Source organism: Chelonoidis abingdonii, chromosome 4 (genome assembly GCF_003597395.2).
Source record: "Chelonoidis abingdonii isolate Lonesome George chromosome 4, CheloAbing_2.0, whole genome shotgun sequence".
Classification (NCBI taxonomy): Eukaryota; Metazoa; Chordata; order Testudines; family Testudinidae; genus Chelonoidis; species Chelonoidis abingdonii.
This window is the reverse complement of record NC_133772.1, coordinates 34,624,660-34,695,027: the sequence shown is the minus strand read 5'-3', so window position 1 is coordinate 34,695,027 and position 70,368 is coordinate 34,624,660. Positions and strand designations below refer to the sequence as shown.

Below are 70,368 nucleotides of genomic sequence, written 5' to 3'. Positions count from 1 at the left end.
TGCTAGGCACTTCCTGAACCCTGTGAACTGCTACCCTCTGAACTGCAGTGGTTACTGTTACAGATCTTGAGGGGCACCATAGCCAAGAACCTGGCAGAAAGCTATGGTGGTAGAAAGGGAAGTACAGTATCCTGCAATATTACCAGTACGGCTGGATTTAACCTGAGCAGCTCTTTCCTTTTCCAGGTGTGTGACTGTAGGAGCCTTGGTCATATGGATGGTGCCCTCTAACTCTACAGCTCTCCCTATTGTGCTGCATCAGGGCCGGTACTAGAATCACTGCCATCCATCTAATCTGTAGAATTGCTAAGGTGCTTGTCTCTGGTATCTAAGCTCTGACCTCCTGTCTCTCACCTGCATTCACTCTTCCATTGATATGTGGAGGGTACCTGTGTCCTAAGCAACCAGTCCACTGAACTGCAATATCCAGTTAGTCTTTATTCTGGGCAAGCGACTTTGAAAGGCAGCAATCTCTTGGTTGTGAGTTGTATGTACCTGTAGCCAACCTGGTTTGGTAAAGACTAGAATCCCTTAGTATGACAGCTGTCTGATGGTCCATGTCAAACCTGAAAAGACAACACCAACATATTCCTGTGAATTACTGGGTGTTGCACTGAAATAGCCAGAACTTCTGAGCACAGAGATGTTAGAAATATTACACATGCAGCTGGTTTGTCTTTACTCTTACTGAAGTCTCATTGATCTTATGATCAGAACTGCTCCAGCCACTGCTAGGGATGAGCCCTGGGGTTTCAGAAGAGGGAAAAAAAAACCCTGCTCTGGACTCTGGAAGAAGAAAACTTGACCTGGATATCTGCCAGCCTGGAATGGACCCTATGGGGCAGATGTTACTCTTTTACATCAATGTAACTGAGGGCAGCTGCTGGCTTCACATCTCCTCCTTGAATATAAGTACTTCAGGCCTGGTCTACACTACGCGTTTAAATCGATTTAAAGAGAGTTAAATCAATTTAATGCTGTACCCATCCACACTACAACGCCCTTTATATCGATATAAAGGGCTCTTTAAATCGATTTCTGTACTCCTCCCCGACGAGAGGAGTAGCGCTAAAATCGATATTGCTACTGTTCGAAAATATGTAGGTGGATGGAAATTGGTGATAGTTTTGGGCTCCCTGCGGGAGGTATCCCCACAGGTGCAAGCCACTGACCGGGCGATCGTTGGGACTAGCAATCAGAACTCGGAGGACTGGCCAGGAAACAGGAAAGCGCCCCTCACTTTTTGAATTCAATTTCTGTTTGGCCAGCGTGGAGCATGCTGATCAGCACAGGTACCACGCAGGAGCTGTCAGCAGGGTAACAATAGCAGGTCCTCCTGAGATTTGAAAAAGAGCACCAGCATGGGCCCGCTACAGTGCGTACCTTGGATCTGATCTCTATATGGGGAGAGGATTCGGCTAACAGGATACTCTGTTCGAAAAGAAGAATGCAAAATTGAAACGAATTTCAAGGTCCTATGACGGAAAGGCCAGCAGCAGAGGACTCAGCGTAGCATTCGCAGAGTAAAAGTAAGGAGCTCAGGAGCAGGCACCAGAAAACACAGAGAGCCAAAAGCGGACAGTCTGGGTCAGGGGACCGAAAAACCATGCCCGCTTCTATGCTGAGCTCATGGCAATTGTATAGCGCGGGCTGGCCGCGAACTACCAGTACCCCCCCCGCTTGCGTGGATGTTCAGACGGTCTGGGGGGTGTAATAAAATGTCAACCGTTGCTGAGGATTCTGGGAAGGGGAAGATGCAGAGAGAAGTAGGTGCAAGAGGGAAGAGCTTGTGAGAGCACACAGCCACTTCCGTTAGCTCCACAACTCCAGAGAGCTTTTCGTGCCGAGCCAACATGAATACACAGATATTCCCGTGACAGCCTCCAAGCCACAAGCCCAGGCAGTGTAAGCCCATGGAAGGACCGACTCGTGCCCTGAGTGTACGTGTACGCTTTGTGAATATCAGTATGAACACTGCTGGTAGGTACCCAAAAACTGTTGCAGAACATTTTGGGCAAGGTCAGCCCGTATTTTGGTCCCCTCCTATTGTATGTACACTTTTCTGCACGCCCATGTCATGTTAGCAAGTAATTGGATCGATACGCTTCACAAAGCACGGAGTCGCGTATTGGCCCAGGTGACCGCTGGCATTTCCAGAAATTTTCTATCATTTCTGCCATCCCTCCAGCGGTGGTATTCTCAGAGAGTTATATCATTCAGTTGTAACTCTGGTTGAAATTCAGGGACTTTAAATAGGGGGCAGACATGGCGATTTTCCTAATCTGGGGCAGTGCCGCTTAATCCTTCCTTGCTCGGTAGCAAAGGGGGGAGAGGGGAGGATGTTAGTGTGGTTTTCTCAGCTTTGGCAGCAGGAATCTTCCCAAGGTACCATGCCACAATCAATACCAGTGATCTTACATGAAGCAGACCATGCGGGGGGAGAGGGGAAAGAGGGGGTTGGGTTTGCTGGTTCCTCTTAACAGGAACAAGGCATCATAGATCACTATGTGTAGTATGAAGCGCTGGAGAAGTCAAACAGAAAAGCCTTACCATGGCCGCATGGAAGCTAATTTGGATGCCTGTGACCTGCGTCTGTGAAAATCTGCAACACCAGAGCCCACAGGCACTCAATATTAAACGATGCAAAATGCGACCTTGTAGGTGAAATCACATGTGCTATGTAAGGGTGATAGTGTTATTCACTGTGAAAAGAGTACAAGCATTGTTCTGTAAAATGTATCTTTTTACATACTTCTCTCCCTGTTTTCCCTCCCCATCAGCTGCACAGTTGTCGGCCTCTCTACGCCATCCCAAGGCTAGCTCAAGATAAGGGCGGAAGAGGAAGAGAACACAGAGATGAAATGTTCTCAGAATCATGGAAGTAACACGCAATTGACCAGAAGCTTCATCAGAATGAGTGAAGGATGTGCTAGCAAAGTACATGAAAGAGGCCAGTGAATGGGAGATAAGGAAGACCCTCGAGATGAGAGGTGTAGGCAGGTAAGATCAGTGGCGCGGGATCTACGCTGCAGCTGCTGTCGTGCTCAAACTGATATTCCTCCAACGAGGTGGATCTCAGGAAGAGCAGGGGCTTACAGAGTGCCGTGCACGCCCATGTTTAACCATCCTCTAAAGCTCCCCATGTTCCATCATCTCCCTCACCCTAGACGTGTAAGAACGCGTGGGGGAGCTTTCTGCGACGCGCCCACCTCCACACCGCACACGGACAGATAACTGAGCGGCTTGTCATTACGTTGAAAGTGAGCTTATGGCCTTCCTTCCCTCACATCCCTCTCCTGCAAAGCCAGCAGGCAGGGATAACTTGATAATGCTCTGCCTCTTTGTAAATTACTTTATTAAAATACATCCAAAGGGGGATGGGTTGCTTACCAGGAATCGACTTTTAAAGCAAGAAACATGATTTTTAAACAATTACTTGAATGACTTTAATAAAGAAATCAATGATTTTTAACAACGATATGACTTTTTTCCTTCAGCAAGCTGTAAGTAAAGGGGAAGGGGGTTTGCTTACAGGAATGAGTCATCGAAGGGGAAGGGTTCATCAGGGGAAACAAACCCACAGCAAGTCACACTACCGGCCTGGCCTGTGCTGAAACTCTTTTCAGCTTCCTGATGTGCACTGCCTCCTGTGTGCCCTTCTAATCGCCTGGTGTTTCTGCTGCGTACTCAGCGGCCAGGTGAGTTGCCTTCAGCCTCCCGACCCGCCGCCATAAAATGTTCCCCCTTCTCTCACAGAGATTGTGAGCACACAGCAACAGTCAATAACAAACAGGACATGGTTTTGGTGTCTGACGGTTAACGAGTAAGTAATATTCGCCGCGCCATTTAAACGGCCAAATGCACATTCTACCACCATGCCTCACTGTGTCAGCCTGTAGTTGAACAGCTTCCTGACCACTGTCGAGACTGCCTGGTATGGCCTTCTGAGCCATGGCATCAAAAAAGGGATTAGGCTGGGTCACCCAGCATACGACAGGCTCATTCACATCCCAGAGGTTTTTTCTGGTTCTGGGAAGTAATGCCCTTGCTGCAGCGTTAAACAGAGTAGTGCTCTGAAGACGAGCGTCGATGAACCTTCCTGCCAATCCCCGTGGATGTTGGTAAACGTCCTTGTGATCCCACCCAGTGCTTTGCCAGACGTTGAAAAGTAACCCTGGGTTGACGTACTGGGTGTCCTGGCGCTCTGGGCCAAGATAGGGTATGGTCAGTCTAGGCCCCTCCACAGTTAGGACCCATTGCATCAAAGCCATCCACTAATCATCGTGCAACGTTTCCAAGAGTCACAACCTCGTAAAGCAGGGCTTAACGATTGCTTTGGCTACTTGCATCACAGCAGCCCCACAGTAGATTTGGCCCACGCCAAAGTTGATTCCCGAGACCGGATAGAGGTACTTGCTGCAAGTTTTCCAGAGGGGCTATGCCACTCGCTTCCCACTGTGAAGGCTCTCTCATCTTAGTATTATGGCGTTTCAGGCATGCGAAAGCATTGTCAGCAAATTCAAAGAAAGTGCTCTTACGCTATGCGAAAGTTTTGCAGCCACTGCGGAATCGTCCCACAGCGCAAAACTATGCGGTCCCACCAGCCTGTGCTTGTTTCCGCTGCCCCAAAATCGGCATTCAATGGTAGAACCTGCCCATTACCCAGCAGTTAGGCTCCACCAACGCGGGGCCCGTGGTTAGGAGAAATTCAGTGCCATGTCCTCATCGCTCTCGTCACCGCGCTGCCGAGCTGCCCTCCCCTCCTCCTGCCTTTGCAGTTCATGGTCAGCATAGGACGCATGAGAAGTGGCGCAAGGTGTGACAGCGTCACGATAGCGTTACTGATCTCAGCAGGGTCCAAGCTTGTCTGTGCGATGGCGTTTTTGCTCAGCTTCCCAGGGAAAAGGCGCGAACGGGTCTGCTGCATTTCACAAAGTGGAGGTTGAGGCTGTACCCAGAACCACCACGACAATGATTTCTGCCACATCAGGCACTGTGGCTCCAAGCCAGAAGTCAAGAGGCGGGGGGACTGGGGAACTATGGGATAGCTACGGAACGGCTACCCACAGTGCACCGCTCCAGAAATCGACGCTAGCCTTGGACCATGGACGCACACCATCGAATTAACGTGCCTAGTGTGGACGCGCACACTCGACTTTATAATATCAGTTTTAAGAAACCGATTTTAGCTAAATCGATATTATCCCGTAGTGTAGACGTGGCCTCATTCCCATATCATGAACAATAGCCCCTTGTTCAAACAGTCCTTGGCACTGTCTTGGAGAACACTTCTACAGGGCATTTATTCTAGGGTAGACACAGGGCCCAAATTCTCAAAGGTATTTAGGCACTTGACTCCCATTGACTTTGGTGCCTAAATACTTTTGAGGATCTAGCCCGGGGTTTGCAAAGCTAGCTCTGTTAGGGCCCTGTTTCAGCCCCTCCCTAGCCTTGGCAGCAGCTCTCAATTTCAAAGTGCTTTACCTTTTGTGGATGATACATTTGTGAAGTTCCTGATGTGGGAGCATCACCTTGGGCTATAGATGGGTGGGAATCGTACATTTTAGAATATTTAGCAAAGGGTAATGCAAAATCCAGAAAAACATATAGAGGCAGCAGGGGAAATGCAATCCCCCTTGGGAAGTTATTGATCTTTTAGCGCTTGAGAAGAAAGAGCTCTTTCAATGCACTTATATTGCCCTGTACATGTACCTCGCTGTGCCAACAGCTTCCCTCTCTGTCCCCGATGGGTTGTAACACAGAACTGCCATGCACAGTCCTGTATGGTCCATGGCACTTTGCATTGCTCAGGATCTGCAGCATGTCCTTTTGAAGCTGGGTTTCTGAATCAGTGCCTCAAGCTGCCTAGCTCTCTGGAAAAGGCTGACAGGGAGCCCTCAGCCCATGAGGCTATAAAAAGCGCTCCATACACAATCAGGGGAGGACAGGCTTACAAACCCAAGTATGTTGCTCTCAGCTTTGGCCAAAAATTTCTGATAACCACAGCCAGGCAAGGGCTGTAATTTCCCAGTTTTATATATAGAGGGAGATGGAGCTGTGCCTCAGGCAGAGACTATAAAAAGGACCTGCCCTGTACTGGGTCCCCTTACAGGCTGCTACCACAGGAGAGCTGAGGATTTCTCCTTCCAGGACCATGGACACGTCTTACCCTCGCGAGGACTACCTGCCCATGACATCCCGCAAGCAGGACACTTGTCCCACCGTCATCACCATTGGACCCTCCGTAGTGCCCCGGGACCACCTGATCTGGTCCATCTTCAACACCATCTACATGAACCTCTGTTGTTTTGGCTTAGTGGCTCTTGCCTACTCCGTCAAGGTAAGACAGCCCAGCTCTCCTCTGCCTCTTCTACACAAGCCCATAGAGGCTGACTCTAGTGCAGAAACGGACCCTTTTGTGTCCATGTCTCCCAGTCACTTGGAGATTCCAGGATTAGGAGGTGTACTGGAAGTGTACATCTCAGTGCATCTAGTTTTACGTGGAGATTCCTTCCTGGGGGTCTCTAGTAAGAATGATATGCTCCAGTTCTATTGAGTTGACCTAGAGATGCTAGGATTTCCCAGGGATTCTGGTAGGAATTATAAACTTCACCCAGGTTACCTAACTATTCTGGGATCTCTTTCTGTTCTCTGAGTTGTAATATACCCTAAAATCGGGAAGTGATGTGAAAAATCTAGGAGATTCTGGAAGAATGTCATGACCCTTCCCTCTCTGGAGGCAGAGAGGACTAGCCCCAATTCTTTTCGGTATCCTCTACCTGCTAAAAAATCTCCTGCCGTTACTGCGTACCGGAGGGTACCGCCCTACTCATACTACTGTGACCCGGTAGAAAGTTGTGAACGACAGTTGGCTTCAGTTTGCCTCAGCCCTAAAACTCAACTTGTTAGCACTGTCCTAGCGGAGGAAATTAGCCCAGTGCTGCCCACTAGCTGGAATTCTACCTTTCAAAAGGAAAAATACTTTGAAAAATACAACTATCTGTGACAGCTGGTCTGTTCTGATTCAGTGGCTGGGTCTGAAAAGGCAGTGATGGGGCAGGATAGCTGACTGCAGTGTTTGTGTAAAGAGCATCAGGAATTATGTGAGCACCCTGTGCTGGTGCAGCATCCTTAAGCACCATGTCCTCATGCTGGCTGAGGCTGATGTGTATCATCTAAATAATATTCCTGGCTAGACTGCCACACATCAATAAGGCTGCGAGCTGCCCTGGCAATCACACTTTCCTGTTATCCCACAATTAGTGCCATCCGTATATGGATGAGGTTCTGGGGACTGACTTCTCTACTCCAGAGGATGCCCGGGGACCATGATCTATGTGGAGGGACTCATCCATATCCCACATCTTGCAGCTGGGAATCTGCTCTGCTCAGGAATGGGGGATGGGTATATCCTGAACTGCTGGGAATGGATTTAATGAAGCCAGCAAGAGGCACTTCCTAGAGAACTGGGGGAAGGAGAGGTTTAGAGTAACGGTTCTGTTCCCAGATCTCTCTGCTGAGGATCATTCATGTAGGGTCAGAGCCACTGCTCCTCTTTGCATTTTATTTGCTAAAAGATGCTAATAGCAAAGGAGCGCTCCCGCTGCAGCTCTTTGAAGTGTGAGTGTGGTCGCAGCGCCAGCGCTGGGAGAGCTCTCTCCCAGCACTGCAGGTACTCCACCTCCCCGTGGGGATTAGCTTACAGTGCTGGGAGCCGTGCTTCCAGCGCTGGGGCACTGTTTACATTGGCGCTTTACAGCGCTGTAACTTGCTGCGCTCAGGGGTGTGTTTTTTCACACCCCTGAGCGAGAAAGGTGCAGCGCTGTAAAGCTTCAGTGTAGCCAAGGCAGAGAGTGGGCTAAGGTCAGAGGTGCTGTAAATCGCTTACTGATGCGTAAGGGAGCTAAAAGCGGTTTAATTAACACATCAAGGAGCTGGAGGAAGATGTAAATTAAAGCGGGATGGGAACTACTTTAATTCACACATTCTTGCAGTGCCCTGTGGGTTTTCTAGCTACAGACCTCTCTCCTGGCCCCTCGCCATGTTGAGTTACACCAGCTGAGACTTAGTGGGCCAAATTCAGAGATGACGTGTATGGTAATGGAGGGGTAAGTTACCAGTTGATAAGGGGGTGAGTCTGCTTTGCTGTGACATGCCTGGTGAGGGAGCCAGCAGAAGGTGCCAGTTATTTGCTTAAACTCACTGGATTAGGCTGACAGAGAAGTTCAGAGAGAATGGAGCAGGGAGAGAACAGTCAGTTCCAGAGCAAGGGGCAGATGGAAGTGAGGTGAGTGACAGACAGTCACTGAGAGCTGCAGTGGGTCGTTGCAGCCTGTTCTGATGCTTGTAGTTCGATTGTATTGCTCTCAGGGCATTGCCTTGTCCTTTGCCTCCTCTGCCATGTCACTAACTCGCTGCACCCTTCCTGGGGCTGTTGCAGGCGCGTGATCAGAAGGTGGCTGGTGACATCGAGGCCGCTCGCCGCTTCAGCTCCAAAGCCAAATGCTACAACATCCTGGCGATGGTGTGGAGTCTGCTGCTGCCACTGCTGCTCATCGCCCTGGTGATCACAGGCGTGATTCACCTCTCCAAGCTCGCTCAGGAATCGATGGACTTCTTCAACTACAAGTTGTTCACTAACGACGATGACGGAAAGTGATCCAGGGGCCTCGTGGGCTCCTGGAAACACATGTGGGCCACTCTGGTAGCCTCCTAAAGACACTGCTAATCCAGTATAACCCAGCAAACCAAACCACTACACATTGCAACCTCCGTTGTTGTAACCCAGAGCAACCAATGCCTCACACCAATCAGAGCATCACTGAGGTATTCATGTGCCCTGGAACTCATTTCACAGCTTGCCCTTTGGTGTGGCCTGAGGTGTGAAAATAGTTCCTTTTGCATCCTGGTAGTTTGCATGGATTCATGCTCAAGCTAGCTGAGTCTGTGCACTGTGGTTCCTCTCCTCCTTTCCTCCTCCATTGGTCTTTGCTTGTCCTGGGATCTTGGCCATGGGGTGTTAGAGACATGAGCTATTGACTTCCCTTGGAACCCTATTCTTTTGTTACTGTGTCTAACGCTGGCTGCGCCACCAGTCTAACCTTTGTTGTTACTATTTAAGTGATTAAATAACTTCACAAATCACATGTCTCTCTATGTGTGACAGTTTCTAATGGCTAATGTAAATGTGGCATAGTTACTCGGTTACCCTCAGGTCCTGGTTTCAAATTTCCCAATCAGAAGGGCTAGAACCTGACTGGTCTTCTTAATAAAATCTCAGATTCTGTTGTGATCATGTGATTCCAAGAGCGCGAGGGTCTAAACATGGGCCTGTAGAACCTAGGCCTTAATCCAGGCCTGCCCCCTCCTTTGCACCATGGGAGGCCCAAGCTGCAATGTACATGTCAGGACTAGATCCGGGAGGCTAGTGAATACAGGGGCATGTCCAAGGGGGGAAAGGGAAAAGAAATGAGCCTGGATGTTTTAATCTGAATCCCTAGCTCCTGTGAAGGGACCAAGGCCACTAGATAGTAGTTTGCATTTTTGAGATATTACCTAATATGAATTGAGTTATGACTGGGGCTACGATTTTGTCATGGAAGTCACAGAACCCATGATTTCCAGAGGCCTCTGTGACTTGAGCCCCTGGTGCCTGGGAGCTGTAAGGTTCCCCCCCACCCCCAGTGGCTGGGAACTGTGGGGCCCGAGCTCCCAGCCATAAAGGGCAGCAGGAGTGGCCCGCAGCTCCCAGCCGTCACAGGCAGCGAGACCCATCTGCAGCTCCCAGCCACTGCTGGCAGTACAGCGCTGGGAGCTCCCCACCGCTGCAGGCAGCGGGGCTGGTCCATAGCTCCCGATTGCTGCAGGCAGCAAGGCCTTGGGAGCTCCCTGCCACTGCAGGCAGCGGGACCCATCTGCAGCTCCCAGCCACTGCTGGCAGTAGGGCCCCGGAGCTCCCCACCGCCACAGGCAGTGGGGCTGGTCCATAACTCCCTATTGCTGCAGGCAGCAGGGCCTTGGGACCTCTCTGCCTCTGCAGGCAGTGGGGCCACTCTGCAGTAGCCAGCCGCTACGGGCAGCGGGGCCCTGGGAGCTACCAGCCACCGTGGGCAGCACAGGTGCTCCGCAGCTCCCAGCCCCATGACCAGCAGGGGTGCCCCAGACCATGGAGCCCCTGCGGTCAGCGGGGGTGTCCGGGAGCTCCAAGCCAGAGGCACCGCAGATGGCGGGAGTGCCCCAAGCTTGGAGCCACCAGTGATGTGGGGACCCTGCAGTTCCAAGCCAAGCACCCCTGGGCGGCCCATTTTGTCATGCATATTTTTAGTAAACATCGCAGACAGGTCATGGCTTCCATATATTTTTCTTTATTGCCCATGACCTGTCTGTAACGTTTACTAAAAATATGTGTGACAAAATCTTAGCCTTAGTTATGCCTTATAAATTCATTATATTGAAGATTCCCATATAGGGGTGGGTGCTCTGGTTTTGATCAATGAAGAACCAACCTGAACCTTCACCCAAAACATTTTTCAGGTTTGAAAATCTCTCAGCCCCTTCCTTCATGATTTTTTTTTTTTTCATTTTTGCTATGCCTTGATTCCATTTAGGAGCAAGGATGGGAAATCCAAATGATCAGAAGGAAGGCTGTTTGGCTGGATTTCTGGCATGAATGGAAGCATAAAGCAATGGAAATCTGCCCATCTTTGTAAAATGTCCTGCCTGACAGTGCACTTTTGGAGAATTGGGGTGAGGTTCAGAGAATCATAGAAATGGAAGGCTGAAGAGGGAATCTAGTCCCTCTTCCATGCTGAGGCAAGATTAAGTGTCCAGAGGGTATGATGCTCATCTGAACAGCACCTCTGCCCCTTTTGAACTTTGCCCATCCCTTGAGAGAACCAGGTTGGGGATCTCAAGTAGCAATTTACTATTTCGCCATCTCCTGACCTGTCAAATATCATTAAATATCCCCCTGGGGTCCTGAAGGAACTCTGATCTTTAGTTACACTCACTCAGCTCCACCCATCTGCCTTGCACATGGGGTACGCCAGACTTCCCACAGAAGACGCCTATTTTAGCTGAAAAGAACAACAGTGGGTTTTCCCCACAGATGTGAGTAACTAGTTTATTGGCTGCTTTTAATGCTCCTCTTGGTGTATTTGGCTTTTCAGCCCAGGGCAGCTTAACACTGTGAAAGCTGCCGAGACTCAGGAGAATTGTAGCATATCATTATCAGCCAAATAGTGTGGCTTATGACTTTGGAAGCCAATGGGCGCGCCTCTTCTGCCAATCAAGCAATCTCATTGGCTGCCAGACTCAGAGAAGCAGAGTTCTGATTAGTTAGTACACAGACCCAACACCCAAAACATGCAAGGAACTCAGGATATGGCCAATGCTGAGAATGTCCAGTCATCCACTCCCTTGCCTTTCACTGCAGCCTTGACTGGCTCGTTAACTGGCTTCTCATTGGTTTGTTCACCATTGATCTTTGTCCAGAGTTTAGTTGTTCTGGTCAGGCAGCCAGTTAATCTGGCTCTAGCCTAGCTGGGCTCTGGTCCCCCTGCCTCCTGTGGTCTCCTAGGGTGGAGACGCTGTGATATTTCTGTAGATAACTTGGGCCGTTCTGTTTTACTCCTTGGGCGGTCCCTGCAGCATTCCAAGTCTGGCAGGGATATCACTGAAAGGACATAGAATCATAGAATATCAGGGTTGGAGGAGACCTCAGGAGGTCATCTAGTCGAACCCCCTGCTCAAACAGGACCAACCCCAACTAAATCATCCCAACCAGGGCTTGCACTGTGTGTGTTCAGATGCCCCAGTGAACTCAGGCCGTCCTGGGGATTGGCAGAGAACTCTGATGTTCATGGTCAGCTCAAGCCATGCTGGGAGCTTTGATGGCCACTGTTGCTGAAGGGACATCTTAATAGTGACTCCCCCAAATCCACCTCTCTTCTCTGTGACCTGGCACTAGTCTGGTATTTTGCATTCTTGGGAATTACCAGATTCTGGGTGGTGGGGTACAGCTTGGAGGTGTTGAAGGTACAAACAAGGCAACGTAAGAATAAGCCCCAAGTGTCACACACTCCTGAGCAGAAAGGCAAATTCCCTTGAATTACTGATTGTAGTGTGAGTTGCCTCTCCACTGGATCTCTCTTCTACACTTACTAGTCTCACCCATTAGCTACACCTCAGAGCCATACCAGGTGACTCTGTGGGGCACCACATATGCTGGTGTAGCCCTAGTCTGTTGTGTGATTCATTCAGCGGATGAGTGGAGCCCAGCCAAGAGGGGTTTAGGCTTTGGGACCCAAGGCCAATACCACTCCTGCTGCTGGAAAGGGGTGGAGCTGCATGATCTCCCCAGGAGATCAGGACAAGCTGGCCCAGTCCTATTTATATTCCAGCTTCCATTGCTGCTGCCACCAGTGGAGCTGGTGAATCCTGGTCTGATTTGGGGTAAGGACGGGGCTCATTTGGGGAGTACTATTCTTTATTATTTATAATATCGGAGTGTCCCAGTCATGGCCCAGACCCGCTCTGTGCTGGGCGCTGTACAGCCCCAAACCAAAAAATGGTCCCGGCCGCAAGGAGTTTACAATCTAACTACACGACAAGAGCCCACAGATGGATACAGACAGATGGGGGAGTCCAAGGAACCAATGAGACACTACTAGTCAGTATGAGAGGCCGTGGTCTCTGCACAGCTGCAGCCACTATGCAGCTGTGATGCACACCGAGCACTGCCTTACTCTGCGAGGGGCCCTGTTGATTCCTGCTCAGTGCGACGAAGGGCGGCAGGAGCTGGCCTGAAAGCTGCTGAGATTCCAAAGGGACCCTTGCCAGCAGCACTCTCCCAGGGGAGTCTGCCACTGGCCATCCCGGCAGGAGCCGGGCTGAGGCTGTCCTGATGGGAAGTGGCCCTGAGCTTTGGCAGGGGAGTGTTCCCAGGGCCCCAGTGGGGTCAGCTGGCAGAGGGGATCTACAGCTCAGGCTCTCTGAGAAGAGGGAGCTCCATCCTGTCTCTGCTGCTCTCCCCCAACGGGGCAGGGAGCTGGGAATCTAGAGCAGGTTATTTTAATTCCTTCTAAATACTTCCCTCCAGGATCTAAGCATGGACTGAAACCTCGAGGCCCTCAGGGCTGTTATCAGGGGGGCTGCCTCCTCCCACCCCGCCCTGGCTTAGTGGCCCAGTGCTGATTAGTGGCTGTGCTGCACTGACAGGGCCTAATTTACAGCCAGCCTAATTACAAGACAGAAACTCTTATTTTCTCCCTCCTTAAGCATTGCCACATGCTGCTGGTGGCACAAAGAGGCTCTGGGACTTTTTATAAACTCCATTAAGGTTAGTTTGAGGTTTCTGGGTTTTGTTTACACAGGACGGCGTCTTGCCAAACTAGGGCGTGGCTTTAAAATGCTCTGGTTTGAAACATTAAGAGTGGGAGATGAGGAGGAAAGGGAGAGAGAGAGAGACAGAAAGGGCCCTTCAGCCTGTACTCAAAAGAGGAAGAAGTAACAATAAATGCTGATAGCAATTGCATACAGTGACATACAGGGCAGCCCAGAGGCGGGGGTCAAGTGGAGCAATTTGCCCCAAGCCCCACAGGGGCCTCCACGAGAGTTTTTCGGGGCCCCTGGAGCAGGATCCTTCACTCGTTCCGGGGGCCCCGGAAATCTCTCGTGGGGCCCGGGCCCCCGGAGCTTCTTCTGCTCCAGGTCTTCGATGGTAATTCTGCTACGGGGGGGTCCTTCTGCTCCAGGACCCACCACCGAAGTGCCCCGAAGACCCGCGGCGAGGGGGTCCTTCTGCCCTGGGACCCGCTGCCAAAGTGCTGGCTCAGCTGATCAGGTGCATTTAATCAGGCATAGTCAGTGCCGACCAGGATAGAAGGAAGCAGGAGGGTCAGTACTAGGGTGACCAGATGTCCTGATTTTATAGAGACAGTCCTGATTTTTGGGTCTTTTTCTTATATAGGCTCCTATTACCCCCCCATCCCGATTTTTCATACTTGCTGTCTGGTCACCCTAGTCAGTACAGACCAAAAACTTGTTGGCATTGTACCTAGATACAACAGGATAGCAGCAAGGGTCAGAGTGTTGTTGAGTTTCCAGCTGTGACAATGTGCCCAGGGCATAGTTAACCCTTTCTTTTCAGGGGGATGTAACTCAACAAGATTTTAGGGGCAGAATGGTTCTGTGTGCTCTCTGGGGGCCCGTCAGTTCCTCCTTTTTGCTCTGCCTGTTCTCAAGCCACTCCCCGGAGTCTCTAACACTGTGTGCATCACCCAGCGTGACATGCAGTCCTCTCCTCCTGGTGGGCGTGAGCTGTTGCCTCTGCAGCACTCTGTCTGCCTGGGGCCAAGAAATTCCCTGGGTGTTACTACCTCCAACCACAGGGACAGACGGGAATTGCTTTTTGATTTCATAGGAGCTCACATGGCTGTGTCCCCCTGTCTCACACTCACCCACCCACATGTGCTGTAATTTCAGTTCCTTTCTCAGATGCTTTTTTTGGCCCTTGATAGCTCTCAAGTGGATTCTGTTCCACATCTGTGGTTCTGGTGGCCATTTTGTTAGCTTTCTAAAGCTAAGAGGGGAAGACACAAGGCCTCTCTGGGGCCCTTCAAAACACTTGCTGTCATGGAGAAGAGCCTGCCATGTCTGAGGGAGCAAGACCCCCTCACTCCTCTAGGGGGCCATCCTGGGCCTTGCTCAGTGAACCTCAGGTCCAGGTTCAGGAAGGCCCCAGGCTCAGATCCTTAAGGGAAAATTTTGAGCCTAAATATCTTTGGGGATCTGAGCCTAGTGTCTAAGGGAGGACTCACTGCTGGTCAGAAGACAAGCTGAAGAAATTGCTGGAGAAAAGCATTTGGCACCTTTCTCCTTAGCTAGGGTTCAATTCTGCACAGCTCTGAGCACCCTCATCCAGCAAAGCAGGAGTAGGCCCTTCGGACTAGGATGGCTCACAGGCTTCACGTTAATCAGGTGCTTAAGTGTTTTGCTGAAGCAGAGCTACCGTGCTTAGCAACTTGCAGGATTTAGTCTCTGAGAGGGACCCAGATACCGCCACAGCCTGTAACTCTGTGCACAAAGTATTGTTTCAGGGAGGGAAAAGCCCAGTGTTATTGCTACAGGCTGAGCACAGGAAAGTGAAACTAACCTTTGGGCACTAGAAAAGGGCCATGTCTGCTGTGAGCACTGCTGAGAGTCTGCGCGAGGAAGCTGCCTGTCCCATCTGCCTGGTGTATTTTACAGGCCCATAGACAGTGGGCACAATTTCTGCCAAGCCTGCATCACCCAGTTCTGGGGGGAGGGGAATCAGGGCCAAGCTTCTCGTGCCTCAGGGCAGAGATGTTTTATCCCCAGAGGAACTTCAGGCCATCACAGAATTTATTAAGTGTTTCAGGTTAGGAACACAGAAAGAGCCAGGATGGGGAGAAAACTGTGAGAAACACAAGGAGGCTTTGAGATCGTTCTGTATAGAGGATCAAATCCTGATCTGTGTGGTTTGTGATAGATCCCAGGATCATAGGTTTCACACTGTGATTCCAGTACAGGAGGCTGCCCAGGAATACAAGGCAGGAAACTGCTCTGTATTGTCCTGATCCAGCTATGTTATCTTTACATACTGACTTTTTAATGTTAATTTTATATTGTTTCTAGTTGCATTTATAATACGTTGCCTAATGCACCTTGGCATTTGGATGGCTTATTTGACTGGTATAAGAAGCCGCTAGTATTACCAATCCTAAGCATTCAAAACTCATGAGTCAGGCCTCCCAAAATCATAAGACTGGGTCGGAAATCATGACATTTAAAAGCAATAAATATTGGGTCTCTTTATTTGCCTTCTGGCTTTTGAGCTTTAGGGTTCATGTTTCCAAGCTTTGGTCCGTGGACATGTGGGCGAGGAACATATATTTTTGTTTTTAATAAAAGCTGTAAGTCTTACATAGTCACCTGACTCCAGGAGCTGGGGCTTTAAGAAAACCATCAGCTACTGCGAGACTCAGAATACAACTATGAGTTGGCAACACTCATTGAACCTGATCTCTTCCAGCAGCTGGAAGTTTCCTGGCACCAGTGTTAGTTTTCTTGTTGGTTTAATAAATGAGATAGAGCTAAAGCACAATTTAAATGGAATCCAGGCAACAGTGTAATGTTTTGTTTTGATGTGAGGGGGCGGAAGAGACCAACCCAGAAAAGAAAAACCAGATTGAACCATTTTCCTTCCTTTCCCTTAGGAACATATCTGGGGTTGTCTGCAGATTCTGAAGAAATAGAGAGAAGCTCTCCTTGCATTTATATATATATATATATGGAGAAAAGGAAAGCCTAGAACTGCTGGTAGTTGCTATTGCCACTCAGGGCAAATTCAAATAGGGCCAGTTTTGTTATTACCCTCTAGGCCAGATTGTACCCCCTTGTTCCATGAATGGAGGGGAACATCGACATATGGATCACCCCACCTGTGCAGAAAAGGGAAGGTATCTGCAGTCCAGGAAAGAGTGGTTGGATCAGGGCTGGGTGAGTCACACAGCAGCCTTCACACTAGCCCTCTAGAGAGTAGATAGGAAAGAGCCCCTGCGGTCCTGTACGATTACTCTCAGGGCTGGCCTATACTGAAAACTTATCTCGGCATAGCCACTTCTCTCAGGGGGTGTGTGAAAAATCCACCCCCCCGAGGGACATAGCTATGTGGACCTAACCTCTGGCGTAGACAGCACTAGGTTGATGAAAGAATTCTTCCATTGACTTAGATATAGGATTACCAGATATCCTGATTTTGTAGGGACAGTGACGATTTTTGGGTCTTTTTCTTATATAGGTTCCCGTTACCTCCGACTCCCTGTCCTGATTTTTCACATTTGCTGTCTGGTCACCCTACCTAGCTACTGCCTCTCGGGGAGGTGGATTAACTACAGCAATGGGAGACCGTCCCATCACTATAGTGAGTGTTTTCACTGCAACATTTTCCGTGTACACCTAAGCAGAGTTGAATGAGCTCTCCCCTGACATCTAGTGGTGAACTGTGGAAAAAGACTCCAGGAGTTAATCTCATCCGCAGAGTTCACCTCCCACCCTGTGTGGAAGGGGGTGGATGGTAAGGAGGCATCTTACATGTGCCACTGCTCGGGCACTCGCTTGTTACCCCAATGGCTGATTGCCATGTTTCTCTGCGGGGCTCTACTCTGTCCGTGCCTCTCCACCAGCTGCCCTGCGGGCCACTTGCCGCACCTCTCCAAAAGACCCACTCTCCTACACACACAGTCTTCCGCAGTGCCCTCAGGCAAGCAACAACAACATTAGCCAATAAAATACCTCCTCTGGGTTCCCCAGTGTGTATCTTCTCTAAAGTGTAACCACCCTGGGGCAGGGACTGTCTCCATTTTGTGCATTGTACCTTCCAAGCACCTGGTTGGTGATTACCAAGTAATGGGTTTGATTCCCCAGTCCATTGCGCCCATGCGGCCCGCTGGCTTTCAGTGGAGATAATCCCACTTTATGCTGGTGGAATGGAGAATAGAGTCAGGCCCAGTGGGTCTGGAACCCCTGTTGAGCCCAAATAAGGTTGCCAGAGCCAATGTGCCATTCTTGGGAGCCTACTCAGAATGACAGTAATTTTTAGAGTTGGACACTAAGCAGTGAAAGAGTGGGGCTGGGCATGAGATTTCAGCCAGGAGAAGCCAGCAGACTATGCGTTCTCTCTCTCTCTCTCTCTTTCTGTTTGGTTTTGTGCTACAAAGCAGTAAATAAAGCCAGACAAATTCCAGCAGACACCTATTTTTAGGAGGTTGCAATGCAGGACTCACTTGTGCAATTCTGTTCAGATTGGGTAAACATTCCTCCTCAGCTCCAGAGCTAACCTACCCATCTGAGTCAATATTCCCTCTTCTGGTGGGTTTTAGGTGGATGGCCAAAATCAGACTTCAGGGAGAGATTTTGAAAGGCACAACTGGGAGTTGGAGGTGGCCTAGCTGCTCCTTGTGCCTTTGAAACTCTCACCATATGAGGGAAAATGACATGCCATGTTAACTATGGAGCAGCTGCTGTCACTCCATCATGTGTGTGCAACACATTGTACCAGGCACGGAGGGCAAAACCCAGCTCCCATGCTGCCAAACGTACTAGGCACAAGCTTAAAGAAGTGCCCTAAATAGGTGCTCAAAGGGATGTGGCAGAAGCTGAGCCCAGCAGAGAAGAGGTAAATATTGGCCAGCAAATCTGCAGGGAGGTAATAAGGGCAGGTAATTGGGAGGTGAACCAAATTCAGCTGTCAATAAAACCATTTCCCAAAGGCAATAAGCGCAGGGGGACGGTGCATCCCCCTCCTCCCCACTCCATCTAGAATTTCCAAGCATCCGCTCACTGGCCACAAAGGAAGCAGGGAAGTCAAACAGCTTCCCCTCGGAGCACGTTAGTTACGCGCAGGGCCTGTGCATCCAAACCTCAGTCTGCGCCACAACACAGCAGGGGCTCCCAGGCCACGCTGCTCTAAGACGCTTGCTCCCTGCCATGTTTGCGTAGCTTTGGTAGTTTTAATACCTGCCTTGACAAATAAACTTAAAATGGTTCCTCGGATGCTCTCTGGATCCGGCCAGCAGCTGTGGCAAAGGAAACGCTCTGCCCTGCAATGGAAACAAACACACGAGCTTTGAGAAGGACTCTGGCTCTAAGCACCCTCTCTCTGGTTATTCCCTTTAGTCTCCTATGTTAAGGTATCATCTAGGGGAGGGGTAGGCAACCTATGGCACACGTGCCAAAGGTGGCACGCAAGCTGATTTTCAGTGGCACTCACACTGCCCGGGTCCTGGCCACTGGTCCGGGGGACTCTGCATTTTAATTTAATTTTAAATGAAGCTTCTTAAACATTTAAAAAACCTTATTTACTTTACATACAACAACAGTTTAGTTATATATGATAGACTAATAGAAAGAGACCTTCTAAAAACAGTAAAATGTATTACTGGCATGCGAAACCTTAATTTAGAGTGAATAAATGAAGACTCGGCACAGCACTTCTGAAAAGTTGCCGACCCCTGCTCTAGGGCCAGGGCGTTTTTCTAAGTCAGCTTCAAAGCAGGAAATGCAGTCAGGTAGTTCTGCCCCTGGTCTACTCCAGTGGGACAGGGTGCGGAGGGCAGAAGATTACAGCCTTGGCTGTGGGGAGCTGACAGCTAGTCCAGTTCCTGCCTCTGCCAGCAGGTAGTGCTGTAAGCAATGGTCTAGGAGTGCGGGTCATGGGCCAGCTTGCACTATAGCAGCCACAGCTTTTCCCAGGAGGCAGGGCCGGTCTTAGGGAAAACAGCACCTTGGGCAAACTTGTATTTTGGCATCCCTGGCCCCTGTTGTCTCCCCATCCATGCCTCCATCACATCTAGTCCCAGCTACCTCCCCAGATTCCACACTCATCCCCACAGGTCCCTACTGCCTCCCCAGGATTGCCAGCCCTGCATCGCCCAGAGCTCTCTTCTGTGCTCTCACACCCTAGGCCCACCCAACTTCTTGCCTCTGGACCACAGCACCCCCTTGACCACGGCACCCTGGGGGGTTGTCCACCTTGCCCTCCTGTGAGGCCGGCCCTACCAGCAGAAGTGACTCCAGGAAAGGGTGTAGGACTGGGAGACCCAGATTCCTTGCTGCACCCTAACTTTTCCCAGCAGAACACGCTCTGCAGCAAAGATCAGAGATGCACAGCGCAGTGATGTAATGGGGAGACACTGTACCTTCGGGCAAGGGAATGCGCTGCCCTGATGCTACCAGCACAGCTTCCAGGGGGAACAGCTGTGGGTCACGCGAGGACTTTGTCACTTTTATCCTAACATTCTCTTTGGTGAGCGTGAAGTTCAGCTTGCTTCCAAGGTAGGAGACTCCAGTGACCTTGAGTTTGCTGATGTTGTCTGGGCAGATAGGGTCGAAGTTCAGGCTGCTCTTGGTGATCCTAGGAAAGGCAGAGGGGAGTCAGGGGCCATGTTAGTGAATTCTGTCCATGGGGGAAGAGACACTGGCTATTCTTCTTAGAATATCAGTGAGTCTTCCAGCACCCCCTCTTGAGCTGGGAGCAACAACAGGACTAAAGCAAATACCAAGCGTGAGAACCTGAGCATCTCCCAAAACAGCCTTGCTAGAATACAGTACAGCTGCTGACTTGAGCATGCAAAGTGTCTCCTATGACCTCCACCTGGAGCAAACCAGCTCATCAAATAGGGAAGAGGACCTCTGTGTAAATCCAAAAACCACAGCAGACTGCAGAAGAGGGCGAATCTGTTCCCTTTCTGTGAATAACTCCCTCCAGGCAGAGTTTGGTGGTGACAGTGTCATGTAGCTCTTACTCTCTATGGTCACTGAAGAGATGGACTTTAGGCTACAGTGTCTTTAGTTCTTTACAAAAAATAATTCCTAGCCAATCCGTTTTTTGCCAGTTAGTTTCCTTAGCAGTCGCTAAGTGGCATGCAATGAGCCACAGTTCATGACTGACTCTTCCAGCACTGTCACCTGAGTTACTGGCAACAGCTTAACTCAGAACCACATCACAAAAGACTGAGTGGCTCTGGAGCATGCTAATGGCATGTGGAGCCTTAACCTAGGTCACTGGTTCAACTCTGGCCCAGTGTTCTAGTGACAAATGGTTGTTAGCAGCCAATGTGACAAAGCCCTGGCTTGGCAGAGCACTGGCTGGGATGATTTAGTTGGTGTTGGTCCTGCTTTGAGCAGGGAGTTGGACTAGATGACCTCCTGAGGTCCCTTCCAACCCTGATATTCTAGGATGTCTGTTTGGAGGACCATGTGAAATGAGTTGGAGGAGGGGTGGAAGTCATCTTAGTCTGCCTTCTAAGGAAGATTTGGATCCAGATTCAAACTCTGTGGCTTGAGTCCATGTCTAAGTGGAACAGGGAGTCCAAATACCTTTGACTGGTGGAAAGGTGTTGATTAAGGTTGGAGTTTGGATGGTGAAACCTGCAACTCATACGTATGTCTACCAGAGACTTTGGAGTTTCTCACACCTAATACTGACCACACACACCAACAATGAATGCAACTCGTTAGCACTATTTTTCTACGTATCAATCTTACCACCTCTAAACTCGATCTGTCCTCAACGAAGCTCTTTAAGAATATGTTCCAGGACCAGAATCACATCTGTTTTGAGTATAAATACTGTGACCTTAGCTTTGAAAATCCACCAGATCTGACCACTCTAAAGTGCTCTCTGAGTGCTGCTTGTAGGGCTATTGAGGAGACTTTAGTTAAGTTTTTTCTAATTCAGAGGTTCAATTTTTTTTCAGAACCACAATTTCCCATGCAGCTAACTGGCTCCCCTTTAAACCATTTACTTACTGCACGTGCAACTGGCTTTGACCCATAGGGCAGGAATACTTGGAAATGGCTCCACATGTGCGTCAGGTGAGCTCTCTACTCTTGCTCTGAATTGGCTCCATTCTCACCATGCCAGCCCAAGTTTCTTAGACTCAGCTGGAAGTTTCCCCTCCTCAGAAGTTGATGTCAGTGGTGAGTTCCCACCACGTGATCTATTTTGGGCCCTTTAGTTATTTACAGTTTCTCTGTCCCTGTGGGGAAGATGTTGTTTATAAGCCTGGAGGCTGGTGTGTCTGGTCATTAGGGTGATATCCAGATCTCTACTTTGCTCTAATTCAATATTGATTCAGCTGGCTTTCCTCTGCTCTGGGTTTCTTGTATCTGGATATAAATTCTGTGGCTGCTGCCAGTTTCCCCACAGTTAATTTTGAATAAACCAGAAATAACTGCGTTAGTAAAAGGGCTCAGACATTATTACCAGCTTCTGGCAAATCTTAAACAGATTGAGTAGAGTTCCACTGCAGAGCCATGTTTCTTTCCTGTAATCTCTCTCCCTGAATGCTTCTCACCAGGATATTTGTTTGCCAATAGGAAACAAACTCCTTCCCCTGATGTCACAATGTATCACTTAGAATTATAGAATCATAGAATATCAGGGTTGGAAGGTACCTCAGGAGGTCATCTAGTCCAACCCCCTGCTCAAAGCAAGACCAATCCCAACTAAATCATCCCAGCCAGGGCTTTGTCAAGCCTGACCTTAAAACCTCTAAGGAAGGAGATTCCACCACCTCCCTAGGTAACCCATTCCAGTGTGTCACCACCTTCTTGATGGTGATATCCCAGGCCAATGATTTGTACAGGTTGAAACCAAACCTTAGGAGACGCATCTGGCTAGAGAGGAGAGTGCTTCTGTCTGCTCATCACCATTTTCCTACCCAGCAGAGAAGAGAAAGGGAAGGTAAAAAATGGCTTTGTAAAATGGTAGTTTGCTAACAGGTTATTTTGACACACCCTGCCTGCAGTGGGAGGGGAGGTCTCAGGTAGAGTTAGCTGGAAACTAGAATTCCTGTTCCGTGGGAAATTTAATTTAAAAATAAATAAATTCTGACTTGGAACAAAATGTCAAAGCTTAGAAATATCACCGCAGAACTGAAATTCCTAAATTTTGTTTCAGAAACATCAGACCAAAGCGCTTCAATAAGGTTGAAATGAAATAATTTGATCTCAATGAAATATTTTCCATCAAACGTATCGGAATGTATCAATTTAGTCAAATCAGCATTTTCTGATGGAAAACTCTTCTGTTGGAAAACATTCAACCAGCTCTACTCTCAAGTAGTACCCGAGGCGAGAAAAGATGGTCTTGTAGCTGAAACACAGGATTGAGGCTCCGGACATGTAGCTTCTCAGCTCTGCAACTGATTTATCATGTGACTTTGAGGAAGTCACTCGCTCTTCTAACCTCAGTTTCCCCATTTTTAAAATGGGAAGGATACTAGTATTATTATCGAGAGGGGAGAATCCCCCTGAGATTCAGGCCAACTTTAATATTTACAACGTTGAAGTTTGACTAAGCCTTTTGTCACCTCAAGAAGTGATTTCCGTGATTAGTCTTCAGTGATTTCCATTAATTTGAGAAAATCTAATCCAGCATATATTTCAAATACACAACAAAAGTCAGTCTATTCATGACATTACTTAAGAGGGGCAATCTCTTGCTATCTAAAGTATAAAGCATCAATAGGCAGATTTAAAAGTTTACTACAAATGTTCCATTCTGCAATGCTATACAGGGCACATTCAAAGATATTTACTTTGTAAGCTTTTAAAAGTGTGTTTTAATGTTGATGGTTGACTTACATGTTTGGAAACTGGCCTTGTCATAAACAGATAAGAAAAGTTAATAGCACAGAAGTACTTTATATCTCTTTGACTGTAAAGGGTTAACAAGTTCAGGAGCCTGGCTGTCACCTGACCAGAGAACCAATCAGGAGCCAGGATACTTTCAAATCTTGAGGGAGGGAAGTTTCTGTGTGTGCTGTTAGAATTTGATTGTGGTTCACTCTGGGGGCTCAGAGGAATCAGAGGAGCAACCAGGTTTCTCTCCAATCTCCCTGATACAGGTTCTTATAGATTCAAAATAGTGAGTACTAAATAGATAAACCGAGTTAGGCTTATGTTTGTTTTTCTTTATCTGCAAATGTGCATTTGGCTGAAAGGAGTTTAATTGTGTATTTGGCTGAAAGGAGTTTAATTGGTATTTTTGCTGAAAGAATTTTAATTTGTATTTGAATACTTAGGCTGGGAGGGTATTCCCAGTGCCTATAGATAAAAAACCCTGTACCTATTCCATTTTAAATTCACAAAGATATTTTTACTGTTTTTCTCTCTTTAATTAAAGTTTCTTGTTTAAGAACCTGATTGTTTTTTTTTTATTCTGGTGAGACCCCAGGGGACTGGGTCTGGATCCACCAGGGAATTGGTGGGGAGAAAGGAGGGAAGGGGGAGAGAGAGGCTAATTTCTCTCTGTGCCAGGAGACTTCTCTTCAGCATGGGAGAGGTCTGGACAGGGGGCAAGGAAGGAGGAGGAAGTGAATGTCCTCTCTGTTTTGTGATTCAAGGAGTTGAATCAGCGTGATCTTCCAGGGAACCCAGGAGGTGAAGCCTGGGAGAGGCAATGTGGGGAAAGCGTTTACTTTCCTTGGTTCAGATCCAGAGGGTCTGGGTCTTGGGGTTCCCCGGGCAAGGTTTTGGGGGGACCAGAGTGTACCAGGCACTGGAATTCCTGGTTGGTGGCAGCGCTACAGGTTCTAAGCTGGGGATTAAGCTTAGAGAAATACATGCTGGTATCCCATGTCTTGGACGCTAAGGTTCAGAGTGGGGAATTGTACCATGACAGGCCTATTAATAAAAAGTGGATTATTAAAATTTTTTAAAATTTTGTCATGGGTATGTGCACTAATTTTTTAATCAAGATAGATTTAACCAATAATTTCAGAATTAATGGATTGAGGTCTTAGGGCTGGTGTACACTACAAAGTGAGGTTGACCTAGCTGTGTGGCTCAGGGGTGTGAAAAATTCACACCCCGGAGAGATGTAGCTAAGCTGATCTAAGCTCCAGTATAGACACTGCTAGGTCAATGGAAGAATTTTTTCCGTTGACCTAGCTACCGCCGCTCGGAGAGGTGGATTTACTACAGAAGAATCCCTTCCATTGTTGTTGGAAGTGTCTACACTATGGCACTACAACTGTGCCACTGTAGCGCTTCTAGTGAGACATATCCTTGGTGGCCTTGTCCCTCCAACCTTAGTTAGTGAAGAAGCTGAAGCTCCCCCCTACTTTGACTTGGCCAGGTCTGGATACCTAAGGTGAGCATTTGGGAGGCTAAGGCATGGAACCCTCTAGGGCAGGGGTAGGCAACCTATGGCACACGTGCTGAAGGCAGCACACGAGCTGATTTTCAGTGGCACTCACACTGCCCGGGTCCTGGCCACCCGTCTGGGGGGCTCTGCATTTTAAATTAATTTTAAATGAAGCTTCTTAAACATTTTAAAAACCTTATTTACTTTACATACAATAATAGTTTAGTTATATATTATAGACTTATAGAAAGAGACCTTCTAAAAATGTTAAAATGTGTGACTGGCACGCGAAACCTTAAATTAGAGTGAATAAACAAAGACTCAGCACACAACTTTTGAAAGGTTGCCGACCCCTGCTCTAGGGAGTGTTATGGGATCCTTTGACACTATAAAGGTTTCAATCTCCATTGGAAAAGCTGAGTGGGATTTTCAGAAGGGCTCACTGTTGGCCTGAACCAGCTCCTATTGATGATAATGGGTTTACCGTTGACCTCAACGGGGGCAGAGTTAGGCCAGTGCTTTTGAAAATCCCACCCTGTTCTCTGCAATTCACTAGTACCATCTGGGGTTCCTAGGGGATTGTAAGCTTTACTGTTTGTCCATTACCTGCAGAGAGCTGTCAGAGGACGGGGATGGGACAGTATCTTCCATTCAGAGATGATGCCATAGACGGGAAAGACTTTAAGCCCCAGCATCCTGAATGCTTTCACCATAGGACCAGTTATCTTGCTACATTTAAAGGTGAAGGTTCGTAGAGATCTTTTGTCATGGTTGTGGGTAGCACTAGCGCTCGCACCTGAATCCTGTGTATCCAAAAAGGATGGCTTGCAGGAATCCCCCCATTCCCGTCAGGAAATTCACAGCTCCTGACCCATCGGAGTTCTCCACCCAGATCTACACCAACACATGAGAGAGAAGTGACTTAGGCCATGTCAGGATTTATTAGTTACACTTCATTGCATTACATGCGGTTAGAAAGTGTTAATTATGAGCATCACTTGTCTGGTCCCCTGGGAGCCCAGAGAACTGCCCCTACTCCTGCCACAGAGGGATAGGGTGAGTATGATGCATTCTTCCCACATGGTCCTGCTGCCCCACAGTAGGGAAAAGGGGAACTCTATTTAGGTCTTCCCTGCTCCGCTGCCCTTCTCCCAGCAGGAGGAGAAAGGGAGTCATGGTGGGTGAGATCTAGTCACCATTGGAAAGCGGGGAATTGGGAGCTGATAGTGGGCCCTCTCCTAGCACTGAGGGGTGGTGGTGTTGCAATGCCCCCGGCCCTGTGGCCCACCTTTGATACGAGGAGCTGGGCTGGAGAGCAGAGCAGGGTGCTGCTTGTCCCACTGCCCCCACCCATAATGAGGAGAAGGAATCTGAGGTGGGCATGATGCCTGCACGTTAGCCTACTTCCCCTAGTGAGAGGAGAGGGAAAAGGGTGGTGGTGCCATTCCCCCATTGCCCATCAATGTGCAGGGAGATGGGAGTGGTGAACTGCCCTGTAGTATGCAAGACAGAGGTCAATAAAACAGAAGAGGCCACAGTGACTGATAATACAGTTAATGTAGGTGCTGGTCTGAGTGACATCTGTCAGCATCACGGGCTGCTTGTGGTCAGCCATTACAGATCTGTCATCTATCTACAGTGGCAGGGGGCAAACCCCACTGCACCTGCCTGACCTTGAATGGCTCGGTGATGTTGTTGAAACACTTGCTCAGTTGAGTCTGCGCCCTCTGGATCTCCTTGAGCTCCATCCAGCCAACCGCAAACATGCTCTGCAGGAAAGAGAACCAAACTGGTGCCTCCTGGGTGCACTGCAAGGAGCTGAGCCCTGCAGGAGGCTCACCACTTTCGCACTTGGCTTCCACTCTGCTTGGCAGCTTACCCAGGTCATGGCTGGCCCATCCAGTGCAGTGACAGGTTCATACATCTCCAGGTCATTCCTTCGGACTTCAGGGCTCATGGGATACATCATTGGGTATCCAAGCAAGACGACATCAGCTTGTTTCACCTGCTTACCTGGGAAAAAGACAGACAGAAAGGGCAGGGCATATATGGAAACTAGGAATGACAGGTGATGGGCCCAGCTTGAATCTCATATCCCAGCTGGGAGCGTGCAGGGCTGGTAGCTAGAAAGATCAATGTTTTACTAGTACATTAAGCTAATTTGATAGGGAGTCATTTAATGCAATACACTGAGAACCACGCGATGCCATTTCAACAGAGCAAAACTATAACTGAAGTGCAAAGCAAGCCTAGAGAAGGTGGGTCATGGACACAGGAGATCAGCTGGGGATGGCTTAGGTCTGGCTGGCTGGAAGGTAGATCAAGACACAGCAATTTTCAGTTTGTTTAGAAAGTTTTTCATGGACATGGTCCTAGCAGGTACCTTCTCTGGAAGCTGGGTTAGGGGCAGGATAGCACCCCAAACACTCAGTTTTAACAGGGTGTTAACCAGAAGGCATCTTCTCAAAACAAGGCACAATGGAGTGACTCAGAAATGTGCAGGTGCACACACACAACCCCAGATTTATGACCAAGCAGGCACTCTTGCGGCAAAGCAGATTTTAACTGAGTTAATGTTTCAGTGTGCAATTAACTTTTTTGCATGCACAGAACCAGGGAGCAGCAGGCATTACTGTGGAGCACAGCTTTTCAAATGTAGCTTCAATGTCTAAACAAACATTTAAACAGTAACCGTGCCACTTGCAACCAGGGAAAGGGCAAATTCCCCAGGCACTATGGACGTACCCCTTGCAAAGAAAATCTTGACATAGGTCAACTTCTTTAATAATAACTAGGTGTGGCAAAAGTTGATTTTTATTTTTTATAGTTTTGATAAATTATATTGATCATTTTTAAACATGGTAGATTTTTATTCAGTTTAATGATCACTGATGTGGGAAATTATGGGGGGAGTCAGACAATTATTTAATGACAGTAGACGTTGAGATTCGAAGAGTGAAAGCATTATAACTATTAAAACAAAAACTGTCAACATCACATCAAAATATACAAAGGAAATTGCCGTAAATCAAATTCTAAGATATTCCCAAGCAGTATTTTTTGTATTTTGCCAATTAGTAAAATTAATTATCACTGGAAATATTTTTTCATCACTTTGTGTATGGACAGTGAAATTGACATTTACCAATAAAAATTGAATCCTTCCAAGCCTAATAATAACCCAGAGGTGAGAAACATCCCATCCAGTGCAGAAAACAGCTCAGTAGCCACACCTTCTATAATAAGAACCTGGGTTAGGTGATCCACCAGCATGCACACTGCAACAGCATCAACCCTTCTTCAGTGGGCCAGCAACACAGCACTTGCCCTAAACCCTATGTAGTCAGGATCCGAGGTTACTATTGTGCTGTAAAGCATCCTCAAAGGACAAATGGAGGCTGAGATGCAGCCCTTCCCCTTCCTGTTCCTCTGACTCACCTGGGCTGTACCCATCGTACTCTGGATGGTAGTTCCTGGCTGCATCAAATGGCACTTTGACTTTCTTGGCAACTTCCCGCCACTCCTCGGGGACAGGGATCTGGAAATCACAGGCCACTTCGGCTGCAAAGTTCAAGCTGTGGGGTTGGGGGTAGGGGGGTGAGGAGAGACTGTTTATATGGTGTCTGCAACGCTTTAAAGAGCAAAGTATAAGAAGACTGGAAGCAAAGGTGCTAAGCCAGCCCGTCGCCCACAAGGGAAATAGCAAGACTGAAACACCATGTATGGCCCAAAGCATGAGCTTCGGAGAGCCGCTGATGCCTCCTGGAGCCTGGGCTTTCTTCTGAAACCCGTCAGCTTGCTAAGCAGCAGGGAAGACTGATCAGAGTCTGGAAGAATGGTTCAGTGTTTCTAGAAATCGTGCGCTTTACCTCCTCTGGGCCACAGCGTTGGTGTAAACAGAGTTATCGACACTGTAGTGATACTCATCTGGGGGCATGACACCTGGAGGAAGAGAGGGAAGGCGTCACACCAGGGCACTGCCTGTCCTTTTGCTTTAAACCCCTTGCTCCGGGGATTGGTGAGAGGCTATGGAACCTTTCACCTTGAGCTCGCCAGTTTGCACTGATGCTAAGTGTTAGTGGGTGGCCTTTGGGAAGCGAGCAGGGATCTCACTGCAGCTCCGATTGGAGAAGTATACATCACTGGCACCCGTGTTGGCAGCCTTACTAGAGAGGTTATAGACTTTGGACTACCTTCTGAGCCATAGTGGTGTTTCCGTAGCCTCAGGGCTGAGGCCCATTGGCAGGGTGATGTGGATGAAGTGGCATGCGGGGTACCTGTTCTATGAATTAATATCTAGAGCTCCTAACTTCCCAGCGGTTAATCTGGTACCTTCCCCTAGCACTGTGTTCAATCATTTCTGATATGGGAGTGGAGAAGATTATCTCTGGGGACAGACGCATTAATTTCTCAGTAAAGGGGGGATCCCTTAGATTAACAATAACCTTTTCTTTAAAACACTAGTGCACACTGAATGGGATCTCAGGAAGAAAGAGCCAGTTGTACGTAGTACAAGGATTTTCCAATATTCTGCAACCACAGCTCTGCGGATGCACGTCCATCCTGATGCACAACAGCCCCCCTTATTCCAGTCCCAGGGCCCTCACAGCTCTCCCCAGGCACTCTGGTCCTGATCTGCTGCACCTCTTGCTTTCTTACTCTTCCTTCTCCTGAGAGAGACAAGGTGCGGGAGGGAATGTCTTTTATTGGGCTGTTCTCTGTTGGGGAGAGAAACAAGGTTTTGAGCCACACTGAGCTCTTCTTCGGGTCTTTCTAACCCGGTGAGCCCAGACAAATGGCCCAACTCCCAGCACAGAGCGAAGGGGCAGCTGTGACGCTCCTTTTCCTCTCTGGCCTGCTGCCCCTCACTCAGCAAGGGGGAAGAGGAAGCCAAAGCAGGTGTAATATGCTTTGTCCATCTCATTGCCCCTGGAGCTGGCAGGAAAGGAGAAGGCTCCATATCTCTTCTGGCTCCTGAGAAGAGGTGATGCTATGCTAGACTTACACCTCCCCCAGACATGCCAAAGTACGTGTTGGGTAGGTGATGCTGACTAATTCGCCTGTGGGCTGTAGGATGAGACAAAAACACCTTTTCACATGCAACTCACTGCCGTATTTGAACGCAGGTCTGCAGAGGCTAAAGGCCTGTATGTTAGCCCACTAGGCTGTGCCACCATCCTCTCCTTGCTCCTATTTCTACTCTGATGAGGACCACATTCTCCATTTCCCGCATAACACAAGGCACAACCTTATCAGAACTGAAATGAGATCTGATTCTGATGCAGCGACAGTGCAAATACAGGGAGCTCCACACCTATGGCCATCCTGTCTGGAAGGGTGCAACATAGGGCCCGAGGGAGTGGGAGACTGGGTGAGCCTGGAAGGCACAAGGGAGATTCTCCAGCCACTCTCTGAGCACACGGTAAAGTTATGGGGGGTCTGAGTGGGAGGTGGGTGTTAAGCCCATGGTAGGCTGCTCAGGAATACAGGGGACATGAAAGCCAGTGCATCCCATGCAGAGAACAGCTGTTACCATATGCCAGAGTGAGGCAGGCCAAGCCTGAGAAGCTGTGGGCTTTCAGCTGCCAAGTCCTATCTCCCAGAAACCAGCTCTCAGGGGGGGAATTACCTTTGATATGGTAGCACTGCTTCTCCTGACTCCACACCACCCTGCTGCACCAGTACTGAGCCACCATACTGACCACGTCCCAGGCTCCTTCCTCCCTGAACAGCTTCTGGTCCTGGAGAGAGCCAAACCCAGAGAGAGAGATGGAGAGCCACGAGGAACAGTAGACACTTGTACCCAAACCCAGAGGGAGCCACAAGGAAGAGAGACAGCAGTACCCAGACCCAGAGAGATGGGGAGCTGGGAAGAAGATGGACATTAACCCAAGAGTCAATTGGCTGAAATCACAGCAGCTGCTTCCCTTGCCTTTTTCCAGCATCAGCACAAGCACATCCCCCTTGTCCAATTCATCACATGACTGATACTGCACTGCTCTTTGGGGGTGCTATTCCCAGTGGAGTTTGTTTACAGGCTTGGATATCACTGAAGTTTCAGCAGTAGAGTGCAATATACCCTCCACCCTAGACACTACCTCCAAGGTAAAGAAATAAGGCCAAATTCAGCACTAGCGTAAGTGGATGCAATTCCATGGATTTCAGCAGGAGTTACACCAGTCTGAATTTGGCCCATTGACTCATTTGAAGTGTGTGTAATCTCCTTAGTGAGGAAATCGCATACCATCCTCTCTAAGCAATTCCAGACAATGGAGGGGAGCACCACCCTCTCCCTGTGCTTCCTCCTCTAGGAGAAAATGAACCTCTGTCCTGTTCTGCACACATTGTGTAACAGGCTTTCCCCAGAGGAACTGGGGGGGAAATTCAGTTCCCTGAGCAGGCAAGCAAACAGCTCTATGGACTGGACTTTGTACTTGCCAGTAATTTTCAGGCCTAAGAGACATTTTGGGTATGTCAACATTGCACTGTAAGCCCAGAGTTAGTACAACTCAGGTTAGCAGACTCTGGGTTTGTTAATCTAAGGGGTTGAGCATCTACACTCATTTGTAACACCAGGGTAGAAATTGTTGAACCCTGGGTCCCAACCTGGGCTCCAGTGTCTACACTGCTTTATGTGGCCTCAAATCCAATCACCCATATCCCAAACATCCTAGTGCCTTCCCATAGTGTGATTGCTCTAGCCCTTTATTTGTGGTGCCGTTTGGGAAAACTTGACTGTCCATCTGATTATCCAGAAGAAAAAGAAAGTCATCCCATGGGATTGTGGTATACTTTTGGAGGTCTTGCAGAGCATAAGTCTAACAGGTCTGTGTCTACACTGCAAATTAATAGGGCTTGAACCCTGGGTCCTAGCTTGGCTCAGGCTTGGACCCTCCACACCGGTGGAGTCCTGGGACGCTGGGTCTGAGCCCTGGATTAGCACGATTTGTGTGTAGATGGAAGGGTTAGGCTTGAGCCTAAGTTCTAACCCTGAACTTACAATGCAGTGTTGACATACCCTTAAAAGGCTTCATGTCAGCCCCATCCACTTTTGAGAAGACAGGTTTCTAACTGAATGACAGAGAAGACTGACAGCTGCAAAAATCAATGGGGGCTATTTAATGCTTCTCCTTAGCTGGGGTTCTTTAGCTCCTACTCAGGGAGCGTTTAGACTCAGGGCAAGGGAGACACGAGAAAGATAAATATAATAGGGCACGAGGAGAGCAGCAGGGCTGTTAGGGGGTCCAGGGGACTCTGGTTACTGGTTGTACCAGCAGTAGTTAGCGGAAGGGGTAAAGAGAGACTAGTCCAGAGTTGCTGAAGAGTGAAATAAGGAACAATACCTGAGAAGCAGGCGTTGAAGAAGGGCGACTGCAGATTGTGGAGAGCCTAGTCAGGGAGTGTTACTGGCTGTTGTGGATGGGGAAAGGACAGCAGAGACAATCTGCTCTGGGAGGGGAGGAGCAAAGTGACCAAGGACCCCATCCAAGGAATTGCCCAGTAGACTGGTAGATTTGGCCACTGGGCCTGCCCTGTTTCTGGCACCATCCTCATACCTGCACCACACCCGTGCGTGTCTCGGTTACCTGTGTGGCGTGATAATACTGCTCAAATGCCAGCAAAACATCCCCATTGATGTGAACTTCTTGAGTTCCATAAATTTCTTCAGGGCAGACTTCCTGGCCCGTGACTGCGCTCTCCCAAGGGAACTTAGCACCCTGCCGGAAAAAATCCCCCCCCCCCCCCCCAGAGAGGCTGAGCATGATCCTCTGAACAGAACAGATCAGGGCAAGCTAAGTATCAAGAGGATTATTTCCTTTGGTGGCTGTCGTCTCTGTTCGTTTTCTGACAAGTCTGTTCCTACCTTGTATCCCTGCTCCTGGGCGTTCTTCAGGGCTCCACCTAGTGCTCGAATACGGTATTTCAGGATGGCTCGGGCCGCTTCAGGGTAAAATAACAGGATGTTTGGGTATATCCACGTGTCCTGGAAACAGAAAATGAGTCTGTATAAGGTCAGACACTTAGTGAAACTAGGGGAGGTTAGGACAATGAGTGTGCCAGGACCCAGAGAGAACACCAGGCCCAGAGTTGCCCCCCTAGCCTCTGAATACTGTGGGATCTGTACTCCTGGAGCCGCTGAGGCCCTGCCAACACAAACACTGTTAACTGTGCATGTAACTGGCTAGTTGCACTGTCACCTTAGCTCATTAAAAGTAACATGGTTAAGTTGTGCCCACACAGGAGCATTTCTGCCCTCACATCCATGCTGGTGTCACCATACCTGCCATGCTCCCAAGCCCTGTTTGTATCAGAGCATTCTAGTGGAGTCCAAGCAGTTCTCCCATAGTGCCCCAGTATGGAGCAGAGAGTCTGGAGGATGTTCCTATGCAGCAGCAGCACTTGAGGTTGTTCCACCCCACAGATTGCTAGGAAGAAGGCCATCCAAACCAGTTCCAGAGACCTGGTGTAACTGCTGCCCACACTACAAAATAGTCCGTGCAGTGAGCCAGTTATAGGAAGAAAACCGTGTGCTGATCTAAGCCTCTGGCAGGGGGGAAACACTCTGAGCTGACCATGGTCACCACACTAAACATACTTAGAGGTAACCCTGCCAAGAATGGGTTATGAATCTGGCTATAGGGACAGGGTCTGGGTTCAAGAGGTTCTACAGCCCACCACACTCTTGCTATTAGTTGTCTTCCCAGCCTCCGAGTGCTATAGGATACACACCCCAGGGCATGGCTACCAAGATTTGCCCTATCAGCCTCCCAAGACATAGACTGTTGCCACACCTCCCACCCAGTGCCGCGTGTCCCACTCCCAGGCTGGAGTGCTGTAGCACGTCTGATCCCCAGAATGGAATTATGGGCTGCAATCCTCTGTAGCCCACCTGGTCCCAGAAGACGTGCCCCCAGTAGTCTTCTCCCTGCGTGCCATTGGATAACCCACCAGGGCTGATTCCATGGAACAGGAAGTCAGGAGAATCCAGGGGAGGAATTGCACTCAGCAGGTAATAAAGACATCCATACAGGGCCTGCCTCAAAGGGAGAGGCCCATCTACATCGACCCGGCATCCTTTCCAGAGTGCTGTCCAGGCCTGGGTGTGAGAGGAGTATAAGGAGCCAGCAGCAATCAGGGATGTTCCTTCGCTAAAGCACTTCTTCACTTCCTCTTCACTCTCTGCCACGGTGGTCAGGAACTCCCAGGTTCTCTCCTGCTCCTCCCCTGGCAGGGTCACAGCCTGCGGCACCGGAGTCCAGATCATGTGCACCGTGGGCTGGGGAGCCCCCTTCACCTCGGGGATCAAAGTTTTCCCATAGATATATCTGCAAGGTACAGCAAATAGCATGGGAAATTGCAGCTTCGCCTCAGCAGCCAGAGAGAGGTCACAAAGTCAATGACTCAAGAGGCCAGATCCTCCGCTGGTATAAATCAGTGTAGTTCCATTTACTCCAAAATAGTTACGTCAATTCATAGTAGCTGAGGATCGGGCCCATACTGTTGTGTGGAATGTGCCTTCCTTCCTCCCCCAGCCCATTTAGCTAAGAGGGACTTTCACCACCAGAGAGAGCTTCCGAGTCTGGAATGTATCAGGACTCTCATTCCACTGTTATTAGCAAGAGCTGTGGAGCACAGCGTAGGGGTGGTGGGAAGAGAGACCAATAGACGTGGAGGGGAAATAGACAGATGACCCAGAGTAGGGGAGAGTTCAGGGTTCCCATTTACATCCTCTCTTTCTTTCCCTGGATTGTCTCATTGGCCCAGATCCTCTAAGGTATTTAGGCTTCCAACTTTCATTCATTTCAAGGCTAAATACCTGGTGCTCTCTTCCCCCTTCAGATTGTCTTCCTCTCCACATCCCTGGTGGGAAAATATAGCAAAATGCCCATGGCAAGATGCCCCTCCTCTAGGCTTCACCTGCCTGCAATGGGACACTGAACAGCTTGAAGTTTACCCGATGGGGTGGGACTGGGGCTGTCTCTGTCAACTAAATTAAGACCCGCCCGCTCCCGAACATCAAGTAAACGTCAAACAGGAAATTGAAGAAATCTCGACTTAGGTCAAGCTGGACTCTAGAACGCTCAGATTTTGAGACTCTCTCTTCTCCCTCCACTCTAGTCAGTGGCTGTTGTGGTTGATACGTCTGTAGCTGTGATACGTGGCATCCATTGCCATGGCACCACCAAAAGTACCAAGGGCCTGGGGCAGCTCCCAGGAGCCTGACTTTCGGGCCCAGCCCCTCTGGAGCATGGGTAAAGTTGCTCAGAGTCATTCTGGCCTCTCAGAACCCCAGCCATTGTCCTAGCTCTGTTTTTGTCACCCTTTTGAAAGTTGGAAAGAGGGCAAGTCCTTTTGTTCCTCAGGCCACATCCCTGCTGGGTACCACCACACCATGACCACACTCACTGAGCTCCCTGGAAGTCCTGCCCCTTGTGCAAGTCCAGGTCTCGGCTCTGTGGTGTGAATTGCATCTGGAGCTGCACAGTCACTGGTGGGCCTTTGGTAGTTGATCGCTTGATGGTGATGCTGAAGGCCAGGATGTGTACGAGGGAGTGGTGGGCATAGATCCTGTGAGTAGTGGTGTAACCTGGCAACTGAAGCAAGTGGCTGAAAGTTCCTGCAGACACAAAGAGAGTGATCATTTGGAGCTTCCGCTATCAGATGTTCCTGCCTGTTCTCTAAATCTAGGGCCTGATCCTGCTATCAGATCTGGATGGGTGCAGATCTGTGTCTGCATGGAGCCCTGTTTGGAGCAGGGAGAAAGGATAGTCAAAGGTACTATTGTAACAGATACATTAAGTGCACATGGACCCAGAGTCTCAAAGGTATTTAGGCACCTAACATCCATTGATTTCAATGGGAGTTAGACAGCTAAATACCATTGAGAATCTAGGCCATAGAACCTACAGGAAATATGATCCTCCCCAATTAGTTTAAACCCAGCAGTGATTTATTATCAAAGCAAGAAATGAGCCAGGACCAACCCTCAAAACTGAACTCTGGATCCAAATCTCACAAGCCTGATTCTCCACTTGCTCCTACCAGCTTTATGTTGTTGTAACTGAGAGCAGAATCAGCCCAGTGTCTCTAAAACAGACCTACCTAAGTACTCAAAACGCTGGATCTGAACTCTCCCAAACTTTGGATTTCAAGATCTGGACCAAATTCAAAAACTTTCTCAAGTGCCAGTTTTTTAGAGTGCGATAGAGTAAGCGAGATTAGGTCCAAACTGCAAAGAGGGACCCTAAATTGGATCAATTTCTGATGTTGTGATCCAGAATCTTTTTTCTGGCCGCTCCACTGTCTCTGCTAGTACTGGAACCATTTTATCCAAAAATGTTTAAACATGGCTCTTGCCTGTAAGTAACTGCTCATATAGTTTACCAGGACAGACCATCTATGGAAGGAATTATGTTATAAATTGGCTTGTCAGAATTCAATTTTTTTTAGAAATAATTTCAACTGGTAATATCAATGTTTACTTTTAAGCATTTTAAAAATCTATTTAAATGGGAGAGTTAAAAAATTATTTAATGACAGGAGACACAGAGATTCAAAAAGCTAAAGCGTTATAGCATCATATGTCAAAATATACAGAGTAAATAGCCTTAAATCAAACTCATAAATTCTCAAGAAGCATTTTTCCTACTTTGCCTATCTGTAAATTTCAATTATTATCAATGGAAATATTTTTTCATCGGTCTGTCTGTGAAATGAACATTTATTAATAAAATTGAATCCTTCCAAGCGCAGTTATAAACTGTTTTACTGAACATCATGGTTAAACATCATTTACTAGCATGGTTCCAGCAGGTGCATAGACATGGCATAATCACTAGTGTCTTATTCTCAGCTAAAGGGAAATTGACCAACCTTAAAAGTGTAATGCGAAGGTGGAAGAAGTCAGAGTCCAGTATAATCAGGCCTTACAGCTTTCTATGTATGTGTTTATTTTTAAAGACATTTAGCCACTATTCTGTGAAATTCGCCCCTAAAATGTGCATGTGAGTGCTCCTCACTGGCTTTGCAGAAGCCATTCACTCACTGTTCCCAGACTGTGGGGTACTGAAAACTGTGTTTAAAGTGTAAGCTATCACTTTAAATTTCTGAGGGGTTTCCTGGTCCTGCTTGCAGGCTAGTGGGCTCTGTAGGGAAACGTGCCATCATCAGACTCAGTTCTGCAGACAGACAGCCTAGAGTAAGGTGGGATGAGTTGTGGCTCTCTTTTTTAGGGAGCAGCTGGCTTTGTCTCTCTCTGTTTTGGGTTTTTTTGCATATGATTGTTTTGAATTCTAAGAAATAAAGTAGTTACATTGCAACCCTTCCAACAAGAGTATTTTATCCTTTTTATCTGTCTTCACTGTGTGTATGCCATGAACGTAGCACAGACTTATGCATGCTTGTGTCTGACTGCTGTCCGTGATGCCACGCGCCCAGCAAGAAGGCAGGGCTGCCCAGAGGATTGAGGGGGCCTGGGGCAGAGCAATTTCAGGGGTCCCTTCCATAAAAAAAAGTTGCAATACTATAGAATATGATATTCTTGTGGGGGCCTCTGTGGGGCCCAGGGAAAATTGCCCCACTTGCCCACACACACACCTGGGCGGCCCTGCAAGAAGGAAACACAAAACCCTGCTCCTTTCTGGCTCTGTTAGAAACATGGGTCCAAGAATGGAGGAGAGAGAATGTGTTGATCCGATCACATAGAATATGAAAACATTGGTAGGGGGATTTAGAGATTTAACTTCTAGGCTTCTAAGAGGATATCACTGACAATGAGGAGAAAAGAAAATCAGGCAAACAAAACATTAAAGCACAAGAACATAGTTGCTACTTGGGAGCTGAGGCTCTGCCTGTTTACCTGTCCTGGTGTTCAAGGTGAAGGTTTCTGTCAGTCCATTCTCACCAGGCACATTGATTCTGACGTTGACAGGGCTGGGGACATCGGCACGGTGAGTGTCCCCCACTGCCCCATTATACACCCCGTTTACATGCAGGATGTCCCTATAAACTCGGGTGCCCAGGTAGGCATTGGTCACCGTCGCAAGGAGGCGGGGATCTGAGGGCAGAGTGCTGGAAGTGAACACAGCAGGATCTGTCCCACCATCTGCCATTGCTACTTCCTGTTAACCGGGAACAAACAGAATCAGAGATGAGGATTAAATAAAACAACACCATACAGTGAATTTTTGTCAAAGACAACCCTGCACCCCCACAATCTTACTGCAACATTATCATGGTGCCTGGCTGAGATTGCAGAGTGCATTCAGGACGCTAGATGGAGTTGGTCTTGCATTGCTTGTGGGACGAGGAAATACCCCATTTGTCTGGTGGCAGATTGATGAAGGGGTATTAGGAAGTTGTCAAGATTTGTAGTTGATGGCAGGGCATTTCTGACAGTGAGAATGGTGTGTGGAACATGATTATTTTTAATTTCTCAGGCCTCCATGGCTTCTAGACCTGAGGACTGGAATAGCCATATTCCAAGTCAGGGTTAAGGTGCATTGGTAGAAGTAGAATAGTGATGAATCTACCACTGGAATAGCAGCTGGTGTTGCAGGTTAGGACTCAGGTGAACTGGTGGGCCTGTGTGGGGCCCAGAACTGGGAGCACAGGACTGCAGGGGCAATCTGCATTCTCTCCCTGGAAAGTAAAGACTGGCCCAAGGATGAGGAGGAACCAAGAGGGAGTTTGCACTCATTGCATCTTAAAAACAATTCAAAAACTCCACCTGTCACGGAAAAATACTAGCTGCAGCTCACGTGACAATCCTCTCACCTGGCGATGGAAATCATGCCCGTGCCCGGTTCTGTAATGCACCCCAGGCAGTCATTCTTACCTGTGGAAAGTGGGTGCAAAATGCTACCAAGTCACGTTCTAGCTCAAAGAGGAATTAATTTGGGGGAATTCCTGTATCATAGAGGTCGGACTAGATTATCACAATGATCCCTTTTGGCCTTGGAATCTATGAATCGATGAACAGAAGAATTTTAGACCCACTTTGAACTAAGTAAATGATTACAAGGCGCCAGTCGAGAATCAGGCACAACATTCTATTTCAAATTAAAATGCATCTGTCGGAATGTCGTAGGAAAATTCAAGTGGTTGATTCCTTTTCCCTCCCTGCCTGCATCTTACTGCAATGGATGTCTCCCTTCTCTTCTAGATAGTCACTGAGCCTGTTTGTTTTGGGAGAGAGACACAATCCCATGGGAGACTTTGAACTTAGGGATCTGGTCCAACTCCCTTTGACGTTCACAGTGGAGTAAGATCAAGGCAAGCCCGGGTAGTTTTTTTCTCTTTAAGGGCTAGGCATGCAAGAACCTGGCAGGCCAGGCCAGGATTCATAAGTTGCTGCCTGTTTGGGACCTTGAGTAATGAGAATGCAGCCGGGCGGCATCTCTCCTGCTATTAATCTCTCTCTCCCAGTGCCAGGCTGGCAGTACTGGAAATCCCTCCCTCTTCTCATGGCTGACAGCTCTCCTGTCAAACTCTCCTGGCAGTTTCCCGCCTGTAAATGCCTCTCTCTGTGCTCATGCCTGGCGGCCCCCAGGAATCAGCCAGGCAGAAAACATGACCCACAAGGTTTCGGGGAGAAGTTGAAAAGTTAGATATTGTATCTTGCCTTCTCCCTCAGGGCTCGGCTGGACTCTGGCAGCTTGAGGCTGCTGCTGCAGCTGCAGGATCTCCTGTAGGAGGGGCGAGGGAGGGTAGAAGGAAGTCACTGAGCGGAGAGGAGAGGAAGGAAATAACTTTTTTTGAAAGAAAAACAGTAAGACAGGTACTGCCATAGGGGGATCTCCTGACACACTCCTCTCTGGGCTTAATGTATACAAGGGGCGTGAAGTGCTGAGGTCTTATCCATAAAGACTGGCTGTCTAGAGATCAGATTGCTGCAGGGGCTGTCCCAGACTCAAGCTCCGTGCAGGGAGAAGCAGAGGGAGGGAAGTCCCTAGCAGAGTAGCTTTCAGCTGCAGATTGCACAAGAGATTCCATGAGAACTGGGATTATTACTAAGCATGATCTTTGTCTAGGGACTGGCTGTTTGTCCCTCCCTGCTCCCCCCCTGCAAACCCATGGGAGGTGAGGGGTGGAAAGCGGGGAAGGTGGAAATATATCACTTTTAATGGTGAATGAAGGCAAGTGACAGGGAATGGGTTTCAAAATGCTGTCCCAGTTTGCCATATAAAGGAGGGGAGACCATGTCTACACTGCGGCCACTACAGCGACACAGCTACGGTACTGCAACTGTGCTGCCATAGCATAAATGCTTCTGACATCGGCGAAATGGGTTTCTCCGTTGATGCAGGGAACCCACCTCTCTCGGGGTAGTTGTTCAGTTGTGCTAGCTGTATGTATACTGGGAAAGGGGGCAGGGGGGAGTTAGGCCAACCTAACTGCAGTGCTCAGGGTACAACCTTTTTCACAGCCTTTAGTGCTGTAGCTAGGTCAACCAAAGTTTGAGGTGTAGCCCGGCCTAAGGGTGTGTTTACACAGCATTTTAGAGCAAGTCTCCCAGTCCAGATCAACAGACAGACTAGCGGGGCTCCCACTCATGCTCTAGAAATAGCTGTATAGACACAGCTCTGAAGCTGCAGGTCAAGCTCCAAAGCCTGGTGGGTGGGGATGGAAAGGGGCTGATCTGCTGCCAAATATCCCAGGCCTTGTGAGCCATCTGAGGCCCAGCGGGCTGAGAATACAGGCTGGCAGCATATTTTGATGATTTTACTTAATAAAGAGCAAGATTAAGGCAATCCGGAGCCATAGGCCCACCACACACAGGCCTCCTGGGTCCACTCCTGAGCTGTGGCCCCACTCCTCATTTGGAGTAACAGTGGCAGAGAGGTCCATTTCCTCTCCTAAAGAGGACCAGGCTATGGCGTGGGCCACCCATCTCTCTCCAGGAACAGCGGGGACCTCCCCCTTTCACAGGGATGCAGGGGTGTGCTTGGGTGGGGGAAGTAGGCCCACTGTATTGATCTCCTGCTGCCACACACAGAGTCCTCTTCTGGGGCGGTGCCCCCCATATAGTCCCATTGCCATGGGGAGGTGCTAGGGGTGCTGTCTACCCTCTCACACCTCACAGCCTCCCCAGGTGAGTTTCCAGCCCCGAAAAGGGTTTGGAGAGCAAATCCCAGGTCTCCTGACCTCCTGCTGGCAGCGCCTGGCAGGCTGCCACCCTCTGCCCCACCTGTGATGGTTGCCTCCTCCTCAGTGTGAGCACAGAATCTGGAAGGGCAGAGAGTCAGGCTGGCTGCTCTAAAGCAGGAGCCCACCAGAGACAGAGCCTCAAGGCAGCAGGGTGAAGAGGAGCTGGGACATGTGGTTGAGCAAAGCTGGGACACGGGGTTGAGGGGAGCTGGGACATGGGGTTTGAGGGGCTGAAGCTGAGGGGAACTGGTCTGGGGAAGTTCAGGGGAGTTGGGGCAGGAGTTCAAGGGGCTGAAGGGGAGCTGGTCCAGGGCAATTCAGGGGAGCTGGAGTGAGGGTTCATGGAGCTGAGGAAGGAGATGGGGTGAGGGAAGTTGGCTAGGGCACTGCAGGGGAGCTGGGGCACAGAAGTTCAGGGGGCTGGAGCTGAGGGGGGCTGGTGTAGGGCAGTTCAGGGGAACTGAGGCCCAGGGGTTCAGGGGCTGAAGGAGAGCTAGTCCAGGACTACCGAGAGGATCTGGGATGAGGGTTCATTGAGTTGTGGAGGGGTTGAAGGTGTGAGAGAAGCTGATCCAGATCAGTTCAGGAGAACTGGAGTGCAGGGTTGGGCCGGGGGGCAGAAAAGCATTTATATTTCTTTAAGCCAAGCCATCCCATCCTCTCACAGCAGGTCTTTACTTTGAACTGGTGTTATCACCTTGTGGATTGCACCAAGTGACCTCAGGTGTGTCAACAGCTTCTTGTAATTCTCAGGTATTAAGCTGTTATTACAGGAAATACTGTAAGCAACTAAGTCTCATGATCTGTTTTGTATTAGCACCAGTGTCATCACTGTGCTATTTACTGTTTGGTTTTATTGCACTCAAATTCTTGGAAAAGAACTTGAGCCAAATTCAGCCTTGGTGTAATTTCCTTGAAGTCCGTGTCTAAGACAGGCTAGCGAGGCAGCTGGAAAGGTGATACTGGATAGCTTGGGTCAGGGTGGTTAACCTGAGAGTTTTCTCTTTCCCCCATAAGCATCTGTATCTGTAAAGGCTGGAAATACATGAGATGTGGGGAAGACATTTGTATAGCACCATAAACTTACCTTGCACGTCAAACATAGAAAGAACCATGGTCCCTTGCCGTGGGAGCTTAAAGTCTATGCTGGATTCTGCAAACTCTTATGCATGAGAGTTACTGTACTCATGTGAGTAACTTTACTTACATGCATAAGTATTAGCAGGCTCTGGGCCTAAGTCAGATTAGACAAACACAAAGCAAAGCCCAGGATGACAGGTGGGGAGGAAACAAGGGCATTCCTGAGGAGATGGGATTTGATTGCAGGAGTGGGCGATCCAGGCACAGGGGCAGTGTGATAGAAGAAATGGAACTGAAAGCAGGTAAAATAAATGAAGGGAAAAAGCAATGACCAGGGTGAGCAATAAGGATAGAAACAAAGGGTTCGTTTGGATCCCTTTCTGCTCTCGCGGAAGGAAGAGGTGTCACTGAAGCCCTGGAGTCTAGTAAACCAATTGGCATTTTATTAACGAAAGCGACCAAATGTCAAATAGAAATTTAAAAATACAGTTCATTACAGAAAAATTACATTATTGGAGCTTGCAGGGTGGACATAGCTGTCATTCTCAGCAGGACACTGAATCAACATATCAGACAGTTATAAAGCTATCTAGGCAATTGCACCAGGTATAAGTAAATGTAACCTGTTTACAGGTACCTGATCGAGATTCTAACAACCTTTAAGAATCAGTTCGACGTTCAGGCATTGCAGCCCAAAGATCTTCAGGAACATCAGCAGAAAGTGGATCATTTCAAGAGTGATTTGGAGTGCTAGGAAGAGTGTAAACCTACCTTCACCTGGAATCTTTCACTATAATCGATAAGTGAATGCGCAAATTGTGTGTGTGTGAAGCCTTCCCCATTGCACTCCTGCACAAAAGCTTGACACAGCTGCAGTCCTTGTGCTCACAGGAACACAGAAGCTCTTTACTGGTACACGTGGGATGCAAGAGCAAGAAGACACTCTGAAAGGAGCATGGAGGAGCCGAGTCCTAGACGGAAGCTGTAGCTCACGCCCAGCAAGTTAAGAAATTCTAACCAATCTTGGCTTAGTAATTGGTGCTATTTGTCAACAAGTTGCTATGTCTGATAGTCACCACGCAAAGGCAATTTTAAAGCCCTTTGCTGAGACCACTTTAAAGATGCCAGCCTGAACCAGTGTTGGATGAGCCATGTAGCATGCTGATTAAAATAGCATGATTTCTGGGGTTCTAAATGTATTTTTTGGGGATTTGTGTGCTGGCTCAATCAAGCCAGAGAGCAGGGCAGGAAATGGTTTTCCTATCCTGTGAACATTTTTGAGATTTCAAAAATGAAACTGACACCTCTGAAAATGTTCACAAACAAGAAGAGACAGACAGCCCTCCCCAGAGTAGCCAGTAGCTCAGTGTTTGGGACAATCAGGTGGGATATAGGCCACCAAGGTTCAAGTCCTACTCTCAATAATTCAGGTAGATTCAGTCTCTCAGATCTGTGTCCTGATCATTAGGGGTGGGGTTGAGTTTTCTTTCTCTCTGGTTTTGACCAGAAATTCCACACTAGACTTGACGGAAGTTTAGTTAAAAATGATACGTTCCTGCAAAAAGTGCTTTTTTGACAAATGAGCATTTTCTGATGAAAAACCTTTTTTGTTGAAAAATTTCCGACCAGCTCTAGTAGAGTGCATTGAAAAGGGCTGTTCTTGAAAGCCTTTTCTCCCACTTTTCTCATGATGGACATTAATTTTTCCAACAAGTAACCTCCAGTAAGTCAATGGAACTACTCTCAGTTCCTTGTGCCCCTTGCTCCCAGCTTCTCACACACACTTCCTCCCCCCCGCCTGACTGGAGTGAGCTCCTTTTTAAACCCAGGTGCCCTGATTAGCCTGTCTTGATTGGCTGCAGGTGTTCTAATCAACCTACCTGCCTTAATTGGTTCTAGCAGGTTCCTGATTACTCTAGTGCAGCCCCTGCTCTGGTCACTCAGGGAACAGAAAACTACTCATCCAGTGACCAGTATATTTGCCCTCTACCAGACTCCTGTACCCCACTGGCCTGAGTCTGTCACAACTCATAGAAGATTAGGGCTGGAAAGGACCTCAGGAGGTCATCTAGTCCAACCCCTTGCTCAAAGCAGGACTAACCCCAACTAAATCATCCCAGCCAGGGCTTTGTCAGGCCTGACTTTAAAAACCTCTAAGGAAGGAGATTCCACCACCTCCCTAGGTAACCCATTCCAGTGTTTCACCACCCTCCTAGTGAAATAGTGTTTCCTAATACTATATGGGAAGAGTATTGGTTTGTGCCAACCAAATTCATTTCTATTTCTCAAGGTCCAAGGAGAGAAATCACTTTCTGTTAACAAGATAGGAGAGCATTGTTACTGGTTAGGAATGTTTTGTTGCTTTGAACTCATTAACTTTTCTAACATTCAAGGGTATTAAGTTTAAATTATTTGTCATAGCAACATAGGATTGCGAGACTGGATCAGACTCAACGTCCATCTAATCCAGGATCTTGTCTCTGACAGTGGCCAGCACCAAGTTCTGCAGAAGAAGGTGTAAGAACCCTGCATTAGGCTGATGTCGGACAATCTACTGGCTGACCCTCATTTAAATCTTGTCCTACTCCCTCATCGTTAGAGATCGCTTAAACATGAGGTTTAATATCGCTGCCCAAAAGAATTAGCATTAGCTGTTTCAGCTCTGGGTATTCTTCATAGCCACACACTTGTCCAATCATTTTTTGACTCTTGCTACATTCTTGGCCTCAGCAGCACCATGTGGGGCGAAGTTCCACAGTCTAATTGCAAAGTGTGTGAAAAAGTATTTCCTTTTATCATTGTTGAATTTGCCATCTTTTGGGAGAATTCCTGACTCCACTGAAGTCAGTGGGAGTTTTGCAATTGAATTCAGCTGAACCATGATATCACCCTTTAATTTTATCAAATGGTCCCTTAGTCCTGTGGTAAGAGACAAGGAGAACAGAAGTGCTTGAGACACTATCTCTGTGTCATTCATGACTGAACATACTTTTATTATGTTCCCTCTGATTTGTTTCCTTTCTAACATAAGCAATTTCAGTTTTTTCAACCTCTATTTGTAGGAGATTTTTTCCAGGCCCTTGGTCTTTCTCATCACCTTTCTCTGAACCCCCCTCTAGTTCTGCAATATTCTTTCTGAAGACTCTTTGCACAGAATTCCAGAGCAGGCCACACTGTTGATTTATATATTGACATTAAGATATTATCTGCATTACTCTCCATACCATTTTTTATGCATCCTAACATTTTGTGTGCAATGTCTGACTGCAGCTGCACATTGAGCAGAGGACTTTATTGAACTATCTAAAATGATGCCAAGGTTACTTGTCATCATACAAGAAACTCTAATTCCGCCATGATTTGACACTGCTGTTTTCCACTTTCTCCACCAGATGGTTCTCTTTTACTGTTGTAAGATCAGTACCGCAATTGTACTGAACTCTGTTTCCTTTATAGCTTTTCAGCTACCCTATTGTGCTTTATGGAATTAGAACACAGCTGTTTGCGTCAGTCAATATAAATTAATGTTGTTATTTTAGAATCATAGAATCATAGAATCAAAAGGTTGGAAGGGACCTCATGAGGTCATCTAGTCCAACCCCCTGCTAAAGGCAGGATCACTTTCCCTAAATAATCCCAGCCAGGGTGCGGTCTAGCCGGACCTTAAATATCTCTAAAGATGGAGATTCTACCACCTCCCTATGTAACCCATTCCAATACTTCACCACTCTCCTAGTCAGAAAGTTTTTTCTAATATCCAGCCTCGACTTCCGCAACTGCAACTTCAAACCATTTTATGTTCAGTCTTAAATGTTTCACAGATCAAATAGCATTTTTTAACCCACCACATATCTATTTCTAAAGTGCCTGTCACCCTGGTATTTAGGCACACTGATTTCATTCCACTGCTGCAAATCACATTCCTCTCTGATCCTGATTCTCAAAGGATTTGTGGGACTGACCAGGATTTGTGAAAGTCTGAACGGTAGCCAATATTTTGTGAATAAAGCTGGCTGAAATTTCTTGAACTAATTTGTTGTTGTTGAAAAATAGGCATTTTTTTAAACAGAAAAACGCCTTTCTTTGGCAAAGCTGCTCTCCAGTGATGTTATGCTAGGCCTGGAACCTACTTTGTGGGATTTTAATCAGTTTGTTCATGTATAATCTGTGTTCCCCTAAAAGAAAAGGTGTATGTGGTTTGTTTTATCATTTGCCATTTCTAGAATGAGACGATGAGTGATTTTAAAGCAAGTGGGAAAGGGTGAAAATCCCCTAAAACGATATGATGATGTGGTCAGAGATGATCTTCAGGATTGTAGTCTTCATCGCCACTATACCCGTCATCACCATTGCAGTCTTCATCACCATTATAGCCCTCTTCATCACCCTTGCCATCTCCATCTCTCTTAATAGCTTCTCCATTCAAGCTAGTGAGGAAGAAGCACAAGTATATTGTGAATATGTCACCAGTACCCGAGATCTCAGCCCCTGCTCCCACGGCCATGCACACAACTGTGGTCACATACATGTGGTCTGTGGTGCTACCGGAAATGCACTTTTGGGCAGAAAGTGATTTAAGTCTCTGCGCTCCCCCAGGAGCAAGGTCTGCCATGCGTGTGATGGAACCAGGTATCTCGCCCCATCTATCTTCTCCTTCAACCACTCCACCCTTCCAGCCAGTGTCTGTCAAGCAGAAAAGACAAGCTGGGATACTCTTTAGAGCCCATCAGTGTAATTCCTTAGTCTGCTACAAGAGTTCTTATTAACTAATACCAGCTACACTCTGATCATGAGTGCACTGTCTCCTCGGCATCCTCAGACCCTGCCTGCTGGGGCAATGGTAGACTGAGATTGAGGCCTTGGCTACACTGGTGCTTTATAGCACTGCAACTTTCTCACTCAGAGGAGTGAAAAAACACCCCCTTGAGTGCAGCAAGTTACAGCGCTGCAAAGCGCCAGTGTAAACACTGCCCCAGCGCTGGCACCATGACCACACTCGCACTTCAAAGCGCTGCTGCGGGAGCGCTCCCGCAGTAGCGCTGTATGGCTGAAAGTATAACCATACCCTAAGAAAACTGAACCCCTTGAATGGAAACAGGGAGCATGATCACAAGACTACTGGCCTAGCTCATTCTCAGAAACCCGCATTGGGGACATAGGATAATTCAAAGCACATAAAGTAGAAGGTCCTACTCTAGTGGGTGTTAGCACCAGGATTGATCTGGAGAAAAAGGGCCAGATTCCCTGGCCTGATTCATTCCCTCTCTGCTACTCTAATGGTGCAAAGGGGACAGAAACTGAAGCTGGACCCATAGGTGCTGACTTCTACTGGTGCCAGTGGGTGCTCGACTCCGCTCTGCCCCCGGCCCCACCCTGACTCCATCCCTTCCCTACCCCCTCCAATCTCCATTCCAACCCCTTCCCCAAAATCCCTACCCCAACTCCGCCCCCTCCTTGCCCCTATTCTGACTCCTTCCCTAAATCCCCGCCCCAGCCCCACCTCTTCCCCACCTCCTCCCCGAGCATGCCACGTTCCTACTCCTCCCTCCTCCCTCCTGGCACTTGCTACAGTTGTTTGGCAGCAGCAAGCACTGGGAGGTAGATGGAGCAGCAGTGATGTGGCATGCTCAAGGAAGGAGGCAGCAGAGGAGGAGGTGGGGTGTGGCGAGGAGGGGAGCTTGGCTGCCGGTGGGTGCAGAGCACCCACTATTTTTTTCCCATGGATGCTGCAGCCCTGGAACACCCACGGAGTTGGTGCGTATGGCTGGGCCCATCTTCCCTGCTGGAGATTTCCCAAGCATGTGGGAGTCTATAATAGAGCCAATGCAGCTGGATCCTAGACCATGTTCCCCAGGGACCCCAGCATAGGGGGTGTATTGGAGGCAGGAAGAGTTGGGAAGGAAGGTGAAACCAAAACCAGAAACAACTCTTAGTCATTTGGCATCAATTCTTTCTTTCTGATTATGTCAGGGCAGTCAGTGGTCACTTACATTAGCATCTGCAGCTTACAGCTTGTGCTGTTCAGTCCATCATGCAGTCGTTTCATTCCCGAATCTCCCAGCGCATCATGATTGATATTCAGCTCTGTCAGTGACTGGTTTGTAGTTATGACAACAGAGAGATCTTCACAACAAGCAGGTGTCAGACCACACCCAGTCAGCCTGCAAGAGACAGGGACATGCCAACACAGGCATACCATACATGGTGTCCTCCCCCTCCCCCCGCCTCTGAAGCCAAATTCATCCCTGATAGATTTTAAAGCTAGAAAGAACCATTATGATCATCCAGAGGCAGACTTGCAAGGGTACAAATGGTCGCTAGGTGCTGGACTCCCACTGGTTTTCAATGAGGCTTAGGCCTGTAATTACCATTTGTGCCTTTGAAAATTTCCCTTCTAGTCTGACCTCCTGAATAAGGCCAGCCAGAGAATTTCACTTGCATCTAGGTTGTGATCCCTGTATTTAGGCCGTTAACATGTGGATGAGCCAGAACATATCATTTAGGATGACATGTTATCTTGATTTAAAGGCTCCAAGAGTTGGAGAATCCAGCACATCCCTTAGCAGTCTGTTCCAATGATTAATTACCCCCATAGTTAAAAAGTTGTGTTCCTCAGGAGATTATTTTATGCCGTAATTCAGTGAGAAACATCAATGATTTTCCAAAAACAATGAGGGGACTCTTCGTTGTTTCTGCTGATACAGGCTAACATGGCGACCCCTCTGAAACCTGTCATCATGCAAGGCAGTGATTTTTCAGAGTGTTGTGCACATACTTCCTGCCGTGTGGATTTTGCTCTATGAGCACTTGCTGACTGTTTTACTTGTTTATTTCTGTGTTATCTGAAGAGGAAAAGTGTTGGCAAAATTCATCCCTGGCCTTATTCCACTGAAGTAAACTGGAGTTAAATCAGGGATTCATTTTCCCCCATGATTCTGACTATATTAGGAAAAGCTGGTGCCATCTGAGAGCAGGTATGAAAACCTGACACTCGTCTTTCTACCCTGCTGGGGTTCGGCAGGATGCTCCCCAATTTAAGGTTGGCAATTTTGTATGAACATTGCTAATGCAGTGTAGTTCATTTGAAGTTCTTGACTATTGCGCACCAATCTATATCTTGGCAAGCAGGCCTGACCCAACAGGCTCACACTGAAAGGGTCACGCCTTAATTACTGCGTAAGAAAGAGATGGAAGCAAAAGCACAGGACAGAGACAGAGTCAGCAGAAAACACCCAGCAGCCAATGGAGAGATGGAGATGCAAGGAACGAGAGCAGGGATTGTTACGATTTCACAATGCCAGTGTGACTCTAGTAGGCACATAGTGGCATCCAGTTTTACACTTCAGCTGAAGTTTCATTACACTGACACAGTGCCACCTGGTGGCTTTGGGGCTATCACTCCTTTTTCTTGCTGGAGAGTTGTCCATAAAACCTGCCATCCAAGCAGGTAATACTTAATGATTTAGCTGGCAGGCTCCTCACAGGTACCAAGTTTTTGAATGGATCTGTATGGGTTTAGAGGCTGAACTATGTTGACCAGATGTCCCGATTTTATAGGGACCGTCCCAATATTTGGGGTTTTATCTTATATTGGCACCTATTACCCTCCACCCCCATCCTGATTTTTTACACTTGCTATCTGGCCACCCTCGGCTGTACATCACTCTCATCCCAGGGCAGAGGCAGTTCTGCTATAGGGGCACCTGTGGCACTTCCCTGCTCAGAAGGCGAGACAATAAAATCAGGTGTTGACTCATCCCTATTCTCTGCACCTTACCCAAATGTTCATTTAACTGACTGGACCCTGCCTAAAATTCTGATCAAAGGCTGGCACTGTCAACAGGGAGGAGCTGGAAGTGAGGTCGCAGAGCTGTACCTATTCTGTGGTCAAATAGAGCACTTCACTCTTCACAGCGGCCAGTTTGGCACGTTTGATGACCACTAAATGCACAAAGACTGTCTACTGGCCTTCAGTGGGAAAAGCTGTGCCGAGCTGATCCTGGCATGGATGGGGAATGGATGGGACTATCTGGGCACTCATACTGCTAAACGTAGAAAGATCCCACTGTTGCCAGAGATCAAGGAATAGCTGCAATTGCTGGAGATGTTTAATTTAAGCAGCCACAATGTGTTGATGGAGGAAAACGTGCCCAGATTAGCCAGAAACAGCAGAGCCAAGACCAGCCAATCACAAAGGAAGCCGCTGGTGACTTACCTTAGTTTCTGTAGTTTGCAGTCTGGCTGTCTCAGCCCATCACACAGCAGCTTCATTCCTGCATCTCCCAGTTTATTATAGCACACGTCCAGCTCTCTCAGGGACTGGCTTTTACTGAGAACGGCAGAGAAAGCCCCACAACAAACTCCTGTGAAATAACAGTTCGACAGCCTGCAGGGGACAAACAGACAGAGAGGACAGTGATCAGGCCTCGGGAGTCTCCTAACTTATCCTGAGGATTCCCATTTTCTGGCACCCTCTGCTGGCCTCCTAAGCAGCTGCTTCAGTCCTCTGCTCTGAGCAGCATCTCTATGGGTAGAGTCCTGGAGGAGTCCAACCAGAGAGGCATTTCTGACCGTGGCAGCCCTGTCCAGCCTACAGCCACAAAGGTCTGCATAAAGGAAAGCCCTTTGGTATCAGTGGGGTCGACCCTGCAACGCTTTCACATGGGAATCTGTGCTGAAGGATCCAGCCCTTACTTCTGCAGGCTTTGCCTCTTTATTTGAGATGCTGTAGCTAAATCCTTCCCCACAAAATATTCTCTCTTCTGGTACTTCATGTTGCTCATGCTCTCGATCTCATTGGCCCTGAACCTGCATCGCCCACATGGGGAAACTTACACCATGCCTCTGAAATGAGCAAACACTAATCAGATGCTTTTAAGGAAGCCATGGAGCACTCACACGAGCTTCTGTATTTTACAGTTCTCTCGTTTCAGTCCGGCACACAGATGTTTCACTCCAGAATCCCTCAGCTCATTATTTCTCAGGTCCAGCTCCGTCAGGGTCTGGTTGGTAGTGAGAACAGAGGCAAGGTCATCACAACAAGCAGCTGTGAGAAGGCAACACTCCAGCCTGCGGGAGAGAGAGATGGACAGAGAGAAAAGTAGCAACCTGTTTCTGCACCGCTCACTGCACTCGGGGTCGGTTTCAGAGGCGATATGTAAGCTGGTGAAAATTACATTCCCTAGGTCAGATCCAGAGTCTGTTAAAGTGAAAGCGACTCTTTCCGTTGGTTTCAGTGGGCACTGGGGCAGGTCGTCTGGACTCAGTTTTGCTCCCATTTACCCAAGTGTCGCTCCCCTTCATTTCAATGGGTGGTGTACCCCATAGCTGACAGCATAGGCTCTGACTCCATGGGCGCTCCAGCACTGGAGCACCCACGAAAAAAAAAATAGTAGGCACTGAGCACCCACCAGCCGTAGCTGATAGGTTGTGGTGCCGATCAGCTGTTTGGAGGCTGGCGAAGGCTTTTGGGGGAGGGCAGAGAGCAGTGAGCCGCGGAGGCCTTGGTGAGAGGTTGGACAGGGGTGGGAAGAGGCAGAGTGAAGGCGAGGCCTCAGGGAGGGGATGGGAAAAGGCAGATTGAGGGTGGGGTCTTGTGGAAGGGGTGGAGTGGGGGAAGGGCCTCAGAGCAGAGAGGGGATGGAGCATCCCTGGAGAAAAATAAAAGTCAGTGCCTATGGCTGAGAGGATGGGTGATGTTAGAGAGGGTTTAAAGGATTAATAGTATAATATTTGGCACTAGATTTCCAAATACTGCCGGAATAGCAGGAGTCCTACATGTGAATATGAGGCTGTTTGCCCACGCCTAGCATACACAGACCTTTGGTGAAAAGAGATATAGAAATACAGTATGAAGAAAATACTCATCTACTCCAGTGGTTACTCACTTTATTTTCTGTAGTTTACAGTTTGGATGCTTCAGTGCTTTGTACAGCAGCTTCACTCCTAAATCTCCCCATTTACTATAGCTCAGGTCCAGCTCTGTCAGGCTCTGGTTTTTAGTGAGCACAGAGGCGAGATCGCCCAAGGAAGTAGCAGTGAGACTGCGACCCCTCAGCCTGCAGGAGACAAAGGTATACGGAACACACAATGCCTCCTCATATGAACACAGCCACTTGTGTCCCTGTCACAGCTAGGCTCCTAGGAGGCCAAGCTAGGCAGCTCGACACCTGCAGCAAAGTGTGAGTTGAAATCCAACAGGCCTGAGGGGCATCCTGGCTATTCCAACATTAAGGAAACCAGAATAGCTCTGGGAGTGCTGGGCTGGCCACTGCTACATTCTCTGAAAGGTGCCATGTGAGCAGCCTCTTGAATTAGCCTTGGTCCTATAATTGGTGCAGAAGATGAATATGGCTACGGCCCCAGGCCCATCACACCATGCCCATTAGAGGACTCCCTGGCTCTTTTCCTTCTCTCCCATTGTTTTCTGGGAATGTCAGGACTGGGGCTGTGTGCCCCTTTGGCAAGGACGTATCAATGGAAAGATCCTTGGTTGGTGCCCTTTTCCCCACTTCCACTTTGTACCCCTTGCCAGCAGCCACAATCTGGCCCATAACATGCCAGCAATTTATTAATCATTGTAATAGATCATGACCAAGTCAGAGTCCCACAGGGGCTTTATCTCCCTACATCAGGGCTTAGTAAAGTTAATCTTTCACTTTCAAAAGGAAACCAAAGGGTTTGGGACTGACTGGCAAGAGTAAATTTACTGCCTCCTTCCAGCGCAGAGATCACAGATTTGCGTTTAAACGTTCCTGAGAACTTTTCCTCTGGCCTGAGAGTGCAGCATGGCCATTTTCAGCCCACAAGGGGGTTTTCATAAAACTCACTGGGGAATGGAAAACTGGGCTTCTGCTGGAAGGCGGCGTGCAACCTTCACCATAGTGTAACTAGTAGTAGCTCCATAATCCTGGGGCTGAAACCTTCTGAACTGGGTCTCAGAGCTGCGTAAAGGGCTATCACTGACTATGAACTGAAGTGAAGAGTTCCTCCTGGATGTAGGTTTCAGTTATAATGCCATGAATATAACACAGTTATAAAGAAAATCCATGGTTACTTACCCCAGTTTCTGAACACCGCAGTTTTGATGTTTCAGTCCCTTACAGAGCAATTTAATCCCTGTTTCCCCCAGTTTGTTACCGCTCAGGTCCAGCTCTTTCAAGGACTGGTTTGTCTTGAGAGCAGAGGCGAGATCCTCACAACAAGCCGAGGTGAGACGGCAGCAGCCTAAGCTGCAAGAGACAGGTGTGGTTACTACTTGTTTTTACCCAGTTGGCCACCTCCACTTTATTCATATCAGTGTATTCCTGTAAAGAGATTTAGAGCTTGCTCCAAAGCCTAAAGACTCCTATCATCTTCCCTTGCTTTGGGTCAGGACCTTTGCCAGCTGTATTGTTCTTAAATCAAAGTGATCGCTAGCCATCCTATGGCATGTGCCAAACACTCTGCTGATGTGACGATGACATGGCAGAAGTGTTCCTAGGCAATTTACAGGCTGGTGTAAGGGCATGTTCAAGGTTACCAGTGCTGAACAAGAGCACAGTCTCAAGCCCTGCTCTTGGAAGCACCTAAGTGCTTAATTTTAAATACATGAGTAGTCTCATTAAAGTCACCTTTAAAACAATAATAGGAAAACTGAAGAACTTCATGTGACATGGAAGGAATTTCTCTCTTTTACAAAAGGAAAAGACAGTGTGCAAATGGAAGGCTCATGGGAAGGTGGAATGATTTAGCAGGCCAGGATTTTATGTTTGTAACATGTTTCCTTGCTTCTCTGTGATAATTTGGGGTGTTTTGCAAGCACAGTTTTGTATCATTGATTTAAAATAATTGAAGACATTTTGAAAACAAACAAACACTATGCCAATGTAATAGGGACACTGAGATTGTAGCAGAAGTCAGGACAGTCAGAGTTACGGTTAACTCGTCCCCTGGGGCATGCCTTCTGCTCTCCCCCTTGGCATGCATTTACTATAACAGGATCTTTCATTACAGGGAAGATGCTTCATAATATTTCGTGTTTAATCAGCAATCCCAAGAGCTGAACTGTAAGTGGCTTGTATTTGAGCAAAGACTCAGGGTATGTCTACACTACGGGATTATTCCAATTTTACATAAACTGGTTTTGTAAAACAGATTGTATAAAGTCGAGTGCACACGGCCACACTAAGCACATTAATTAGGTGGTGTGCGTCCATGGTCCGAGGCTAGTGTCGATTTCTGGAGCATTGCACTGTGGGTCGCTATCCCGTAGCTATCCCATAGTTCCCGCAGTCTCCACCGCTCCATTGGAATTCTGGATGAGACCCAATGCATGATCGGTGCAAAATGTGTTGCGTGAATTTCGGGTAAAAGTCCGTGTCGTCACTCATTCCCCGGCCCCCCCTCCCCCTACCTCTCCGGAAAGCAACGCAGACATCATTATCACTCCCTTTTCCCTGGATTGCCTGGCAGACCCCATACGGCATGCCACCATGGAGCCCGTCAGCTTTTTCGTACGTATGGGCTGACTTCGGAGTTTGCTACAGAGGCGGTATCTGCAGCACTACAACCAGCATTCTTTGCCTTTGCAAGATAGCAGAGATTGTTATCAGTTTCGTGTCGTCTGCCAGTGCCATTGTAATTGCAATGAATGACGGATTATCAAAGTGTTTGTACCGTCTGTGCTGTCATGGTGCCCCTGGCTGAGGTTGGCTGGGGCGCAAAAGACAAAAATGGGAATACTCCCTGAACAATCTCGTCTTTTAATCGTAATCTACAAATAGAGTCATCCTGCCTAGAATATGGTGGCAAGTGTACTAGAGAACAGTGATCAGAAATCCAGAGAGCAACAGCGCTCTAAATGTCAATCCCACAGAAATGAGAACTACCTGCCATTCTGGTGTGCCCCTCAACAATCCCCACCTCCATTGCTTCCCTCTTCCAACCCCCGTGAGCTACCGTTGCAGTGTCCATTTTGTGTGATAAGTAATAAAGAATGCAGGATAAGAAACCTGACTTGTTAGTGAATAAGAGGGAGGCAGCCTCAGCTGCTACGATGTCCGAATAAGAATTCTTTCATTACACGATGAAGGGAGGAGATTGATGAGTCAGCCCAATTGCCTATGATCAAAGAGTTACAACCGTTCTGTAACCATCCGAACTGGAAATGACCGGGAGTCATTCCTATTTTTACCCAGGCACCCCCGGCTGACCTCACCTGAGGCCACCCAGGAGCACTCATGGGATGATGCTGACGATGGATATCAGTCATATCGTACCGTCTGCCACCGGGGAGGGGAGGGGAGAGGATACTGCTGTTCACTGCTGCAGCATCGCATCTACCAGCAGCATGCAGTAGACATAGGGTGACATTGAAAAAAGTCAAGAAATGATTTTTTCCCCCTTTTCTTTCACGGGGGAGGAGGTGGGTAAATTAATGAGCCATACCCTGAACTACCCCGGACAATGTGTTTGAACCTACAGGCATTGGGAGCTCAGCCAAGAATGTAAATACTTTTCAGAGACTGCTGTGGACTGTGGGATAGTTGGAGTCCTCAGTACCCCCTCCCTCCCTCCATGAGCATCTATTTGATTCTTTGGCTTTCCGTTACGCTTGTCACACAGCAATGTGCTGTGGACTCTGTATCATAGCCTGGAGATTTTTCTCAAATGCTTTGGCATTTCGTCTTCTGTAATGGAGCACTGATAGAACAGATTTGTCTCCCCATATAGTGGTCACATCCAGTATCTCCCTTATGGTCCATGCTAGAGCTCTTTTTGGATTTGGGACTGCATTGCCACCCGTGCTGATCAGAGCTCCACGCCGGGCAAACAGGAAATGAAGTTCAAAAGTTCGCGGGGCTTTTCCTGTTTACTTGGCTAGTGCATCCGAGTTCGGATTGCTGTCCAGAGCAGTCACAATCATGCACTGTGAGATACCACCTGGAGGCCAATACTGTCGATTTGTGGCCACGCTAACCCTAATCCAATATGGTAATAGCGATTTAAGCGCTACTCCTCTCATTGGGAAGGAGTACAGAAACTGGTTTAAAGAGCCCTTTATATCGATATAAAGAGCCTCGTTGTGTGGACGGATGCAGTGTTAAATTGGTTTAACGCTGCTAAAATTGGTTTAAACGCGTAATGTAGACCAGGCCTCAGTTGTGAAAAGCTAAGCAGAATCTGGGTAAGTAAACAGGACAAAGGGAAGACTGTTTAGGGTAGATGTTTCAAAAGAGTTTATGTGCCATTAGAGAGACAAGTTAGATGAGGTAATTTCTTTTATTGGACCAACTTCTGTAGGTGAGAGATCCAAACTTTCAAGCTACACAGAGCTCTTCTTCAGGGCTGGGAGATGTACCAAGAGTGTCACAGCTAAATATAAGATCAAACAGATAGTTTAGCATAAGTAGCTAGCATATATTTTAATCTAGGGTGACCAGACAGCAAGTGTGGAAAAAAATCGGGACACGAGGTGGGGGTAATAGGAGCCTATATAAGAAAAAGACCCAAAAATGGGAACTGTCCCTATAAAATCGGGCCATCTGGTCACCCTAATTTTAATTTGAGGGACCATTCAAGGGGAAGTGGCCCCTGCAGTCACAGACAAACAGGGGAGTTAGTGGATTGCAGATTGCAATAAGCCATAACTCCAGTGTCTTTATTAAGAACATAATTTTTAGAGTCTAGCAAAGTTATGAATTCAAACTCCCAGGCTCATCTTTTGAAAGCCTTGGGCAGGTTTCCTTTGAGGGTGAGGACTAACAGGGGTCAGATGTGGAGCTATCACTTTGTGAAAAGAGTTCACCCACAGGTGAAAGAGTGTTTTTGTCTTTGATCATTTTCCTGTGGGAGTTCATTCGATCTGTAGTGATTATCTTGGGGCCATTGACATTCACTGAAATCCCTTAGGTACCGTACATTTGAAAATTCTTCCTCATGTCAAATGTTTGAGGAGTTTAAAAACCAATCACCTTTGGGACTTCTTGGTTTGTTAGCAGCATTCTTGGTTAAAATTCTCCTCTGAGATTCTTGCCTACGCTTACACTGACTTCAGTGGGAGTTGCTTCCACATTGACCCCTGAATTTTTTCCCTCTGGGAACAGAGCTTCCCATTCAGGAATAATGCAGCTGTGGAGCCCCATACTAAGTGGGCATTTTCAGGAGCACATCCAGTGTGTCATAGACCTGGACATCTGTAAAAAACATTATTCCTGTCAACCATCTCTTTTTCCATAGACCATAAATAAACTGCTCTTATTTTGTATGGGTGAGGGGACGCGAAAGAAGAAATCAGGTCTGTTACATAGGACAGGGGTCGGCAACCTTTCAGAAGTGGTGTGTCAGGTCTTCATTTATTCACTGTTATTTAACGTTTCGCGTGCCGGTAATACATTTTAATGTTTTTAGAAGGTCTCTTTCTATAAGTCTATAATATAGAACTAAGCTATTGTTGTATGTAAAGTTTTTAAAATGTTTAAGAAGTTTCATCTAAAATTAAATTAAAATGCAGAGCCCCCCGGACCAGTGGCCAGGACCCAGGTAGTGTGAGTGCCACTGAAAATCAGCTCACGTACCGCCTTCGGCACACATGCCATAGCTTGCCTACCCCGATATAGGATATACTTAGTAACAGAAATACATTTCATAATAATGTTCTTATCTAGATACAGTGCACAAAGTGGCAATAATAAATAATAATGATACATAAATATGTCTGGCTTGAGTAACCTCCAAATTCCTGGGTTTTTATCAGTAACACATCTTGAGGCTGGCTGGCTTCATGTGAATTAGCAGTCATTCTGCTGCTCAGAGACTAAACACCAGTGAGACATAGCTGCACATTTCTGCTAAGCCCTGGCCTGAGAGAAAAGCAGCAATGATAGACTCGTAGAAGAGCAAACACTTACGATATTTTCTTTAGTTTACACTCTAGATCCTTCAGTGCTTGACACAAAAGATGAGGTGGGGAATATTTTGGCTCCTTCTCCGCCAACTCCCTGGAAAGAGAGAACAGAAACATTCCATTTTGGGTGCTGAAAAAAAATTCACTCTCATTTCAAGAGGTTGGCTCAGTAGTTTTTATTCTGGAGCAGACAATTCAATTATTTTTTTGAAAAATAATCCTTTTAGAGATTATCGGATGCTACTTTAGTAAATGCGGGATTTCTGGCATCCGAAATGTGTATCTTGAAAAGTGTAAGTGAATCGGGCTTATTTGACAGCCCAGGGAATTGAAGGAGTCTGTTTTTGGCCAGGACAAAGATCCTGAATGAAAGTCCATTAATATTTATGAAAAGACTCTCATGTTGACTTGAATAGGCATTGGGTCAAGACTGTGGTAATGTAAGCAGCCCCCTATCATCAGTACAATGTACTGAGTAAGGATCTCTGGATTTAGGCCTATGAAAATATGGCATTATGCTGGAATGGTTGACAAATCCATCTGCACTCTGACAACAGCAGGTGCTATTATAACTACACACACTGGATATTCACATCAATAAACTGACACACTCACCAAGGAACTAACTTTCGTAGCACTGACTCTTGTCTTTCCTCCTGCTCTTCCAGTCCAAATGTACAATCATTCAGAGAGAGTGACTGCTCATTACGACAATTCTTTATGCAGAATGAAAGAACCATGTGGTCAATTTTTGTAAAGTTAATATTGCTCAGTCCAATTTCTTGGAAATGATCCATTGCACTTTTGACAAACTCTTCTTCCTGAATTTCATACAAACAGTGAAGCAACTCAAGCTGGAATCGTTTTTCCTGGAGGGATCTGAAGGTCAGACCACAGCTTCTTTTTGCTACAGATCCAAACCACTTCAATAAATCCTGTTTAATTTCAGGTGAAATTTTACAGCCAAAGATTTTTTCTGTGTGATTCATTCTCTCTTTGTTTAAGAGACCAAACAGGAAACGTACTGTCAAGGTTAAAGAATTATCTCTAGATTTTCCATAATTTTTCAAAATTTCATTCACATCTTTCTTCAGAGTCACTGAATCACACCCTTTTTCTTCATCTTCCACCAAAAGATAGAACAAAGCTGCAAAGAACTCTTGGAAACTTAAGTGAATGAAGCTGTAGATGCTTTCAAAGCCGATATCTTTTTGGAAAATATTCTTAGTGAGAAAGAGGGACTGAATGTCAGATCCATCCAAACCATGCTTCCTTGCATCTTCTTCTTCAAAGAGTATTTTATTGTTCAAGATCCCATCTGCAGCGAGGGAGCATAGCTTCTTCAAGTCAGTGTGCACGGATTCCTTTGAAGTGGAATGGTTATCTAATAAACTGGACAGAAAGAGCATGTATACTGAGGTGGTTGTTTTTGAGCTTTTGGCTAGATCTTCTCCGCTCTCCATCTGTTGTTTCATCACCGTGCACAGGATCCAGCACACGATGGGAGCAAAACACATGGTGAAGAGCATTTCATTCTCTTTTACAAAATCTAGAGCTTGTTTTGCTTGGATGGCATTTGCAAAGAATTTGCAGAAATACTCCTTCCTGTCCTCTTCAGAGAATCCCAGGATTGTTGCAATATGGGGAAACTTCAGACACTGCCGGAGTTTATCCAGAGCAGTTGGTCTGGTAGTGATTATTAAGTAGGATTTTGGAAGAATTGTTTTCCTTAATAAACTGCTCAGTATGATTTCCACTGGCTTTGTCTGACAGGGATCAGTGCACAGGCTACTTTCTTGCTGATCAAAGGAAAATTTAAGTACATCAAAACCATCAATTATGAACAAAAGCTTCTCTGGATTCACCAAAATATCTTTGATGGGTGCGTTTCTGTCAGGACAATTGTTTAAAATCAGATCCGCGACACTTCGACGCTCAGAAATACAGTTCATTTCCCTGCTATTGATGTAGAAGATGTAATCAAACTTGCCGGGATAGAGTTTTCCAAATGCCCAGTCTACCATGAGCTTCTTGGCTAACATTGTTTTTCCAATCCCAGCAGCTCCCTGCAGCACAAAGGTTCTCAGTGGTGTTTGCCTGTTTCCACTTGCATCGAATAAAGTCTCCAGTTTAGTAGAACTAGCTCGCTTTGCCATGATTTCTGCATGCTCTTTCCCTTTGGCTCTTATTTCGTGCTTTCTCTCCTTCTGGTCACGATGTTCCTTTACAATCAACAGCTTTGTGTATCTTGTGTTTAGTTCCACACACTCTCCAATTTGATTGTTCCTCTCTTCTATTAGTTGGTATTTTTCTCGTATATGTTCCTTATACTTTGGTCTGTAATCTACTTCAGTGATATGGAGCATCAAAATCCGTGAATGCAGAAATTCAGGGGAAAAATACAGATTTGTCATTAAGGAGTTTCATGGTAGAGCTATTTCAATGCATATGAATCCCAGATTCAAGTTAATAAGGAGAATAACAGATCATATTGCTGGGGAGTGGAGGGGGGGAATTTCAGATGATGGAAAATAGATATTTTGAAATTAAATTTTAAAAATTGAATTCAGCTGAACATTGACTACACTAGTGAAATGTTTCCAGAGATGGAGATTGTTCAATATGGAGAGATGCAGGGAGTAGAAGGGAAAATATATACATGCTGTTTAATAGCTGATGTTTAAAAGCAGAATGACTCCCTTTATTTCAATGGGTTTTGGATCACCCCCCAACTCAGTTACTCATGAATTTGAGAATTTGGAAGACACACTGGGCCAAATTCTGGTCTCTGTAACACCGGAATAAGTCGGAATAATGACCTAATTACAGGTACTCGAGATTTACACTGGTGTACCTGAGGTCAGATTCTGTCCCCAAATGACTTTTATTTTGTCTATGGATACACTGAACACTTGATAGATGCACTGTAATGTCTGCAACGTGGCTACCAACTGGGTACATTTTCAGCATGTATGTCCCATATGTTACCTTGTGTCATTTTCCAACTCAGAGTTGCAACAGACAGAGATCGAGTAGACTGAGGCTGAATCAAAACTGAAAGAGAAATAACATGGGGTTAGTATGAGTCTCAGAGAAATGAGATGGGCATGAGCCACATATCAATGGATCTCCGCTCCTTTTGGAGGAATGATACTTACAGAGCCAAGATTCAATCCTCTTTTTCTCATTAAATATCAAGGGTGCTCACAGGAATAGAAGTACATTCTAAAGAAACTTCATTACACTTTGGCCAGTTGCAGTGAGCGCCAGGAAGTGATGAATCCTGTGATGGGGCATCTGCTCTGCACTGGCCCTGATAGGGTTAAAACCCAGCATACAGGGCTGCAAAGAAACAGCCAATTAGGGCAGTGGCTTCAGCCAATTAGGGTGGCAGCTGGACCAGCCAATCAGGGCCCAGCTGTTCCATATAAAAGGAAGCTGAAAGCTAGAACAAGGAGTCTGCTGCAGGAAGACCAAAGGAGGGGACTGGCTTCCTAGAGGGACGCAGAGAGTAGCACCGTGAAGAGGGCTGCTAGAGCTTGCAGGCCCGAGGCCCTGGGAAGAGGGTGAAGGAGCCAGAGGCAGGAGCTGAAGGTGCTGGGGCTGCAGGGAAGCGGCCCAGGGAATTGAGACAGACTGGTATAGAAAGAAAGGAGGGGCAGTGGGAAGCTGTCATTTAGAGGGTCCCTGGGCTGGGACCCAGACTAGTGGGCGGGCCTGGGACCCCCTCCCCACTCGCTGCTGAAGAAGTGGCCAGGCTATGGACTGTCAAGCTGCTGTGAGGAGCAGCTAGACTGTTGCATACGGAGTCCCTCTGGAAGTGGGGAACCCGGATTGTGAGACGACCAGAGGTCTGTGCCACAAAGCAGAGGCAGTGAGACTGGAACTGCAGTGGGTCTACAGGCTGAGATGAGGATGAGAGCGTCACCACCACTGGTGGGCACACCTGCTGACCAGCACTATTTCTTGAAATGGCCACCAGTAGGCACCAGTGTGGTGAGACACCCCATGACAAATCCTTAAAATATGAGTCCAAAGCAACAGAATAATATTTCAGGTGGAGTGGAGGGGGAAAGTGCATCGTTTTCAAACTAGTGTAACTCACAAAAATGGCAGAACAAATTTTATACAAATTGTCCTTGTATTCTCAATGGGTTGAGATAATCTTGGAAACCTTGTTTGAGAAGGTTACGAAGTGTGTGTGCGGGTGAGGCAGGGGGCCTAGAAAAGGAAGGATAAGAATGGAAGGGGGAAAACATTGGTGACTGTAGCGCTATCACAGCAGCTTTGGTCTATATAGTGAGCTCCAGCAACTCTGAGTCACAGAGCCGCCCGCAGGCAGTGGTGTCAGGCTGCCAGAAAGCCGAGCAGTACCTGGGGCTGTTGTAATATATGCCAAGGGCCTGGGTCCTAGAGAAGCCCCAAATCCAGGTGGTGCACTAGTGGCTTAAAGCTACCCTTGTTCTACACTCCCGAGCTGTGTGTTCCATGCTGTGTTTCCTGAGAGCACAGAATCTATCCTGTGGACTTCAGTGGGAGCAGGATCAAACTCTGTGTCATGTACAGATCTGTTTAGCTCAGGGGTTCTCAAACTGGGGGTCGAGACCCCTCAGAGGGTCACGAGGTTATAACATGGGGGGAGGTCGCAAGCTGTCAGCCTCCACCCCAAACCCTGCTTTGCCTCCAGAATTTTTAATGGTGTTAAATATATAAAAAAGTGTTTTTAATTTTTTAGGGGGTCACACTCAGAGGCTTGCTATGTGAAAGGGGTCACCAGTACAAAAGTTTGAGAACTACTGGTTTAGCTCCTGTGTGATGGGCTGTGTTTTCTCCCACATAAAAATAAAATGTGAGACGTGACCATGCAACCTGGAAGCGCAATAGGAGCAGAATCAGGCTTTTACAATAGCATTATGCTTCTAACAAGTCTCTCTCTTCCTCAGTTACCTGTATGGTGTCAGTCTATATTTGACATAAATACTGATGTGGAAATGTATTATGTACTAACTACAGCTGATTCATGGCCTAATAAATGCAGTGCTCATCTAGAGAACAGGCAGTACGAGCTACTAATAGAAAAGAGGCACAATAGTTTCACAGTCATTCTAGAAAAATATTATGGACCAAATTTTCAAAGAGCAGCATCCCTTTTACTGGTGAAAATTGACGTATATGTGCAAATCTGGGTACTCCCAGTGGGTACAGAGCAGGTTGTTAGAGGTGCCAATGCTCTGATTTAGACCTGAAATTATCGGGCTGCACTTTTTGCAGGTGCAAAAAAGGAGGCTGGAGTTGTGCAGGTTCACCCCATATGTGTCTCTGCCTCAGCTGGTGACTCCCACCGGTTTCCTCAGGGTTCTGGACTCTGTTAGGTGGTGTTAGCTTGCTGCTGCTGCTATTACTGCTGTTCATTCTGCTGGAGCTACCGTGGGGAATATTAATGAAGGACTCACAGGGGTAGCAACCACATTAGATTTTTTGTACCTGTCTCTTTTTCCTCTTGGAGTTTCACGGCAGAGTTTTTCAGACCGATCTTGGTGAAGATTTCGATCGCTACGTTCACTGCACTGTCTTCGCCATAGAACTCTATCAGGAGACTGGCCACGTCCATTTCGTCGGCATTCTCCAGCTTGCCCCGGGGGATTTTACGTTTCGTCCCCTCATAGCGAAAATCAGATAATTTGTGTTTAAATTTTTTAAAATCTTTCTTTTCGAGATCCTCCAGTTCCTGCACAATGATGTCAGTGGGGGTCTTGTCTTCACTCATCGTGTGCTATTAGAAATGGTCTGAAACTGAATCAAGAACATTAGAAGATTAAAGCTAAACTCCATCAGACTATTAAAACCAAGAGACATCATAAAGTTGCAGTCATTGCACAAAACAAACATCTTCTCATGGACCCAAAGGAATTGGCTCAGCAGACTTTATCGTCTGCATTGTGTTACTAGAGATTTCTTGTAACACTTATTTTCCTAGTTTACTCTTTACAGTGTAAGTATTGTCATAGCAGATCAGATCAATGATCCATATAGTCTGGGATCCTACCCCCAGCACCGGCAGCCCCTGAGACTTCAGAGAAACATGTAAAACTCTTGTAATGGACAATTATTCTCCATAGGACTTCTTCCTATCCTCCATCAATTAGGGCATGACTATAGTCATAAAGCAGGAAAGTTTAGCCCCCTACTGGATGGAATCAGAACTGCTCAAATGAGTGTCAGATTAACTGAAGCTGGTTGGAAAATGTGAAAGTGTTTTCCCCCAAAAATGAGAGAGAGGAGGCAATGTCTTTTATTGGACCATCTTCTGTTGGTGGCAGGGACAAGCTTTCAGGCTCCACAGAGGTCTTTGTCTGGAGACAGTTACCAGAAGGTCTGAGCTAAATAAAAGATGGGACAAATTGTTAAGCATAAGGGTTTCACACGTGTAGCAGGAGACACTTAAAAGGAAGTGGGCAATCAAAGTTAGCAGACAATAGGGTATGTGACCCTATTGTGTTTAGTGACAGCAGAGTGATGAATTTAGGTTCCCAGGCTCATCTTTTGAAGGTCTTGTGCAGAGAGTTCGCAAAAATTGTTGACCTTGTTCTGAGTTAGAAGGGCTTAAAGTTTTTTCAAACCTTTAGGGGTTTTTTCAAACCTTTTTTTAATAAACATTTTTATGACTTTTTTTAAAGCTTTACTGAAAACAGTTTTTTTGGTAAATGAAAAGTTTCTATAACCATAGTGGTAAAGTTATTAATAAAATACAATTAAAATTGGATTAAAATATCATGAAATTTGGGGCAACAGACAAAATTTCTTGACAAACAATTGCTCTCAAGTACAGCTATTTCTAGAGTAAACAAGAAAAGGGACTATTCTTGACATCATTCTAAGTAAAGACTTGGTACAAGAAGTAGCAACGTTTGAGTCACTGACAAATAGAGACAACAATATATTTAAATGTAACATCCCTATAGTATGGACTGTACCAAAAATCAGATCTGTCACACTTTAGAAAGGAGGATTTTATAAAAATGAGAAAGCGAGTCAAAAACCTCTGATATAAAAATGAGAACATTAAAATTCTTAGACACATTACAAGGGCTACTTTGACTATGTTTACACTACACCACTTACGGCTGATTGTGACTTCTTTCTAGATATTTCTTAACAGCTTCCAGGGTTCACAACACTATGTGGAACAGTGTCTGTACATTCGGGTGTAGTTGTATCAGCAATACCTTCCTGTTTTGCCAACCATGTTAGGGTCACTTGTAGAAACAAGGACATGAAGTTCATTGGTATTATCATAAATCACTGTCTATGGCTGTGCTGTAGACTTAGTATTTTCAGTGGTGTCACTGGTGCAAAAGATGCTGCTATACTTATGCTTAAAAGCTGGTTTAAGTAGTCACTTCATGAAATGTATGGTGCCATCACCAGTGCTGAACTATCTGAATTCATACAGAATACATCAGGCCATTCAGAATGGGCATCTGCTGCAATAAAACAACCTTCCACCCTCCACCGGGATGATTTGGGGAAGCTATCTGTGTACAGGTTACGAATTCTGTCTTTGAGTATCTGTGTCAGCCTGCAAACTCCATTCTAAAAGTGAGACTTGCTGCTTTCTCTGTTTCCTTTAACTCCATGTTGGATTGAAATGCCTAGGGATGGTGGCCCAGAGCTAATCATAGAGAGTCATTAAACCTTGATGGTCTTCTATTCAGATAGAAACAGCCTGAGACAAAAGATTGGCTACCAATCAGGAAAACCAATCTGTTCAGGTGGGCTGGTAATTAAGCAAGAGGTCATATGATGAATGACTCTGATCACCTGAGGTAGAACTGCAGGTCACTTGACAAAGGAGATAGGAGGTTATAAAAGACAGCTTCTGGGTCACCATCCATTTTGAGAATGACCAGAAGCAGAGGAAGTTTGGACAGGAGAGCAGAAGGGTACTGACTGCAGAGATCAGCGTCAAAGAGATTCGATGGTTCAGAGGATAAGGCATGTGCAGGAACAGGGGAACCTGGACTTCTCAGAGGGCTCTGCCCAAGCTCAAAGAACTTTCAGAGTGGTGAGGAAACAGAGGCAGAAACATGCATACAGGTGTGTATATTACTTTGTCTAGATCTGTGTATCTCCCATGCTATCTCATTAGAGAGCCAGGGTGTTTTAGAATCCTGTGCAAAGTCTGTGTGTGCATGTTTGCTTCATTATTTCGTGCCTCTGAAGAGATGAACTGTAAACCCAGAGTGCCCACACCCCTGGAGTTCTAGGGGAGGGTGTGCTTAAGTTACAGAAGAGTCTGAGTGGTCAGCACTGGTCCTAGGGGCTAGGCAGTTGGACTACAGGATCTCAGTTCTCAAAGAAGGTGCTAGACAGAGAATCTCCACACACAACTCCTTGCCAGGGCTTTCATTTCTACAGTTCTCAGATGACCTCCAGGTAGACCTTAGAGTACCTGAGGCCTGAGCTTTGCTGGAATAAGCACTCTGGTACCACACATTGGGCAATGCTGACCTACGCTCTGCTGTTTTGTTTTGTTTTTCCAAACAAAAACAGCTGGAGGCAGTTGTTTCATGCATTACTCCATCCACTCATCACAATGTCATGTCCCTGGACCAGCAGGGGATCATGTTTAATATTGTGTTGTACCATGGCATTTGTTACTGGCAAGGGGTTAGGACATAGGGACTGTCTTTGGTTCCACTTCAGTATTGTCACTGTTGTTTTCAATGGCAAGTTTGACAAGCAATCCATACTCGCATCAGTGGCTGGTACTTTTGAACTCCGAGAGCCCCCAAGAACATCGCTCAGCTCTGTAATCATGCCGGAGCCGTTGTCAGGACTGGTTTTGGTGGGTTAAAAATGGAAACTAGAGATGGATGGTCTATAACTAGAGTAAGGGCTTATCTGCACAGGGGAACAGCCCAGAATAGCTATTGCGGCCTGGCTATTTTGCACTAACTCTCCATATAGACATTCTTCTTGCACGCTAAGAGCGCCTCTGGACTTGCACCAACTTTCTTATGATTTATGCAAATCATCTTATCAGTGGTGTAGCCGCCATGCGCAATTTGAGTCTTTGAAAACCTCACATTTAAGCTTATTTTGCTCTGAGACTACACTCAGCAGCCTCTCACACCACTCCAGTCAGAAAGGGGTTAAAACCAGCTCCGGGGAAGGGCTGCCCCGAGGAACCAATCAGGGGAGGGCAGGTACCAGCCAATCTAGGGCTGGGAGGGATAGTATAAAAAGGGCTGTGAACTAGGAGGTAGCAATCTGTCTCATTCCAGCCTTGGGGTGGGAAGGACTTGGCTGTCTGGGAGCACAGGGTACCTTCAACAGAGCAGCGCTAGGGAAAGAGCAGGCTAAGCTGGGGAGCTCAGGCCTGGTGACCTCCCAGGCTGAAGCCTGACAGGAAGGTCTAAGGTGGTACAGGGGCCACAGGGGAAGGCAGCAGGTCCAACTCCCTAGCCAATGATGAGTGGCCACTTCAGACTGCAGTTTGTCTCTGAGTAAAGGGGCTAGATGAGAACTGGCAGTGGGTCACTGAGGTGAGATGGGATCAGGGGATTGGGGCTCCCTGTGTGAGGGGCAGCACCCCAAGGTAAGGGGCACCGTGGTCCGGGAGGGACGTGGGGCCCACACGTAGTGGAGATAAAGGAACTACAGAGGGGCAGGTAAAAGAAAGTGAGACACTGGCCCATAGAGGGCGCTCCAGGGCTGAAAGAGCTAATTCCCAGATGACCAGCAGGAGGGCAGGTGCTGATGAGTCACTGCTCTGCTACATATACATATTGTTCTGGCTGGTATCTGAGAGACAGAACACAGTGAGCAGTGCTAGAGGGCTCACAAACTATTTAAAAGGGCACTACCCTATACACTACATTTTTGTAACTTACACCATCACTTACGTGGGCTCTGAACATAGCCCTACAAGATCTATTTCATATAAGGTGTCTCAGCAAAATGTCTACCACATATACAGAAGTCAGGAGGAAGGGGTGTCTATAGAAAGTGAGACTGAGTCCTCACTCCGTCTGGCAGCGGGAGTCAAATTTTAGATAACAACCGCTGTCTCCTCTCCCATCCTGCTGCAGATCAAAAGGTCTCCACATGAAAAGAAAACCTAAACCTGGACTGTTTCCTCCCTGAGATGTCACTGATATCAAGGCCGAAGGGGAGCTGAAATGGAATCAAGTTCTTGACCATCTTTGCAATGCACTGTCAACCTCTGGAACTCCTTGCCAGAGGGTGCTGTGAAGGCCAATATTATAACGGGGTTCAAAAGAGAGCTAGATAGATTCATGGAAGATAGGTCCATCAATGGCTATTAGCCAGGATGGGCAGGAATGGTGTCCCTAGCCTCTGTTTGCCAGAAGCTGGGATTGGGTGACGGCATGGATCACTTGATGATAACCTGTCTGTTCACTCCCTTTGGGGCACCTGCCATTACTGTCAGTATACTGTCAGAGGACAGGATACCGGGTTTGATGGACCTTTGGTCTGACCCAGTATGGCTGTTCTTATGTGTTCTTATGTGCCCTAAAAAGGAATATATCCATGAAAGGGTTGGCTGGCCCTTTAAAGGAGGTTACGGGCCTAGCGAAGCCCTGTTCCTAGTTATGGTCTAGGATTTCACAGCAGGGGATGTTGAGAAGGGGTATCTGGGGAAACAAGCACCTCCATCCCTTCAGAACAGGGAGAGCCTGAAGGTAACAGGGAAAACCCTCTGTGCATCTGCGTATGTCTCTCTCTCTCTCTCTCAGGTTCCAGTTCTTATGAGTGTATCGCAAATCTCATGCAATTTGGGTGTAGGTTTTTTAAGTTTCTCATGATCTTCTGATTCCCCACATCAAACCTGAACATTTTCACTTGCAATGGCCAGCCGTTATTTCCAAAGGGACTGAAATCACAGGCTGCCTCTGACCTGAGTCAAGAGGTGTATAATTCCCTTGTAAGTTGGGATGTAAAAGTGAGGCTGCCCTTGGTAAAGCTTGATGGTGTTTCCACTGGGACTGGAGCCAGGCCTCCCACCACCAATATGGCTTTTTTTGGCTACAGAACAGGCCAGGACACTGGGACATGGAAGCAGAGTGTGGGATGCAGGAGGAGTCTGACAGGCTGCAGAGGAATGTTATGGGAACAAGAGGGCACTGGCAGGGTACAAGGGAATATGTGGGGCAGGAGGGGACTGAGAATGTGTGGGGGAATGTGGACAAATGGCACATGGTGCTATAGGGCAGCCATAAGGGCTCTAGACCAGACACAGGCCTCTATGCCAGTGCAGAGCCCATGCAATCTACTCACAACTGCCTCTGCAGTAGCCGCAGGGGCCATTCCTGGGTCAGGAGCAGGTGTGGGATGGAGACTGGCCAGAGAAGGGAAGGGGCATGTTGGGTAGGGGAGGAGGAGTGGCTGAAGTGATTCTGTAATGGTCTCTAAGTGCCTTCCAATGGGGCACAAACTAGGGTGGCTTTCCCTGGCTGGCATGGCCTGCACTGAAGGCCAGGCTAGCTTTTGGCAATGCCAGAATAGGGCAGCGCAAACCGTCATCATGTGATTTCTCTTACATAAATATGACATCTCGTAAATGTTCTATGTCTACTTTCGTTCTGAATTTATCAACTGAGTTTGCACCATTTGAAGAGGAGACGGCAGATAAGCCAGGTGAATAGTTCCAGTAGACCAGTTACCTGCTATAAGGGAGCTAGGTGCTCAGCAGCAGTGAAGGCTTTAGATAAGAGCAGTTCTGCGCTTAACTTGAATGATAGCACGGCTCACAAGGCCAGTCCTAACAGCTTAATGACCGATCATAAAGAACAACAAAGTGTGTCTGTTATCTGAGAGCCTGGTACCTGCAGCATTTCCCAGTGTATTTTGCTGTCACATTCAGAAAGTGATACTTAAAATTTCTATTATAAAACCTCCCAGAGCAGGCTCAGGGCCCCGTACCTCGGTGGTGGCTGACACTCCCAGGAGCCGCAGAGCCCAAGCGTGGTGAGGGAGGAGTTGGGGAGCACACGGGGGCCGGCACCTGCATCCATCTGCTGCAGCCTGCAGGAGCCCCACGGGGGCGCTGGGCCTCAGCCTGGGCAGGAGGGGCAGGGGGCGCAGCTGCTCCCCACTAGCTGCGCTGCTGCCTTTGCAGGGCTGCTGCCCCCCCACGCTGCCCCGGCTTCTCCATGGTTGGGGCTCGCCACCCTGCAAGAGGTACGCTCTGGTTCTCCAGTGTGTCTGGAAGGCGGCTCCTCCCTGCCAAGCCAGGGCAACGTTTTTTGGCACCCTCAACCACTTGGCGCCCTAGGCAACCGCCTAGTTCGCCTACTGGTTGGACCAGCCCTGACAGGAGAGCCGTGAAACTCTCAGGCCCTGGGTGGAACTCTGTCATGTTGTTCAAGAGAAGAGTTCTAGGCACAGGAGTAAAACCATATCCTACGTGAGAGCACCTCTGGCTAGATGATCCAGAGACTAGTATTAGCTTTGGCTTCAGAAGAGGCTGTTCACCCACTCAGACACATGCTGGAGATCTCATGCAGCCAGCAGCAAAGCATCATTAGAGTTTCTGGAACTTGTAGATAAT

At 47.5% G+C, this 70,368-nt stretch overlaps 3 protein-coding genes across 3 annotated transcripts; 1 reads left to right on the top strand and 2 right to left on the bottom strand.

Moving 5' to 3' along the window:
* Positions 1-6,154: 6,154 nt before the first annotated feature.
* On the top strand, positions 6,155-8,961 carry IFITM5 (interferon induced transmembrane protein 5). Its single transcript, XM_032776807.2, has 2 exons — positions 6,155-6,340; positions 8,441-8,961. Exons 1-2 carry the CDS (start codon positions 6,155-6,157, stop codon positions 8,657-8,659), a joined length of 405 nt encoding a protein of 134 aa, XP_032632698.1. The 3' UTR covers positions 8,660-8,961.
* Positions 8,962-15,837: 6,876 nt separating this feature from the next.
* Positions 15,838-38,597, bottom strand: PGGHG (protein-glucosylgalactosylhydroxylysine glucosidase). The gene is made up of 14 exons (XM_032776801.2): positions 38,514-38,597; positions 37,536-37,797; positions 35,084-35,294; positions 33,567-34,002; positions 32,541-32,660; positions 32,263-32,394; positions 30,306-30,417; positions 28,546-28,618; positions 28,115-28,251; positions 26,556-26,689; positions 26,350-26,445; positions 25,473-25,570; positions 19,722-19,936; positions 15,838-18,623 (listed from the first exon to the last, which is right to left on the bottom strand). Exons 2-14 carry the CDS (start codon positions 37,786-37,788, stop codon positions 18,559-18,561), a joined length of 2,082 nt encoding a protein of 693 aa, XP_032632692.1. The 5' UTR covers positions 37,789-37,797; positions 38,514-38,597; the 3' UTR covers positions 15,838-18,558.
* A 7,602-nt stretch (positions 38,598-46,199) lies between these two features.
* LOC116822739 (NACHT, LRR and PYD domains-containing protein 3-like) lies at positions 46,200-63,558 on the bottom strand. The gene is made up of 10 exons (XM_075065036.1): positions 63,276-63,558; positions 60,780-60,845; positions 58,407-60,135; positions 57,796-57,885; positions 52,966-53,136; positions 51,793-51,963; positions 50,804-50,974; positions 50,121-50,291; positions 47,896-48,066; positions 46,200-46,332 (listed from the first exon to the last, which is right to left on the bottom strand). The coding sequence occupies exons 1-10, from the start codon at positions 63,556-63,558 to the stop codon at positions 46,200-46,202; spliced, it is 3,156 nt and encodes a 1,051-aa protein (XP_074921137.1).
* Positions 63,559-70,368: the final 6,810 nt, after the last annotated feature.

Coding starts and splice junctions, on each gene's coding strand:
- IFITM5 (XM_032776807.2), top strand. CDS start 6,155: ATGGACACGTCTTACCCTCGCGAGGACTACCTGCCCATGACATCCCGC. Junction 6,341..8,440: donor CTCTTGCCTACTCCGTCAAG/GTAAGACAGCCC, acceptor GGGCTGTTGCAG/GCGCGTGATCAGAAGGTGGC.
- PGGHG (XM_032776801.2), bottom strand. CDS start 37,788: ATGGCAGATGGTGGGACAGATCCTGCTGTGTTCACTTCCAGCACTCTG. Junction 32,395..32,540: donor CCCAGGAGCAGGGATACAAG/GTAGGAACAGAC, acceptor TTTTTCCGGCAG/GGTGCTAAGTTCCCTTGGGA. Junction 19,937..25,472: donor TTTGGATACACAGGATTCAG/GTGCGAGCGCTA, acceptor TGCCTTTCCTAG/GATCACCAAGAGCAGCCTGA.
- LOC116822739 (XM_075065036.1), bottom strand. CDS start 63,558: ATGAGTGAAGACAAGACCCCCACTGACATCATTGTGCAGGAACTGGAG. Junction 51,964..52,965: donor TGCGGTGTTCAGAAACTGGG/GTAAGTAACCAT, acceptor TGTCTCCTGCAG/GCTGAGGGGTCGCAGTCTCA. Junction 50,292..50,803: donor TGTAAAATACAGAAGCTCGT/GTGAGTGCTCCA, acceptor TGTCCCCTGCAG/GCTGTCGAACTGTTATTTCA.